Source organism: Triticum urartu, chromosome 2A, assembly GCF_056163025.1.
Source record: "Triticum urartu cultivar PI428250 chromosome 2A, HENAU_Tu73, whole genome shotgun sequence".
NCBI lineage: Eukaryota > Viridiplantae > Streptophyta > Magnoliopsida > Poales > Poaceae > Triticum > Triticum urartu.
The window spans coordinates 154,661,517-154,733,605 of NC_141874.1; the positions used below are offsets into that span (position 1 = coordinate 154,661,517).

Below are 72,089 nucleotides of genomic sequence, written 5' to 3' on the forward strand. Positions count from 1 at the left end.
GATGTGTGCAGTCCAATGAGTGCTGAGGCATGTAGTGGATATCGTTATATTCTTACTTCACAGATGATTTGAGCAGATGCTGAGCATATTTACTTGATGAATCACGAGTCTGAATTATTGAAAGGTTCAAGTAATTTCAGGGTGAAGTTGAAGATCGTCGTGACAAGAGGATAAAATATCTATGATATGATCATAGAGATGAATATCTGAATTACGAGTTTGGCACAAAATTAAGACATTGTGGAAATTGTTTCACAACTAATACAGCCTGGAACACCATAGTGTGATGGTGTGTCCGAACATCATAACTGCACCCTATTGGATATGATGCATACCATGATGTCTCTTATCGAATTACCACGATAGTTCATGGGTTAGGCATTAGAGACAACCACATTCACTTTAAATAGGGCACCACATAATTCCGATGAGATGACACCGTATGAACTATGGTTTAGAGAAACCTAAGCTGTCATTTCTTAAAAGTTTGGGGCTGCGACACTTATGTGAAAAAGTTTCAGGCTGATAAGCTCGAACCCAAAGCGGATAAATGCATCTTCATAGGACACCCAAAACAGTTGGGTATACCTCCTGTCTCAGATCCGAAAGCAATAGGGATTGTTTCTCGAATCGGGTCCTTTCTCGAGGAAAAGTTTCTCTCGAAAGAATTGAGTGGGAGGAAGATAGAACTTGATAAGGTTGTTGAACCTTTACTTCAACCAGAGAGTAGCGCGGCACAGGAAAAATGTTTCTGTGGCACCTGCCTAAGTTGAAGAGAAAGCTACTGATGATGATCATGGAGCTTCAGATCAAGTTACTATCGAACCTCATGGGTCGACAAGGGTGTGTACAACTTCTAAGTGGTAACCCTGTCTTAAAGGTCACGTTGTTGGACAACGATGAACCTATGAGCTATGGAGAAGCGATGGTGGGCCTGGATTCCGAAAATTGGCTCGAGGCCATAAAATCCGAGAGAGGATCCATGTATGAAAACAAAGTGTAGACTTTGGAAGAACTACTTGATGGTTGTAAGGCTGTTAGGTACATGTGGATTTTAAGAAGAAGACGGACGTGGACGGTAATGTCATCGTCTATGAAGCTCGACTTGTGGCGAAGAGTTTTTCACAAGTTCAAGCAGTTGACTACGATGAGATTTTCTCACCCGTAGCGATGCTTAAGTCCGTCGGAATCATGTTAGCATAAGCTGCATTTATGAAATCTGGCAGATGGATGTCAAAACAAGTTTCCTTACCAGTTTTCGTAAGGAAAGGTTGTATGTGATACAATCAGAAAGGTTTTGTCGATCCTAAGGATGCTAAAAGGTATGCTAGCTCCAGCGATCCTTCCATGGACTAGAGCAAGCATCTTGGAGTCGGAATATATACTTTGATGGAGTAATCCAAGTTTATGGGTTTATACAAAGTTTGTTAGAAACTTGTATTTACAATAAAGTGAGTGGGAGCACTACAACATTTCTGATAAGTATATGTGGATGACATATTGTTGATCCGAAATGATGTAGAATTTCTGGAAAGCATATAGGGTTATTTGAAAGGTGTTTTTCAATGGAAAACCTGGATTAAGCTACTTGAACATTGAGCATCAAGATCTATAAGGATAGATAAAAAACGCTTAATGGTACTTTCAAATGAGCACATACCTTGACATGATCTTGAAGGTGTTCAAGATGGATCAACCAAAGAAGGAGTTCTTGCCTGAGTTGTAAGGTATGAAGTTAAGACTTAAAGCTCGACCACGGCAGAAGAAAGAGGAAGGACGAAGGTCGTCCCCTATGCTTTTGTCATAGGCTCTATACGGTATGCCATGCTGAGTACCGCACCTAATGTGTGCCTTGCCACATGTCTGGCAAGAGGGTACAAAGGTGATCTAGGAGTAGATCACCAGATAGCGGTCAAAATTATCCTTAGAGGAATAAGTATATGTTTCTCGATTATGGAGGTGATAAAGAGTTCGACGTAAAGAGTTACATCGATGCAAGCTTAACACCTATCCGGATAGCTCTGAGTAGAGATACCAGATACGTATAATGGAGCAACAATTTAGAATAGCTCCAAGTAGAACAGTTATTTGAAATGGCTCCAAATATAGCGTAGTAGCTGCATCTACAAGATGACATAGAGATTTGCGAAGTACATACGGATCTGAATGTTGCAGACCCGTTGACTAAAACCTCTCTCACAAGCATAACATGATCAAACCCAGAACTCTTTGGGTGTTAGTCACATGGGGATGTGACCTTGAGTGTTAATCACATAGCGATGTGAACTGGATTATTGACTCTAGTGCAAGTGGGAGACTGTTGGAAATATGCCCTAGAGGCAATAATAAATTAGTTATTATCATATTTCCTTGTTCATGATAATCGTTTATTATCCATGCTAGAATTGTATTGATAGGAAACTCAGATACATGTGTGGATACATAGACAACATCATGTCCCTAGTAAGCCTCTAGTTGACTAGCTCGTTGATCAATAGATGGTTACGGTTTCCTGACCATGGACATTGGATGTCGTTGATAACGGGATCACATCATTAGGAGAATGATGTGATGGACAAGACCCAATCCTAAGCCTAGCACAAAGATCGTGTAGTTCGTATGCTAAAGCTTTTCTAATGTCAAGTATCATTTCCTTAGACCATGAGATTGTGCAACTCCCGGATACCGTAGGAATGCTTTGGGTGTGCCAAACGTCACAACGTAACTGGGTGGCTATAAAGGTACACTACGGGTATCTCCGAAAGTGTCTGTTGGGTTGGCACGAATCGAGACTGGGATTTGTCACTCCATGTGACGGAGAGGTATCTCTGGGCCCACTCGGTAGGACATCATCATATGCGCAATGTGACCAAGGAGTTGATCACGAGATGATGTGTTACGGAACGAGTAAAGAGACTTGCCGGTAACGAGATTGAACAAGGTATCGGATACCGATGATCGAATCTCGGGCAAGTACAATACCGCTAGACAAAGGGAATTGAATACGGGATTGATTGAATCCTCGACATCATGGTTCATCCGATGAGATCATCGTGGAACATGTGGGAGCCAACATGGGTATCCATATCCCGCTGTTGGTTATTGGCCGGAGAGGTGTCTCGGTCATGTCTGTATGGTTCCCGAACCCGTAGGGTCTACACACTTAAGGTTCGATGACGCTAGGGTTATAGGGAATAGATATACATGGTTACCGAATGTTGTTCGGAGTCCCAGATGAAATCCCGGACATCACGAGGAGTTCCGGAATGGTATGGAGGTAAAGATTTATATATGGGAAGTCCTGTTTTGGTCACCGGAAAAGTTTCGGGTGCTATCGGTAACGTACCAGGACCACCGGGAGGGTCCCGGGGTCCACCAGGTGGGGCTACCTGCCCCAGAGGGCTGCGTGGGCCAAGTGTGAGAGGGGACCAGCCCCAGGTGGGCTGGTGCGCCCCCCCACCAGGGCCCAAGGCGAAGAGAGAAGGGAAAAGGTGGAAACCCTAGGCTCAGATGGGCCTAAGGCCCACCTAGTGGTGCGCCCCCCCTCTCTCCCCCTTGGCCGCCCCCTAGATGGGATCTAGGGCTGGCCGCCACCCCTAGGGGTGGAAACCTATGTGGGGGCGCAGCCCCTCCCTTTCCCCTATATATAGTGGGGTTTTGGGCTGCCATACACACGAGAACATCTCCTTCTTGGCGCAGCCCTACCCCTCTTCCTCCTCGTCTCTTGCGGTACTTGGCGAAGCCCTGCTGGAGTACCACGCTCCTCCACCACCACCACGCCACCGTGCTGCTGCTGGACAGGGTCTTCCCCAACCTCTCCCTCTCTCCTTGCTGGATCAAGGCATGGGAGACGTCACCGGGCTGCATGTGTGTTGAACGCCGAGGTGCCGTCCGTTCGGCACTAGGATCATCGGTGATTTGGATCACGGCGAGTATGACTCCATTAACCCCGTTCACTTGAACGCTTCCGCCTAGCGATCTACAAGGGTATGTAGATGCACTCTCCTTCCCTCGTTGCTAGATTACTCCATAGATTGATCTTGGTGTTGCGTAGAAAATTTTGAATTTCTGCTACGTTCCCCAACAAGTAGCATTGTTCCTGCTCTCTTTTTCTCTTATTTTTTTTCTTTTTTCATTTGGGCCTTTTCTCTCTTTTTTTATGGCCTCTTTTCTTTCTCTTTTATTTGTTTTTCTTCCGGAGTCTCATCCCGACTTGTGGGGGAATCATAGTCTCCATTATCCTTTCCTCACTGGGACAATGCTCTAATAATGATGATCATCACACTTTTATTTTTCTTACAAATCAACAATTACAACTTGATACTTAGAACAAAATATGACTTTATGTGAATGCCTCCTGCGGTGTACCGGGATATGCAATGATGCATGAGTGACAAGTATGAAAGAATTATGAATGGTGGCTTTGCCACAAATACTATGTCAACTATATGATCATGCTAAGCAATATGACAATGATGGAGTGTGTCATAAACGGAACGGTGGAAAGTTGCATGGCAATATATCTCGGAATGACTATGGAAATGCCATAGTAGGTAGGTATGGTGGCTGTTTTGAGAAAGGTATATGGTGGGTGTATTGTAACACCCCGGATGTAACTTCCCCTATTTGTACTCCAACCCTTGCCGTTTCTGGCGTTAAGTTATTTTATTTTCTCGGGTTCGGGTCTTTGTCTCCGTGTGTTGTTGTCGTTGTCATGCATCTCATATCATGTCATCATGTGCATTGCATCTGCATACGTGTTCATCTCATGCATTCGAGCATTTTCCCCGTTGTCCGTTTTGCATTCCGGCGCTTCGTTCTCCTCCGGTGGTCATTTCTAGCTTTCTTTCGTGTGTGGGGATTAAACATTTCCGGATTGGACCGAGACTTGCCAAGCGGCCTTGGTTTACTACCGGTAGACCGCCTGTCAAGTTTCGTATCATTTGGACTTCGTTTGATACTCCAACGGTTAACCGAGGGACCGAAAACGCCTCTTCTGTGTTGCAGCCCAACACCCCTCCAATTTGGCCCCAAACCCACCTAACTCTGCTCCATCATCTAGAACGTTCGATCACGATCGCGTGGCCGAAAACCGCACCTCATTTGGACTCTCCTAGCTCCCTCTACCTATAAAACTAGATCCTCTCCCGAAATTCCGGGTCCAAACCACCCCTAACCTAGCCCCCGTCGTCTCTCCGCGCGCCGGACGTGTCCGGACACGCTGGACACCGCCGCCACCGCCTACCGCGTCCTGTCACGTGGCTCCACTCCTGCCGCCGCCGCAGCCCGCTCGGGCCCGGGGCAGGCCCTCTCCGGCCCGCGCCTTCCCGCCGCCAGCGCCCCGCACGAGGGAGCCGCGCCGCCCGCGCCGGCCTCCCGCTCCGACACCGGCCGTCTCGCCTCGCCGATTCTCCTCCGCGCCGGCCGCCTCGACCTTCTACGCTGGCGACGACCGAGGCTGCCGCCTCCTCGCTGACCTCCGCCGCGCGACGCCGTGGTCCCGCCGTCCTCTGCCGCGGCCACCTCGCCGGCGGGTCAGCCACCTCCTCCGCCGAATCTCCTCCTTCGGCGACCCCCCTAACTCCGGCCACCGCATCCCCATCGCCGGCGAGCTCGAGGGCGAACCTCGGGATCCGCGCCCGTCAGATCTGGAAAACCCTAGATCCGGTTGACTTTTGCCTCCTCATAGTATTTTTTTTGCATAACTTCATCATGTCGTAACTTTGCATCCGTAGCTCCATTTCATGCATATAGCATATCAAAATGTTCATCTCAGAGAGTACATCATTTCATTCCATTGCATCATTTTCATTTGAGCTCATCTTGATGCCCGAAATGCTGTTAGAAGAGGGCTACTTGAGATTATTGTCAGATCTGCTGCTCCGTTTAGGTTTTTGTCATTTTTGCCATGTTTAATGTGTGCATGCTATGCCCTGGTGCTCTACATGTGTTTTGTTAAGGGTTTTGTCATCTTTCTAGAGGTGCAACCCATATATTTTTGTGATGTGTGTGGTGACTTGTGCAAGCTTGCAAAGTGGTGCACTTGCTAATTCTGTTTTCAGGGACTTAGTGATTTCACAAAGTCCTGGAGCTGTTTATTTCATGATGCCATATGTTCATGTTGTTTCCTAGTGATCCGTGCCTCTTTTGAGGATGATCAGTAAGGATGTTTTGTTAATCTTGTAGTGCTCTATCCATCCATGTCTTTGTTTGCAATTATGGAGCGCCCTAGCTTGAGTCAATCGAGCTCTACTTTTGCTACTTTGTGAATCTGGGCAGATTGTCAACTTGTTTGCAATTTTGCCGATGATGTTGTAGTTGATCCGTGCATGCTATGCTATTGTTCTTGCCATGTCTAACTTGCATTTTGTTCCTTCTTGATGGTTGTATGCTTGTCTTGCCATGACTTGCACCGTAGTGAGTGCATCGAGCTCGTAAACATACCTACTTGAACTATATTTCAACATGTGTAAGTTTTTCACTAAGTCTGAAAACTGATTATGTTTTTGCTATGTTCACATGCTTGCAATTGTATTTTCTGATCCCTTTTGGCTCAAGGTCACTAAGGGACTTTTGTTAAGCTCTTTGAGTAGCTCCATGCCATGCTTTACCTTGCCATGTTCAGATCCTGTAACATGTAGTTGTGTTGCTCCGAAGAGGGCTAGTTGATCTGAAATTCCAGACAAGTGTTAATTTCACTAAGTCTGAGATTTGTTTGTCATATGCATTTTTTTGCCATGCTTGTTTGAACCGGTTAATGGATGAATTGGCCGTAGCTCAGTGCTAGACTTTTGTTAAGCATCTTGTGTGCATCCCTGCCATGTATTTTGTTGCCATGTTTGGTTGTTGTAGCATGTTCATCTCATTGCATTTAGTTGGCTACTTGCTGTAAATCGCAGACCGGTGTCATATTTGAATCGCTTGCCATTTCCAAACCGTAACTCCGATTCCGGCGTTCTTTATATAGTTTTCAAGCGATTTCATCTCATCTTTCCAATGGCACACTTGGATTTCCAAGTTGAGGCCAGGTTCATGCATTTCCTGTCATATCTTGCATTTTGCATCCCGCATCGCATCCCGCATAGCATATCATCTTTGCATCGTGTTCTTTGAGTTTGCACGTGGTTGATTGTATCCTTGTTGCTTGTTTGTCTTGTTTGGGTAGAGCCGGGAGACGAGTTCGCTAACGAGGAGCCCGTTGAGTTTGCTTTCGAGGATCCAGTCAACTCTGACAACTGTGCAGGCAAGATGACCATACCCTCGAAATCACTACTATCTTTGCTATGCTAGTTTGCTCGCTCTTTTGCTATGCCATTGCTACGATGCCTACCACTTGCTTGAAAGCCTCCCAAATTGCCATGTCAAACCTCTAACCCACCATGTCCTAGCAAACCGTTGATTGGCTATGTTACCGCTTTGCTCAGCCCCTCTTATAGCGTTGCTAGTTGCAGGTGAAGATTGAAGGCCGTTCCTTGTTGGAACATTTATTTACTTGTTGGGATATCATTATATTGCCATGTTATCTTAATGCATCTATATACTTGGTAAAGGGTGGAAGGCTCGGCCTCTCGCCTAGTGTTTTGTTCCACTCTTGCCGCCCTAGTTTTCATCATATCGGTGTTATGTTCCCGGATTTTGCGTTCCTTACGCGGTTGGGTTATAATGGGAACCCCTTGATAGTTCGCCTTGATTAAAGATTTTCTAGCAATGCCCAACATTGGTCTTACCATTCGCCACCTAGCCTTTTCTTTCCCTTGGGTTCTGCAGACTCAAGGGTCATCTTATTTTACCCCCCGGGCCAGTGCTCCTCTGAGTGTTGGTCTAACCGAGCGATGTCCGGGGCTACCAGGGGCAACTCTGGGCTGGCCTACCCGATGTCTGGCTCATCTGAGTGTGCCCTGAGAACGAGATATGTGCAGCTCCTATCGGGATATGTCGGCACATTCGGGCGGTGTTGCTGGTCTTGTTTTAACCTGTCGAAGTGTCTTGAATTACCGAGATACCGAGTTTGATCAGAACGTCTTGGGAGGAGGTCTATTCCTTCGTTGACCGTGAGAGCTTGTCATGGGATAAGTTGGGACTCCCCTGCAGGGATTGAACTTTCGAAAGCCGTGCCCGTGGTTATGGGTAGATGGGAATTTGTTAATGTCCGGTTGTAGATAACTTGAACCTTAATTAATTAAAATGAATCAACCGAGTGTGTTACCGTGATGGCCTCTTTTTGGCGGAGTCCGGGAAGTGGACACGGTGTTGGAGTAATGTTTGCGCAGGTTGCTCTCTAGTTTCACGCTCGCGCTTTGCCTCCTCTTCTCGCTCTCTTTTGCGAATAAGTTAGCCGCCATACTTGCTAGTCGCTTGCTGCAGCTCCACTCATATTTACTTGCCTTGCCTATAAGCTTAAATAGTCTTGATCACGAGGGTGCGAGATTGCTGAGTCCCTGTGGCTCACAGATTACTATTACACCAGATGCAGGGCCTGATGATTCTGCTCCAGGAGACGCGTATGAGCTCAAGTGGGAGTTCGACGAAGACTCTCAACGTTACTATGTTTCCTTTCACGATGATCAGTAGTGGTGCCCAGTTGGGGGTGAACGGGACCGTGTCGCATGTTGGGTTCTCTTTTATTTTGGCGCCGTAGTCGGGCCATGAGTGTTTGGATGATGTAATGTTATTGATGTACTTGATTGACGTGGCGAGTGTAAGCCAACTATGTTATCTCTCCTTTATTATTTATATTACATGGGATGTTGTGAAGATTGCCTAACTTGCGACATATGCCTTCAATGCGATTATGTCTCTAAGTCGTGCCTCGACACGTGGGAGCTATAGTCGCATCGAGGGTGTTACAAGTTGGTAATCAGAGCCTTCCCCGACCTTAGGAGCCGCATTGCTTGATCGTTTTTAGCGGCCGAGTTGTGTCTAGAAAAATGTTTTGAGTCTTTTAGGAATTATATATCGGAGAGTTTAGGAATTCTTTTTTACTTCCCAGTCTCCTCATCGCTCTGGTAAGGCATCCTGACGTAGAGTTTTGACTCTTATCTTCTCAAATTTCACTAAATTTTTTTTAGGATCACGCAGGTATCTTGGAATCGTCCGATGGTTTTATGATGAGAATATTGTCTTGGTGCCTCCTGTCAAGGGTTTAGTGGAAGTGTCCCGGGGAGTTGAGCTCTGAGGTGTTGTCATCATAATTTTATCGTTGCAGTTCTGGAATACCTGAGTCTAGTACGCCGACATCGAAAATCTCTTTTATGCAGTTCGTTGGTGAGATAATCTCGACGCCACCCAGTACTGGGGCGGGAGTTCGGGAGTATCGCCATAACTTGTATAACGGATGCTTTTCGAAGGTTGAGGTAGATGGTTTTCGATGGTTTCTTGGTTATGTGTTGAAGGATGGATACAGCTGGATGTAGGAATTGCTAGTTTGGGTGAGATTTTATGCTTCCCCTGTATCCCCAACACCTGATTGCATAACCGGAAAGGTTCGGGAGTTTCATAGGTGGGAATTCTAGTAGCTCTAGTTCTTCTTCCACGGATATTGGTTTGAGATTGGGATTTCTTACCGATTATTTGTTCTTGATCCGTACCTTGTTGTTTTATTTCTCTACCTTAATTCTATGTGGCTTCTCAATTTATGGATATGTGACCATTTCAAGAGAAATGCATTCGTTCATTTTGTTCGGATGTGAAGACTATATGTTGCAATTTTCATTCCGTTGGATTCAGCTTCAATATTTGTCTATCAATGTGCTAATGGTGGTCAACCTCTTCAGGATGGCTCCTCCAACACGCACGACTCCGAATCCTAATCCGCCACCACCTCCACCTCCTCCGGAGGCATGGCAAGCTGTGATGGCCGCAACCAATGCAAACACACAGTTGATCATGCAAATTCTTCAAGAGCGCAATCAAGGCAGTCAAGGGAATCAAGGCATCAATCAGAATCACTTTGCTACACTCAACCAGTTCCTTGCTAATGGGCCAAAGACTTTCAGCAATTGTGTTGAGGCAACCGATGCTGACGATTGGCTTGTGGATCTATGCAAGCATTTCGAGTGCAGTAACGTCAGGCCTGAGGACTTTGTCAAGTTCGCTTCCTTCCAACTCAAAGATCAGGCTGCAGAATGGTTCCAGTAGTACAAGGACTCCAGAGGTGGACGTGTTATCACTTGGGATGATTTCCGTCGAGATTTCCGAGCTCATCATATTCCCCAGAGCATGGTTGAAAGCAAGCGTGAGGAATTCCGCAATCTGAAGCAAGGCTCTTTGTCTATCTATGACTACAACAAGTTGTTTCAGAAGCTCGCCCGCTTTGCCAAGCAGGACGTCCCTGATGAGAATAGCATGATATATCAGTTCAGGGGTGGTCTCAGAGAAGAAATTCAGCTAGCTCTTGTTCTCTTTGAGCCCTTGAGATACGATGAGTTCTACAACATGGCACTGAAACAAGAGGCTGCTTAGTTGAAGTGTGATGCTTCCAAGAAGCGAGTCAGAGATGCTACTCCTTCTTCCTCTACTCAAGTGGCCAAGCAATAGAAGTTTTGGCTTCCTCCTCCTCCGTTCCGTCAGCCGTATCAGCAGAAGAGCAAAGGTGGCAGTGGTTCTTCCCACCCACCCAACCCTGGCTTTCAGAACAAGGCTTCGTCTCAAGCTCCAAGATCGAGTGCTCCGTATCACCATCCGCTTTCAGAGGTCACGTGCAACAAGTGCCAACAGAAGGGTCACTATGCCAACAAGTGTTTCAACCAGAGGTGTCTTCCTCCTCCTCCTCCTGTGAGATCGGCAAGTACAGCTGTGGTCAAGCATAACCCCAAGTCCGCCAAGGTCAACTTGATGAATGCAGCTCAGGCAGAGGACTCGTCAGATGTGATCATGGGTAACCTTCCTGTTAATGATATTCCTGCAAAAGTTCTTTTTGACACGGGTGCATCGCATTGTTTCATCTCGAGGCCATTTGTTTCTAAGCATGAGTTGCCTTTACAAGATTTGCCTAGACAGTTATCTGTTGTTTCTCTGGGTAAATTCATGAATGCAAGCGCTATTGCCCCAGATGTTTCTATCACATTGGGCGATTACAAGTTTCTCTCTTCTCCGGTGGTTCTTGGTAATTCGGATATTGATCTTATTCTCGGAATGGATTGGCTTTCTAAGCACAAGGCACATCTTGATTGCGCAGCAAGGCATATTCGATTGACTCATTCGTCTGAGGATGTAATTGTCTTTGCCGCTCGTGACGATACCATCCGTCTATTTTCTCTCAGTGAGAAGGGCGAATTGGATGCCATCTCGCAAATTCCAGTCGTTTGCGAATATCAAGACGTCTTTCCAGAAGAGCTTCCAGGAATGCCTCCGCACCGGCCAGTTGAATTCGTTATTGATCTTGAGCCTGGCACGGAACCTGTGTGCAAATGTCCTTACAAGCTCGGACATGAAGAGTTGAAGGAGCTGAAGAAGCAACTTGATATTCAAGAGAAAATGGGTCTCATCCGGCCTAGTTCTTCTCCGTGGGGTTGTGGCGTTCTTTTTGTGAAGAAGAAGGATGGAACGGACCAACTTTGTGTTGATTACTGTCCAGTGAACAAGAAGACCATCAAGAACAAATACCCACTTCCCAACATCAATGAGCTGTTCGAACAACTCAAAGGTGCCCAAGTATTCTCCAAGATTGATCTCCGTATGGGTTATCATCAGATTCGAATCCGTGAGCAAGATATTCCCAAGACGGCTTTCAGGACAAGCTTTGGTTCATATGAATACACTGTCATGTCTTTTGGTCTCGTCAACGCTCCTCCGACGTTCTCTCGCATGATGAACTTCATCTTCAACGCCTACACCAATGACTTCATTTTGGTATATCTCGACGACATTCTGGTTTTCTCAAAGAACAAGGAATATCATGCCAAGCATTTGCGTTTGGTTCTTAGCTCAGAGAACATCAGTTCTACGCCAAGTTCTCCAAGTGTGAATTTTGGCTCGATGAGGTTCTTTATCTTGGTCATATCATCTCTGCCAAGGGCATTGCCGTGAATCCTGAGAAGGTGTCTGCAATTGTGAATTGGGAACCTCCTCAGAACGTGAAGCAACTCCGCAGTTTTCTCGGTCTCGCAAGCTATTGCCGAAGATTCGTTGAAAACTTTTCTAAGATCGCGAAGCCTCTCTCTAATCTACTTCAGAAGCACGTCAAGTACGTTTGGTCTCCGGAGTGTGATATTGCTTTCAACACTTTGAAAGAGAAATTGATCACTGCTCCAGTTCTGACTCCGCCTGATGAATCCAAGCCGTACGAGGTCTTTTGTGATGCCTCTCTCAAAGGTCTTGGCGCAGTATTGATGCAAGAGAAGAAAGTTGTTGCTTATACATCTCGCCAGTTGAAGCCTAATGAAAAGAACTACCCCACTCATGATCTCGAGTTGGCGGCAGTTGTGCATACTCTTTTAACTTGGAGACATCTTCTATTGGGAAGAAAAGTGGACATTTTCACTGATCACAAGAGTCTCAAGTACATCTTCACTCAGCCTAATCTCAACCTCAGGCAAACTCGATGGGTCGAAATGATTCAAGAGTATAATCCGAGTATTGAGTATACCCCAGGCAAGGCCAATGTGATTGCTGACGCATTGAGCAGAAAGGCTTACTGCAAGAGTCTGATTCTTAAGCCTTATCAACCTGAGCTTTGTGAAGCTTTCCGCAAACTTAATCTGCAAGTTGTTCCTCAAGGTTTCCTCGCCAACCTTCAAGTCTCTCCTACCTTGGAAGACCAGATTCGCCAAGCCCAGCTTCTTGACACTATGGTGAAAAAGGTGAAGATTGGGATTGCCAAGAGTCAACCCAAGTACAAGTGCTACCGCCTTGATGACAAGGACACTCTCTTCTTCGAGGATCGTATTGTTGTACCCAAAGGTGGCCTCTGTAAAGTGATCTTGAACGAGGCTCACAATTCTCTCCTCTCCATCCACCCTGGGAGCACGAAGATGTATCAGGACCTTAAGCAGGCTTATTGGTGGACTCGAATGAAGCGCGAGATTGCTCAATTCGTGAATGAATGTGATGTCTGCAGAAGAGTGAAGGCAGAACACCAAAGGCCAGCAGGTCTCCTCCAACCTCTTGCCATTCCAGAATGGAAGTTTGACCACATTGAAATGGACTTCGTGACTGGGTTTCCAAAGTCCAAGCGTGGCAATGATGCTATATTCGTTGTCATCGACAAACTCACCAAAGTGGCTCATTTTCTGCCTATCAAAGAGTCGATCACTGCAGCTCAATTGGCGGAACTCTATACCTCTCGTATTGTCTCTCTGCATGGTATTCCACAAGTGATCTCTTCAGACCGTGGCAACATCTTTACCTCAAAGTTTTGGGATTCTTTTCAGAAGGCCATGGGCACCAACATCCGCTTCAGCACAGCTTTCCATCCTCAAACTAGCGGTCAAGTCGAGCGTGTCAACCAGATTCTTGAAGATATGCTCAGGGCTTGTGTGATCTCCTTCGGCATGAAGTGGGAGGATTGTCTTCCTTATGCTGAGTTCTCCTACAACAACAGTTTCCAAGCAAGTTCGGGCAAGGCCCCATTTGAAATTCTGTATGGCAGGAAGTGGCGTACCCCTCTCAACTGGTCTGAAACCGGTGAATGTCAGCTTTTGGGTAATGACTTAATCACAGAGGCAGAAGAAATGTGCAAAGTCATTCGAGATAACCTCAAAGCAGCCCAATCCCGCCAGAAGAGCTACTATGATACTAAGCACCATGATTTGGCTTTTGAGATCAGAGATCATGTTTACCTCCGCGCCTCTCCTATGAAAGGTACTCGTCGCTTCGGTATCAAAGGGAAGCTTTCCCCTAGATACATGGGACCTTTCAAGATTGTCAGCAAGAGAGGCGACCTCGCCTATCAACTCGAGCTTCCTTCAAACTTTGCAAATGTTCATGACGTGTTCCATGTCTCTCAGCTTCGAAAGTGCTTCAAGACTCCTGACCGCACCGTCAACTTCGAGGACATTGAGCTCCAAGAAGATCTCTCTTATCGTGAGCACCCAGTTGCTATTCTTGAAGAGACTGAACGCAATACTCGCAACAAGTCAATCAAATTTCTCAAAGTCAAGTGGTCACACCATTCCGACCGTGAAGCTACCTAGGAACGCGAGGATCACCTCCGTTCTGAGTACCCGGCGTTCTTTCAGTCCTAGATCTTGGGATGAGATCCTTTCATAGTGGTGGAGTGTTGTAACACCCCGGATGTAACTTCCCCTATTTGTACTCCAACCCTTGCCGTTTCTGGCATTAACTTATTTTATTTTCTCGAGTTCGGGTCTTTGTCTCCGTGTGTTGTTGTCGTTGTCATGCATCTCATATCATGTCATCATGTGCATTGCATCTGCATATGTGTTCATCTCATGCATTCGAGCATTTTCCCCGTTGTCCGTTTTGCATTCCGGCGCTTCGTTCTCCTCCGGTGGTCATTTCTAGCTTTCTTTCGTGTGTGGGGATTAAACATTTCCGGATTGGACCGAGACTTGCCAAGTGGCCTTGGTTTACTACCGGTAGACCGCCTGTCAAGTTTCGTATCATTTGGACTTCGTTTGATACTCCAACGGTTAACCGAGGGACCAAAAAGGCCTCGTGTGTGTTGCCGCCCAACACCCCTCCAATTTGGCCCAAAACCCACCTAACTCTACTCCATCATCTAGAACGTTCGATCACGATCGCGTGGCCGAAAACCACACCTCATTTGGACTCTCCTAACTCTCTCTACCTATAAAACTAGATCCTCTCCCGAAATTCCGGGTCCAAACCACCCCTAACCTAGCCCCCGTCGTCTCTCCGCGCGCCGGACGTGTCCGGACGCGCCGGACACCGCCGGCGCCGCCAACCGCGTCCTGCCACGTGGCTCCACTCTGGCCGCCGCCGCAGCCCGCTCGGGCCCGGGGCAGGCCCTCCCCGGCCCGCGCCTTCCCGCCGCCCGCGCCCCGCGCGAGGGAGCCGCGCCGCCCGCGCCGGCCTCCCGCTCCGACGCCGGCCGCCTCGCCTCGCCGATTCTCCTCCGCGCCGGCCACCTCGACCTTCTACGCCGGTGACGACCGAGGCCGCCGCCTCCTCGCTGACCTCCGCCGCGCGACGCCGTGGTCCTGCCGTCCTCTGCCGCGGCCACCTCGCCGGTGGGTCACCCACCTCCTCCGCCGGATCTCCTCCTCCGACGACCCCCCTAACTCCGGCCACCGCATCCCCATCGCCAGCGAGCTCGAGGGCGAACCTCGGGATCCGCGCCCGTCAGATCTGGAAAACCCTAGATCCGGTTGACTTTTGCCTCCTCATAGTATTTTTTTTGCATAACTTCATCATGTCGTAACTTTGCATCTGTAGCTCCATTTCATGCATATAGCATATCAAAATGTTCATCTCAGAGAGTACATCATTTCATTCCATTGCATCATTTTCATTTGAGCTCATCTTGATGCCCGAAATGCTGTTAGAAGAGGGCTACTTGAGATTATTGTCAGATCTGCTGCTCCGTTTAGGTTTTTGTCATTTTTGCCATGTTGAATGTGTGCATGCTATGCCCTGGTGCTCTACATGTGTTTTGTTAAGGGTTTTGTTATCTTTCCAGAGATGCAACCCATATATTTTTGTGATGTGTGTGGTGACTTGTGCAAGCTTGCAAAGTGGTGCACCTGCTAATTCTGTTTTCAGGGACTTAGTGATTTCACAAAGTCCTGGAGCTGTTTATTTCATGATGCCATATGTTCATGTTGTTTCCTAGTGATCCGTGCCTCTTTTGAGGATGATCAGTAAGGATGTTTTGTTAATCTTGTAGTGCTCTATCCATCCATGTCTTTGTTTGCAATTATGGAGCACCCTAGCTTGAGTCAGTCGAGCTCTACTTTTGCTACTTTGTGAATCTGGGCAGATTGTCAACTTGTTTGCAATTTTGCCGATGATGTTGTAGTTGATCCGTGCATGCTATGCTATTGTTCTTGCCATGTCTAGCTTGCATTTTGTTCCTTCTTGATGGTTGTATGCTTGTCTTGCCACGACTTGCACCGTAGTGAGTGCATCGAGCTCGTAAACATGCCTACTTGAACTATATTTCAACATGTGTCAGTTTTTCACTAAGTCTGAAAACTGATTATGTTTTTGCTATGTTCACATGCTTGCAATTGTATTTTCTGATCCCTTTTGGCTCAAGGTCACTAAGGGACTTTTGTTAAGCTCTTTGAGTAGCTCCATGCCATGCTTTACCTTGCCATGTTCAGATCCTGTAACATGTAGTTTTGTTGCTCAGAAGAGGGCTAGTTGATCTGAAATTCCAGACAAGTGTTAATTTCACTAAGTCTGAGATTTGTTTGTCATATGCATTTTTTTGCCATGCTTGTTTGAACCGGTTAATGGATGAATTGGCCGTAGCTCAGTGCTAGACTTTTGTTAAGCATCTTGTGTGCATCCCTGCCATGTATTTTGTTGCCATGTTTGGTTGCTGTAGCATGTTCATCTCATTGCATTTAGTTGGCTACTTGCTGTAAATCGCAGACCGGTGTCATATTTGAATCGCTTGCTATTTCCAAATCGTAACTCCGATTTCGGCATTCTTTATATCGTTTTCAAGCGATTTCATCTCATCTTTCCAACGGCACACTTGGATTTCCAAGTTGAGGCCAGGTTCATGCATTTCCTGTCATATCTTGCATTTTGCATCCCGCATCGCATCCCGCATAGCATATCATCTTTGCATCGTGTTGTTTGACTTCGCACGTGGTTGATTGTATCCTTGTTGCTTGTTTTTCCTTTTTGGGTAGAGCCGGGAGATGAGTTCGCTAACGAGGAACCTGTTGAGTTTGCTTTCGAGGATACAGTCAACTTTGACAACTGTGCAGGCAAGATGATCATACCCTCGAAATCACTACTATCTTTGCTATGCTAGTTTGCTCGCTCTTTTGCTATGCCATTGCTACGATGCCTACCACTTGCTTGAAAGCCTCCCAAATTGCCATGTCAAACCTCTAACCCACCATGTCCTAGCAAACCGTTGATTGGCTATGTTACCGCTTTGCTCAGCCCCTCTTATAGCGTTGCTAGTTGCAGGTGAAGATTGAAGGCCGTTCCTTGTTGGAACATTTATTTACTTGTTGGGATATCATTATATTGCCATGTTATCTTAATGCATCTATATACTTGGTAAAGGGTGGAAGGCTCGGCCTCTCGCCTAGTGTTTTGTTCCACTCTTGCCGCCCTAGTTTCTGTCATATCGGTGTTATGTTCCCGGATTTTGCGTTCCTTACGCGGTTGGGTTATAATGGGAACCCCTTGATAGTTTGCCTTGATTAAAGCTTTTCCATCAATGCCCAACATTGGTCTTACCATTCGCCACCTAGCCTTTTCTTTCCCTTGGGTTCTGCAGACTCAAGGGTCATCTTATTTTACCCCCCCGGGCCAGTGCTCCTCTGAGTGTTGGTCCAACCGAGCGATGTCCGGGGCTACCAGGGGGAACTCTGGGCTGGCCTACCCGACGTCTGGCTCATTTGAGTGTGCCCTGAGAACGAGATATGTGCAGCTTCTATCGGGATTTGTCGGCACATTCGGGCGGTGTTGCTGGTCTTGTTTTAACCTGTCGAAGTGTCTTGAATTACCGAGATACCGAGTCTGATCGGAACGTCTTGGGAGGAGGTCTATTCCTTCGTTGACCGTGAGAGCTTGTCATGGGCTAAGTTGGGACTCCCCTGCAGGGATTGAACTTTCGAAATCCGTGCCCGCGGTTATGGGCAGATGGGAATTTGTTAAGGTCCGGTTGTAGATAACTTGAACCTTAATTAATTAAAATGAATCAACCGAGTGTGTTACCGTGATCGCCTCTTCTTGGCGGAGTCCGGGAAGTGGACACGGTGTTGGAGTAATGTTTGCGCAGGTTGCTCTCTAGTTTCACGCTCGCGCTTTGCCTCCTCTTCTCGCTCTGTTTTGCGAATAAGTTAGCCGCCATACTTGCTAGTCGCTTGCTGCAGCTCCACTCATATTTACTTGCCTTGCCTATAAGCTTAAATAGTCTTGATCGCGAGGGTGCGAGATTGCTGAGTCCCTGTGGCTCACAGATTACTATTACACCAGATGCAGGGCCTGATGATTCCGCTCCAGGAGACGCGTATGAGCTCAAGTGGGAGTTCGACGAAGACTCTCAACGTTACTATGTTTCCTTTCACGATGATCAGTAGTGGTGCCCAGTTGGGGGTGAACGGGACCGTGTCGCATGTTGGGTTCTCTTTTATTTTGGCGCCATAGTCGGGCCATGAGTGTTTGGATGATGTAATGTTATTTATGTACTTGATTGACGTGGCGAGTGTAAGCCAACTATATTATCCCCCCTTTATTATTTATATTACATGGGATGTTGTGAAGATTGCCTAACTTGCGACATATGCCTTCAATGCGATTATGTCTCTAAGTCGTGCCTCGACATGTGGGAGCTATAGTCGCATCAAGGGTGTTACATGTATGATACCGGCGAAAGGTGCGTGGTATTAGAGAGGCTAGCAAAGGTGGAAAGGTGAGAGTGCATATAATCCATGGACTCAACATTAGTCATAAAGAACTCATATACTTATTGCAAAAATCTACAAATTATCAAAGCAAAGTATTACACGCATGCTCCTAGGGGGATAGATTGGTAGGAAAATACCATCGCTCGTCCCCGACCGCCACTCATAAGGAAGACAATCAATAAATAAATCATGCTCCGACTTCATCACATAACGGTTCACAATACGTGCATGCTACGGGAATCACAAGCTTCAACACAAGTATTTCTCAAATTCACAACTACTCAACTAGCACAACTTTAATATTACCATCTCCATATCTCAAAACAATTATCAAGTATCAAACTTATCATACTATTCAACACACTCATAAGAAAGTTTTATTATTAACGAAATATGTATATGGCAACCGTGTGCCAGATTGCAAAACTGTCACACGCCTCCCGATCTCCTTCCTTTTCCGCACGTCCTCCCCGACCTCCCTCCCGATTTCTTTCCTTTCCTGCACGCCTCCCGATCTCCTTCCGTTCCCGCGGGCACACCCGCTCATGACTTCCTAATTTTCGTAATCGTCAATTATGGCCTCACGCGACTTCCTAATTTTCGGGCAAAAATAATGCTTGGACTAGGATTTGATCTTTGGTCTGCAGGTAATCAACAAAGGGAACTAACCACCTCACCTGTGACACTGATTGTTGAACAAGCTAAGGGGAATACTGTTTTTGACATGTTTTTGCCTTTAATATGTTAGCACTGAATTTTTTTATTTCAAGCATCGTGGTAACTTTGATCATTGGGAATAAATTTGTTGAACCCGCCCCCCGGTAATTTCTATAAATGGCACGATAACATTCACGCTATAGACCTGATAATTTAGATACAAACATCGTGGTAACTTTAACCATTGGGGAAGATAAATGTGAAAAGATACCTGATAATTTATGTGTAAATAGATGGTAATATACACAGCGCACATCTGATAACTGAGGTAGAAACACCATGGTAACTTTGACCGTAGGGATTTTTTTTTGAAAAGATACTCCGATATCTTTTGTGTAAATAGCACGGTAGTATACCTCCCTCCCCTGGCATTTTTATGTGTAAATAGCATGAAAATATATGCACTGCGATAACTAAACACCATGATAAGTTTCTGACCCGTGGGGGAGAATTTGCTGAAACATACCCCTGATAAATTTTATGTAAACAACATGATATTTTAAGCACTACGGGCTTGATAAGTTACCTAGAATCACCATGATAACTTTTTCTCCCAGGAAAAAGTTGTTCAAAACATCCCCAATAATTTTCGTGTAAATAACATGATAATATAAGCACCGCATAACCGATAAGTTGCAATATAAACATGATGGTAACTTTTTTTACCAAAGGAAAATAAGTTGTTAAAGACATACACTCGCCTCGCGCGTGGGCCTCTTGGATGAACACAACACATGGCGTGTCACGAGAAAGTGACATAATGTTTAGTGTTATGAGGGGCACACGTGCTATAGGCGTGATAAGTTACGCAAAAACATCGTGGTAATTTTTGACCTATGGAAAATGCTACCGAAACACACCCAGGTTTTTAGGTGCAAGTATCATGATAATATACGAACTGTAGACCCGGTAACTCATGCACAATCCCCCATGGTAACTTTGACCAGGGGGAGGTTGATGTACATATACCCTGATAACTTATGTGTAAGTACCACGGTATTTTACACATCGAAAACCTTCTAACTTGTGTATAAAATACATTGGTGACTTTCAAGGGGTGTAGTTGTTGAAGCATAGTACCTGGTACGTTCTATGTAAATAGTATGGTAAGTTACGCAACACAGGCCTGATAACTTGCATATGAATATCATGGTAACTTTGTCCTGAGGAGAAATCATGTGGTAGACGTGAAGAAGTGACAGTTTTCTCGGGGGTGAGCGCGCGAGATGTGCGGGAGAAACATGTTTCTCGGGCGAGCCTCCGGGGTCATTTGGAGGAGGCGAGGTTAAAGGACGGGGGATCATGTGGTACTTTAAAATGAAAGAAGTAGAGGTGTGGCAGTTTTGCTTATATGGCACACGTGTGCCAAATATCACAGTCCTATTATTAATCTTGTATACCAAGCATATTAGGATTTTAAGCAAATTACCATGCTATTTAAGACTCTCAAAATAATCTAAGTGAAGCATGAGAGATCAATAGTTTCTATAAAACAAATCCACCACCGTGCTCTAAAAGATATAAGTGAAGCACTAGAGCAAAATTATATATAACTCAAAAGATATAAGCGAAGCACATAGAGTATTCTAACAAATTCCAAATCATGTATGGCTCTCTCAAAAGGTGTGTACAGCAAGGATGACTGTGGTAAACTAACAAATAAAGACTCAAATAATACAAGACGCTCCAAGCAAAACACATATCATGTGGTAAATAAAAATATAGCTCCAAGTAAGTTACCGATAGAAGTAGACGGAAGAGGGGATGCCTTCCGGGGCATCCCCAAGCTTTGGCTTTTAGGTGTCCTTAGATTATCTTGGGGGTGCCATGGGAATCTCCAAGCTTAGGCTCTTGCCACTCCTTGTTCCATAATCCATCAAATCTTTACCCAAAACTTGAAAACTTCACAACACAAAACTTAAAGTAGAAAATCTCGTGAGCTCCGTTAGCAAAAGAAAACAAAAGACCACTTAAAGATACTGTAATGAACTCATTCTTTATTTATATGTGTGTTATACCTATTGTATTCCAACTTCTTTATGATTTATAAACTATTTTACTAGCCATAGATTCATTAAAATAAGCAAACAACACACGAAAAACAGAATCTGTCAAAAACAGAACAGTCTGTAGTAATCTGTAGCTAGCGCAATATCTGGAACCCCGAAAATTCTAAAATAGACTGCTGGACGTGAGTAATTTATCTATTAATCATCTGCAAAAATAATTAACTAAATAGCACTTTCCAAATAAAAATGGCAGTAGTTCTCGTGAGCGTTAAAGTTTCTGTTTTTTACAGCAAGTTCAACAAGACTTTCCCCAAGTCTTCCCAACAGTTCTACTTGGCACAAACTCTAATTAAACACAAAAAACACAACCAAAACAGAGGCTAGATAGTTTATTTATTAATAAACAGGAGCAAAAATTAAGGAATAAAAATAAAATTTGGTTGCCTCCCAACAAGCGCTATCGTTTAACGCCTCTAACTAGGCATAACAAGCAAGGATAGATCTAGGTATTGCCATAATAGTACGATAGAGTATTAAAACTCATTTCATATGCTCTAAGTTCGGCAGCAAGTTTTCTTTGAGGCAAACAAAAGTAATCAAAAGGGATAAATTTAATGGGACAAAAGTCCCCAAGATCAACCTTGGGAGGTATAGGCTCCTCCTTTGGTCCTTCATATTGCACAACTAATTCATCATTATAAGCAGTCTTTTGACAGAACTTTGTGAGCCTATATTCAAGTGAATATCGTAGTTCATTATTTCGAATAGCCAGATCATCATTAAGTTCAGAAATTCTGTCAACTAAAACATTGCTAGGAACCCTTTTTCTAAGATTTTCATTGAAAACAACATAATCTAGAGATTGAAAACGCATTATTTCTTCTTGTTCAAAGAGGATAGCCTCCATGGGAGGACGGCAAGCGTCCACCCTATAATGTGCAAAGATTTCTTTGGCCTCTTTTATTATGAATCTAAACTCATGAGCCAAAAAGATAGTAGCGGCACGCTTAACAGAAGAATGCTCAATATTAGAAAATTCTAGAAAAATCCTTTGTATAGAAGGATGCATGTGCATAAATTGTCTTTCAAGTTCAAGTACAAGCATGGCAATAGCATCCGCAAGACTACTAGTTCTATGAAGGATAGAACTACCCATAGAAGGTAAAGCACCGGCACAAGTAAAGAAATCTTGAATAACTCCTTTTCCAATAATATTACCACTACCAACACGGAATCTTTTTATATGTGAGATAGTGGGTTCTTTAGTAGGAGCATCAGAATTATTATCGATAATAGTTTCCCCAATTTCATACATAGAGGCAGAAGATAAATGACTAGCCATAACGACAAGCAAACAAACTAACACACAAGCAAACAAAAAGCAAGCGGGCAAAAAGAGGCAAATAGAGGGAGGATAGAGAGAGAGAGAGGGCAAATAAAACGGCAAGGGTGAAGTGGGGGAGAGGAAAACGAGAGGCAAATGGCAAATAATGTAATGCGGGAGATAAGGGTATATGATGGGTACTTGGTATGTTGACTTTTGCGTAGACCTCCCCGGCAACGGCGCCAGAAATCCTTCTTGCTACCTCTTTTAGCACTTCGTTGGTTTTCCCCGAAGAGGAAGGGGTGATGCAGCAAAGTAGCGTAAGTATTTCCCTTAGTTTTTGAGAACCAAGGTATCAATCCAGTAGGAGGCTACGCGCGAGTCCCTCGCATCTGCACAAAACAAATAAATCCTCGCAACCAACGCAAATAGGGGTTGTCAATCCCTATAGGGCCACTTACGAGAGTGAGATCTGATAAATATGATAAGATAATATTTTTGGTATTTTTATGATAAAGATGCAAAGTAAAATAAAGGCAAAGTAAATAACTAAGTAGTAGGAGATTGATATGATAAAGATAGACTCGGGGGCCATAGGTTTCACTAGTGGCTTCTCTCGAGAGCATAAGTATTCTACGGTGGGTGAACAAATTACTGTTGAGCAATTGACATAATTGAGCATAGTTATGAGAATATCTAGGTATGATCATGTATATAGGAATCACGTCCGAGACAAGTAGACCGACTCCTGCCTGCATCTACTACTATTACTCCACTCATTGACCGCTATCCAGCATGCATCTAGAGTATTAAGTTAAAAACAGAGTAACGCCTTAAGCAAGATGACATGATGTAGAGGGATAGACTCATGCAATATGAAGAAAACCCCATCTTGTTATCCTCGATGGCAACAATACAATACGTGCCTTGCTGCCCTTACTGTCACTGGGAAAGGACACCGCAAGATTGAACCCAAAGCTAAGCACTTCTCCCATTGCAAGAAAGATCAATCTAGTAGGCCAAACCAAACTGATAATTCGAAGAGACTTGCAAAGATAACCAATCATACATAAAAGAATTCAGAGAAGATTCAAATATTATTCATAGATGGACTTGATCATAAACCCATAATTCATCGATCTCAACAAACACACCGCAAAAAGAAGATTACATCGAATAGATCTCCACAAGAGAGGGGGAGAACATTGTATTGAGATCCAAAAAAAGAGAAGAAGCCATCTAGCTACTAACTATGGACCCGTAGGTCTGAGGTAAACTACTCACACTTCATCGGAGGGGGTATGGTGTTGATGAAGAAGCCCTCCGTGATCGATGCCCCCTCCGGTGGAGCTCCAGAACAGGCCCCAAGATGGGATCTCGTGGATACAGAAATTTGTGGCGGTGGAATTAGGGTTTTGGCTCCGTATCTGATTGTTTGGGGGTACGTGGGTATATATAGGAGGAAGAAGTACGTCGGTGGAGCAACAGGGGGCCCACGAGGGTGGAGGGCACGCCTGGGGGCTAGGCGCGCCCCCTACCTCGTGGCCTCCTGTTACGTGTCTTGACGTAGGGTCCAAGTCTCCTGAGTTGTATTCAATGAGAAAATCACGTTCCCAAAGGTTTCATTCCGTTTGGACTCCGTTTGATATTCCTTTTCTTTGAAACCCTAAAACAGGAAAAAACAACAATTTTGGGCTGGGCCTCCGGTTAATAGGTTAGTCCCAAAAATAATATAAAAGTGGATAATAAAGCCCAATAATGTCCAAAACAATAGATAATATAGCATGGAGCAATCAAAAATTATAGATACGTTGGAGATGTATCACTCAACCAAATCATTTTGCAGTTGAATGTGAGTTCCCAAATCACGTGTTTGATGATGAAATTGGATGAACTGTGCAAAAGTTGCCGCTCCTCCATGCTCAGGCACAACATTGTCACCCTGAAACTGAAACCCTTGGTTTTAGATACATTCCGGGGGCTCATCCTCTACGATCATATCGTGCATGATCACACAAACAGTCATCACCTCCCACAACTTCTTCGTGCTCCAAGTTCTAGCGGGATACCGAACGATGCTCCATTGAGATTGCAGAACTCCAAAGGCACGCTCACATCCTTCCTAGCACTCTCTTGCTCTTGTGCAAATCTCCTCCTCTTCTCTCCTACAGGGTTGAAGATTGTCTTCACAATAGTAGTCCAGTGAGAATAGATACCGTCAGCTAGGTAGTATCATTTGTTGCAGTTGTGGCCGTTGAGGTTAACATTCACCAACGGGCAGTTGCCTTCGGCAAGCCTTGGAAACACTGAAGAGCATTGCAAGATGTTGATATCATTGTGAGATCCAGTCATGTCGAATAAAGAGTGCCAAATCCATAGATCTTGTGAAGCCGCGGCCTTGAGTATGATGGTGCAAGCTTTGACATGGCCCCTATATTGCCCCTGCCAAGAAGAAGGGCAGTTCTTCCACTTACAGTGCATACAGTCTTTACTACCAAGCATCCCCAGGAAGCCCCTGCTGGCATTCATCGCCAACAAGCGGGTTGTATCTTCAGCATTTGGCTCTCCCAAGTACTCAGGGCAAAACACTATAATCACAACCTTGCAGAACTTGTACATGGAGTCTAGGCACGTAGACTTGCTCATATGGACGTACTCATCAATGAGATCACCAGGAACTCCATATGCAAGCATCCGGATTGCTACAGTGCATTTGTGATAAGAGGAGAAGCCAATCTTTCCAATGACATCCTCCTTGCACTCGAAATAGTTATCATACCCGACCACCCCCTCCCGAATACGGTTGAAAACATGCATAGCCATATGGAAACAGCGCCGGTATTGGTGATGTTTGAAGAGCGGGTTGGGTGTCTCAAAGTATTCCTTACAAAGAAGTAAATGGTAGCTCTCTTAGTTGCGATTCAACGTCGGAGTGTGCCCCGGGATCGAGCCCCGGAACAACCGCCGCTACCTACTAAGGTGGTCATGGACAACCAACACAGCAGCCACCATCTCCTCATCATCGGATGAAGAATCATCTGAGTCGCAAAAGGAAATTATGAAAAAAGAACTCGTCGGCGGAGTCCATTTGTTCCTTGCGAGCAAACCATCGAACAACTTGCGGGCATCTCCAAATATGTTTAAATTTTGAAAAAATGTTCATAATTTCAAATTTTGTTTAAATTTTCAAAACACATCCAGAATTCAAATTTTTAAATTTTTCAAAAAAGTTTAGAATTTCAAAATCTTTAAATTTTCGAAAATGTTCACAATTTCAAAATCGTTTAAGTTTTCAAAATTTGTTTACAATTTTCAAAAATGTTTAGAATTTCAAATTTCGTTTAAATTTTCAAAATTTATTTTGTTTAAATTTCAAAAAAGTTTAGAATTTCAAATTGGTTTAATTTTTTGAATTTTTTATTAACATTTTCAAAAAAGTTCAAAATTTTAAAATATTTTTAAATTTTAAAAAAATGTTCAGTATTTTAAATTTATTTAAATTTCCAAAAATGTTTAGAATTTCAAATTTTGTTTAAATTTTCAATAAAAGTTAAGAATTTCAAAATCTGTTTAAATTTTTGTTGACTTTTTTTTCAATTTTGTTCACCATTCAAAAACTTTATTCGGAATTCGGAATTGTTCAGCATGTCTAAAGTCTAAACACATGCAGACTGCCAAATAAAGTCTCAGCTCAATATGACTCAGCGCATACACCGCTGCCAAACAACAGCAAATGCATGTACTTAGCATGTCTACACTCAACATGTATGAGAGGAGAATAACTAGGCTAGATCCATACATGTACCAAACACACCCTATATGCATGCTGAAAGCTAGGGTTTTACAAGAGAGAGATGCAATATGTGCCACCGCCAAGGTGGACTTGGAGGCCAAGATGGTCTCGGGGGTGCGTGTGGACCACTTGGCATCTCCTTAATGGGCTTCATGGGCCCCATGTCAGGTCGGTTGTCAAGCTCCCCTGGGGAGGCCACCCCCAGTGTGTGGCATCGCCAATGTACCCCATTATAAAATTCAACTTGATATGCATCTTCTTCACCCTGTCCCTACCAACATCATATCTTGCTAATAATTCAACTTGATCACTCAGATCCATTCAATTTAGCGCAATCAATATTTCTTTCGCAACCTCCTCATAACTAGGAACTGTAAGAAATGTCAACACTTCTTCATCTTTGTCAACAATCTCGACATTCAAAAAAATGCTGCCTTGTCAACATAATGTACATTCACGATTCTCATCATATAAAAAACAATGACAACGTAAGTATTTGCAAGTATGAATGACAATTTTACTATATGGCATAGAAAATAAGTTGGAACAATTTCTAATACTAATTGTGACCCAAACCCTAAACCTTGTTCATCCACATCACAAATCACCACTATTTTACTCGCTACTACACATCATAAAAAACATCATATTAGTCACAAGTTTACCAATTCAAGAATGGATTTGGGGAGAAATCTTCAAAACAAGGGTTAGATATCCCTATGAACAATTCCATACAAATACACAACTCCTACGAGCATTGAGTGGACGATAGATACGAGAAGAGGGTGGTAGCTCGGATGGTGAGTGAGCAGGAAGTAAGGGGAGGAGGATAAATGGTGGGTAGGAGCCCCATCAGTTGCCCTGCAGCCACTTACCTATTCAGGCCAGAAACATACTTCCAGCAATGTATACGTGTTTTGCGTTTTGGCCCTGCCACGTAATTAGTCAACGACGACACATGTAGGTGGTGAGCCAGGCCAGAAACACCAAATGTGAGAAACACCACGGGGCTGGGCGTTTGATGAGGACATCAACACCATTGTTACACCCATAGCCCCTGCTGCTATACACACTGGACCAATTACTAGAGCTCGTGCACGTCAATTAAATTAGCAGGTACTTTCGTTTCTTGGTAACGATTCTAATGTTCATGAGAATATGATGCTGCCTAAATTGGATACATTTGTTTTGCTTACAAATGAAGGGCCTAGCTTGGACAAGAAAGATGAACCTTGGATCAAGTTCAAGCATGGAGATGATGGCGTGCGTAAGGGGAACAAGAACGGAGTTACAAGTGATGATTTCAGGACTTTGAAGCCACCATAATGAGTGCATGAAGCCTTGGACGAAATATACAAGATGCCACTTCATAAATTTCGTCCAGAGGCTATCCTATGTGCCGCGTCACCTTATTTTTGGGTCAGGCCCATGTAATTTTGAAATACTTGATTATAGGCTGTTTTTAGAGTCCGTATGTGTGGGGAAATAAGAGTTAGGGTTGGTTTCGGGCCCCTCCTCCAAGGGCCACGAAATTCTCCCCTCTCTCCTCCATATATACAACCCTTAGGGCATCGTTTAGACTTTGGGTTTTGTTTAGATTAAAATTCGCCATAGCTGCAACTTCGCGTATATCGTTTGTGTTCAACGACCAGACAAAGGCGTCATAAGACCCCACCTTTGATCAATAAAGCTTTCCTTTTATATTTGCAATATCCAGATTGCAATATTAGTTTCTTACTTGTTCTTTGTTCGCCTACAGGAAATAGACCTTCGTGGTCAGGTTGATCGTGCTCCGGCATGGTCAATAACCTCTCGGAGTTGGTTTAGCGATTGCTAAGGCGCGACGTCCTCGCACGTTCGTACTCGGATCGTCAAAGTCGACTTCCTCCAAAACGATAGCCACCATATCATCGAAAGACGTGACACCTTTGCCTTTATCAAATGGTATCAGATTTCTGGGTTGCTCGGTGAGATTTTACAGTATTTTCGTAGTTTAGATCGGGTCTGTTCTTCATACTTACAGTCCATGAAAAAAGCCAAAAAAGATTAGGGCTAGTTCATCATATCCGAACCAGTCTAAGCCTTTGCATAGTCTTTTTAGTATTTTTCTTTGTTGAATTTACGGTTGCATCGTCGTGTCTAGTTGTTGGTCTTAGAGTCTCGTCTTTTAGAGTTTCGAGTTCTGGTCATAAGTTGTCATGCCGCCGCCGCACCATCATCATTGCTCCTGCCATCTACCACCACCGCTTATCCGTCCACCAATCAATATCCATATAACACCACTAATCTGTATCTATATACCACCACCGCTGCCATATCCTACCACCATATATCCACCACCAATCCGAGTTCCTTTCATATTAGGTTTGTTTTCGAGATCCGTCTAATTTCTGATTCGTGCTTCCTTGCCTGAGTAGGTTTCAAAAAAAAAGTCTGGAGACCCTCGGGCAATTTTTAGGCCAAAATTTTCATAGGCAAAAATATGTTTTCCCTATCCTATTTTTAGGCTTTTCTGAGTCTTTTAAACCACGTGCCATCATAGTGATTTTTTGTCGCACTTTTTCGTCATCGCTGCCCTGATTTCCGAAAAAATCAAAAAAAATCATACCCATCCTGTCAGTTTGACGAGGAAAGAGTTTTGAGACACTCGCCATTATAGTGATTTTTCGCAAAAAAAGAGGAGCGCAAAAAAGAGGTGCGCAAAAAAAACAGAGCGAAGAAATAGTTCCGGGTATGCTTTTCCCTTGTTTACGTGCAGCGCCGTGATTTTGTTAGTGTTCTAGCCTCGCGTCTCTAACACGGTCTAGCCTAGGATCAGCACAGTACCGTCGTTGAACGTTTATTCAACTTTGCATCTCTGAATTGATTATTGCTGACCCTTTTTGCTATATATTATATGCCTTCCCAGCTTCACATACATCTACGTCGTACGTTTGACTCTCCATGGTAATCACTCTTTCTAAGCTCAAAAGGACATGATAAAAAAATCTGGAAGAGGTCTAAAGTTCTATTGGGTGCGGCTACACATTAGTCGACTGAATTTTTCAATTAGGGCCAGTCGATCGTTGTGGACCGTTGCATGAAGATCATGTGGCGCCTGGACCTTTTTCTTCCTCACCTCTTCTTCTTCTTCCGGGACCGCCAAATGTGCAGCTAGCCGAATCGCCAGCTACCGCCGCCCTGCCCTCCCCGAACCCCCCCACCCCACCCCCATCGCCCCCCGCCATCCCTCTAGCCCCGCCTGTGATTGGGTTTTTTTCTCCGGCGAAGTGCGCCACCGCCCCCCACCACGTCGTCCACCACCATCTGCATCCTAAACCCTAAGATAAATAATGAGGCACCCCTCCGACAAGTCCCTTCTTTTCCTGTGGCGAACACTTAAAAATCGACTGACCCGGTTCGAAAATCAGTCGCTAAACTAAGTTCTATTACAAGGTCAAATCGGTGAACTTAGCCCTTTGGTGATTTTAGGTTTCTCCTCCGCGAGATTTTGATTCCGTTCCTTGCCCCCCAGGCACTACGTGTAGTCGCGCACCTCGTTCCTCATCTCGAGGTTTCGTCGGTCGTCTTCTCGTTCGTCGGCCTCGTCGAGATTTGGTTTTGGTTTTACTTTCGTCAGCGAGACGCGTGCATGTTGCCAGCGGACGACGCTAATCGATGGTCGCTGATCCGTTCTTTCAGGAAGCGTGCTAGTACCACGAGCGAGGACGTGAGCTAAAGGGCGCCGGGGATAGAAGTCAACGCCGGAGGCGAGCCGCGCGCAGATCCGAAGCAGGGCAGGCGAACAGCGGCGCTGATGGGGTCGTTCAAGGGGCACCTTCTGCCGGGAACGCTGTTCCTGGCCGTGGGCGCCTGGAACGTGTGGGCGGCCGTGGCGCGCTTCGCCTTCGACCCGGCCGGGTTCCGCCTCCTCGTCTGGAACCCCGTGGGCGGCGGCAGCAGCGGGGCGCTGCGGCACCTCGAGCTCTACGTGATCGCCGGAGGCGCCTTCCTGGATATGTGCGTGGAGGTGCTTTACTCTACTCATCTCCACATATTTGCACCCGGCGGCGGAGTCAACCCGGCACACCTCAACGACCTCGAGCATGGCGGCATGCTGCTCATGTTCTTCCTCTTCGGTGCCCTCGCTCTCCTCTCTGAAAAGACGAGGTCAGCATCCATCCATCTATCATCTCTTTGCACTATACCGCCATAGATGACATGATCCAGGATTCATCCATTTTTCCTCAGAATTGTATTCATTTCATTCTCTTTTCACTCAATCGTTTGTAGCAAGAGGTATTTTTCTCTCTCTTTAAAATACGCATAAGCATGCATATCATATTTTCATAAAAGGAAGGGTGATTGGGTGAATATACCCGTCCACCAAAGCAAGAGGTATTCAGATGAACTTATAGCTTACAGAAAGAAGAAATAACGCGGAAGTTTCGTTTCTATACTTCTAATTTCTTAGGAGTGGGAGATGGGGGCCAGAGGCCATCTCTGCCATTTTGTGAGCAGATATGCAACGTCACTTGGTTTCACATTCCATGATACTTGAGGGTTCTACCTTGGTCCCAGTGGAGTTTCTGTGTAACCTATTTGCCCTGAAATCGTGTCACCATTTTGTTTTTCTCGCAAACCATTTTGGAATATTGACTGCAAGGAACTTAACTGAACATTGTTTCTGTCCAAATGCGAATGAAATTGCAGTAATTCCAATCTGTAAGCACCCCGGTGAGCTAACTTGGGCTTTCACTGGCGATCACCGCACGCAGGTACCTGCCCCTAACGGAGGGCGCGTTGTGTGTGGTGCTGGCAACGGCCTTCACTGCAGAGCTGCTGCTCTTCTACTTCCACTCAACCACCCACCAGGGGCTGGAGGGATACTACCACTACCTCCTAGTTCTGCTGATTGGGCTCTGCGTCGCCTCCACCGTCCTCGGTGCGCTCCTCCCGGTGAGCTTCCCTGTCGACCTTGCTAGTGGCACGGTTCTACCAGATGGCCCCGCGGCAGTGGCGGAGACAAGGGGGGGGGGGGGGGGGGGGGGGGGGGGGGGGGAGCACGGTCCTGCCCCCCCCCCCCCCCCCCCCCCCCCCACCACCACCACCAATGATCGAGCGATGCTGTCTAATTAGCGATACGAAAGCATGTAATCCCACGTATATCTATACTTGGCCCCCCCTATCTCAGCGTTAAGTTTAGAAAAGGGAATAAGGCCCATGTGAAGCCCACTAGCAGTTAGGTTGGGCTATTGGCTCAAGTCTCCTCCTGGACGTTGTGTTCTCCTGTGATTAGTACGCAGAAAATTATCCGCAGCTGTTCCGTGCCCTAGGCCGCCCGGCTGCCTCTGCTCTCCCAGCCTGCTGCTGCTCTCGATCCTATTCTTATGGCATGGCGCGACGCAACCTTCTTCAGTTGCCAAATCTTCCGGATCCAACCAACGGGAACTAGCCAAGGACACATGGTTTAACACATCACTACATCACACCATCTAGTAATCTCAATTCCCGTCTTGTATCGTTGTTCAAATTATACATCAGCTTTTTGTTGTTTACTTATTTTGGTTGTGTGATTTGTGATGGTACGATCCTATCTTGTATTATCCTTGAAATAATGGTGATCATAATGCGAATTATCTCATATGAGTTCCTATTTGTGATGCAAATTTTTCCTATGTCGAACAGCTAATTGTGAGACTGCAATTCGACAGATACGAAGATAAAAGCGCCACGAAATGCCTCTATGATTAATTCTTTTTAAGCCGGATTCTTCAAGTTCTCAACCTACTGAATTGTTAATGATGCTGATGCGCAAGTTACAAATCCCAGTCGAATTGACACTCATAATAAGAATATGCCGGACATGGTAAAAGTTGTAGAATAAGAAAACAACATAACCCCAAGTTATCTGCAAGACCTGATAAACATTGTCAAATTGGAGCTACCACCGGACAAGCAAGATGAAGCTCCAATTTCTATATACACATGAGGGACCATATCAGCGACAATGTGCCCCTAAACACTCTAACTATTTATTTATCAGTTAAGCGCCGCCATATGGGAGACGAGTTACTTCGATATTGAATGATCTTACATGTTGAAAAAGAGTTAGTAGGTAATTTCTCTTGCAGTGAAATTATTAAACTTTTTCATCTTATTTGGCAATTGTAGAGGCGAATTTAAACTCATACAATCATATGCATGTTTTTTAGTGTGCAACACATCAATATATAGTATGATTATAGTTATTTACTTTTGCTCCAGAAAAAAATGAACTTGACTTGGCCCCTCTATACTAAAATCCTGGCTCCACCCCTGCCCTGCGGGGTGCCACCACGATGCTGGCAGGAACATCGAGTGCCATGGGCAAGCGGCCGGGGAGCGCGCGGAGCAGCTCGCCAACTTCCAGCTCTTCGCGTGCGTCTTCCTTGTGTTCGCCTACACCCTAGGCTGCTACGCCGTCGCCGCGGCCAAGTACGGCCACCCAGACCTCAGGACGAAGCACTCCGTCGAGATGGAGCACCGAGAAAATAGCGCCGATAGGGGTGGATTGGTTGGCACATGACACCTTTTTATCAAGATTTGGTTCCAACCAACGTGTGCCATGTGGTTTTATTTTTGTTGACAGAAAGGTAGGGTGCTCCTGCGACTTTATAAAGAAGAATGGAGTTTATCCAGTTTATATGGAAAACGAGGCTAAGAGTATCTATAATCGGATTTGGCAAATCCGACCTCTCACGTCTCATATTTCTTTCTCCACATACAACTCTCTCATATTCATCTCCTAAATCCATACAAAAACATGCCGAATATATAGCTACGTACTACATTCTATACTACTCAAATTTCATCGTTGTCGGAGATGGCTTGAGCCGCCAGCGCCGGAGCCAGGGCTGCCTGCGCCGCCTCCATCTGTTACCGACGGCGACGCCTGGCCTCCGCAGCCGACTTCGAGCGGATGGAGTTCAGGATGGCGTGCTGCTCCGACCACACGCCCATGTCGTCCTCCATCGCCGGTGCCTCCTTCTCCCCCACATCCAGCGGCGGCGCCTCCTCCGCCGGCTCCTACTCCTCCTCCTCTTCCTCGTCCGCCGGCTCCTGCTCCTTCTCCTCCTTCTCTTCCTCCTCCGCCGGCTCCTGCTCCTCCTCCCCTTCCTGCTCCGCCGAGACCTCCTCGAAATCCTCCTCTGGTTCCAGAGGTAGCCCCGCTTCCCTACAGATCCGGACCTGCTCAAGGAGGAAGAGACGGTGCTGGATCGTGTAGTAGCGGCGGCGTGGGGGCATGGCTAACGGGCTCGAGTGGCGGCGAAGGGAGGGAAGAGGCGGATATGCTAGGGCTGGGGGCGCCGACCGGATTAAATAGCCAGCTACGGCCTCGGGCGGTGAGCCGGAGCGGCGCCACGCGGCGTTCACACCGCGGCGACGGTCTAGGTACCCGTCGGACCGTTGGGTTTCCCGACGAGTCCGTGTGGGGCCACGCCGTCAGGCCGACATGGCGGGCGTGCCCGGGCGCCCCCATATCCGCCCCATATTTGGGCTAGATATGGGGGGTACCGGACAACCCGGGAGTTTGAGGGCCGTTTGAGAGGCCCGTCTGGGTCAAAAAATCATGACCGCGCAGTGACCGGTCGGCCCGCCCGGGCGTATGAGGCGGGTTTGAGAGGTCCGGTTGTAGATGCTCTAAAAACCACACAATTGCTTAATTGATTAATGGGCAATCAGGCAAAACCCCGACCAAGCCACAACCGGCCAACGCAATTTCACCTCCTACTCATCCGCTACCCGGAGAGAAATGAGCGAGCTCTTTGAATACGCCTTCAACAAGGGAAAACGATGCACACAAGCGCTGTCATCACCGGCATCGACCCCCTCGATCAGTAAAGCTTTCTCCCAGGAACCACCCAAGACTCGCCATCGAACCCTGAGAAAGTGTCTCACCACACCAACAATCACCATGACAACCCAACAACCATAGCCTGGTAGAGAGGAGGAACCCCTCGGTGACGACTCCAAAGGACAAACGCGCCATCGTGCCATCGTTGCGGGTAACAGATCCCCATCGGAAGCTGATACATCTCCAACGTATCTATAATTTTTTATTGTTCCATGATATTATATTATCTGTTTTGGATGTTTTATATGCATTAATATGCTATTTTATATTATTTTTGGGACTAACCTATTAACCTAAAGCCCAGTGCCAGTTCCTGTTTTTTTCCCTGTTTTTGAGTTTCACAGAAAAGAAATACCAAATGGAATAAAACCTTCGCGATGATTTTTCTTGAACCAGAAGACAACCATGAGACTTGGAGATGAAGTAGGAGGAGCCACGAGCCGGCCACAAGGACGTAGGGCGCACCCTCACCCTTGTGGGCCCCTCGTGCACTCCCTGTCCTAATTCTTGCGCCTATATATTCCCATATATCCCCAAACCAACAGAGGCATCCACGAAAACACTTTTCCATCGCCGCAACTTTCTGTACCTGTGAGATCCCATCTAGGGACCTTTTCCGGCACCCTGCCGGAGGGGGATTCGATCACGGAGGGCTTCTAGATGAACCCTATTGCCCTTCTGATGAAGCGTGAGTAGTTTACCACAGACCTATGGGTCTATAGCTAGTAGCTAGATGGATTATTCTCTCTCTTTGATTCTCATTACCATGTTCTCCTCGACGTTCCTGGAGACCTATTCGATGTAATACTCTTTTGCGGTGTGTTTGCCGAGATCCGATGAATTGTGGATTTATGATCAACTTATCTATGAATATTATTTGAATCTCCTTTGAATTCTTTTATGCGTGATTTGATATCTTTGTAATTCTCTTCGAACTATAGGTTTGGTTTGGCCAACTAGATTGGTTTTTCTTGCAATGGGAGAAGTGCTTAGCTTTGGGTTCAATCTTGCGGTGTCCTTTCCCGATGACAGTAGGGGCAGCAAGGCACGTATTGTATTGTTGCCATCGAGGATAAAAAGATGGGGTTTTCATCATATTGCTTGAGTTAATTCCTCTACATCATGTCATCTTGCTTAATGCGTTACTCCATTCTTTATGAACTTAATACTATAGATGCATGTTGGATAGTGGTCGATGTGTGGAGTAATAGTAGTAGATGCAGAATCATTTCGGTCTACTTGACATGGATGTGTTGCCTATATTCATGATCATTGCCTTAGATATCTTCATAACTTTCTGCTTTTCTATCAATTGCTTGGCAGTAATTTGTTTACCCATCGTATTATTTTCTATCTTGAGAGAAGCCTCTAGTGAAACCTATGGCCCCCGGGTCTATTTTCCATCATATAAGTTTCTGATCTAATATTTTGCAATCTTTTACTTTCCAATCTATAAACCAAAAATACCAAAAATATTTACTTTACCGTTTATCTATCTCTATCAGATCTTACTTTTGCAAGTAACCATGAAGGGATTGACAACCCCTTTATCGTGTTGGGTGCAAGTTGTTTGATTGTTTGTGCAGGTATTCGGTGACTTATGCGTTGTCTCCTACTGGATTGATACCTTGGTTCTCAAACTGAGGGAAATACTTATCTCTACTTTGCTGCATCACCCTTTCCTCTTCAAGGGAAAAACCAACGCAAGCTCAAGAAGTAGCAGGAAGAATTTCTGGCGCCGTTGCCGGGAAGATCTACGCCAAGTCAAGCCATACCAAGTACCTATCATAAACTCTCATCTCTTGTATTACATTATTCATCATTCGCCTCTCGTTTTCCTCTCCCCCACTTCTAAAATGATTTTCGAAAAGATTTGCCTTTTCTTCGCCCCTCTTCTGTTTGTCTTCTTCGTTTGCCTTTTGGTTGTCCGTTTGCTAGATTTGTTTGCTGCCACCATGTTTGAAATTGGGGAGGTTATCGCTGGAAAAGATAGTACTAACGATGAGGAGAACTTTGATGCTTTTGTCAATACTAATCCTAATGAAGAAACTACTATTCTACACACTAAAAAGCTTCGCATAGGTAGCGGCAATATTATTGGAAAAGGGGTTATTCAATATTTCTTCACTTGTGCTGGTGCGCTCCCCACTTTGGGTGGGTCTATTCTCCATAAAACTAGTAGTCTCGCGGATGCTGTATCTTTGCCTGTAGTTGAACTTGAAACACAATTTGTTCATATGCATCCATCCATTCAAAGGATTTTTCTAGAGTTTTCTAATATTGACCCTTCTTTTGTTAAGCGTGCCGCCACTATATTCCTAGCACATGAGTTTGGATTTATTATGAAAGAAGCTAGTGAAATTTTCGCGTGTTATAAAGTAGATGGTGGTCATCCTCCCATAGAGGGAATTCTTTTTAATCAAGACAACATAATGCGTTTACGATCTCTAGATCATGTTGCTTATGATGAAAATTTAAGAAAGAGAGTCCGTACCAATGTTTTAGTTGATAAGATTTCTGAGCTTAATGATAATTTTGCTATACAAATCAACGGATTGGATTTCTCTCTTGGACACAATCTCGTGACTTTTTTTCCAAAAGAATGCTTATAATGATGAGTTGGTCATACAATACGAAAGGCCGAAGGAGGAACCAATTCCTCCCGAGATCGATCTTGGGGATTCTTATCCTATTAAATTTAGCCCTTTTGATTACTTTTTCTTGCCACAAAGAAAACTTTCTACTGAACGAAGGGAGTATTTGATGAGTTTTCGCGATTTGCCTTATCATTATTACGACAATACCTAGATCTATTCGTGTTTTATGCCTAACTAAGGGCGTTAAACAATTGCGCTTGTTGGGAGGCAACCCAATTTTATTTTTATTTTTACTTTTTAGGTTCTGTTTTGCAATAAATAATTCATCTAGCCTCTGGTTAGATGTGGTTTTGTGTTTAAATTAGTGTTTGTGCCAAGTAAGACCTTTGGGATAGCTTACGGTGATAGTCGATTTGATCTTGCTGAAAAACAAAAACTTTTGCGCTCAGGGAAACAATTCTAATTTTTAACAGAAGTGTGATAAAATAGTGAATCTTTTTGCAGAAGATTAATAAACAAATTTCTTAGGCCGTCCTAATTTTTCAGAATTTTTGGAGTTACATAAGTATTCGAAATATCCAGATTGCTACCGATTGTTCTGTTTTTGACAGATTATGTTTTCTATGTGTTGTTTGCTTATTTTGATGAATATATGGGTAGTATCGGGGGGTATGAACCATGGAAAAGTTGGAACACTAATATAAATAAAGAATGATTTCACAACAGTACCAAAAAGTGGTGATTTATTTTCTTATACTAACGGAGCTTATGAGATTTTCTGTTGAGTTTTGTGATGTGAAGTTTTCAAGTTTTGGGTAAGGATTTGATGGACTGTGGAATAAGGAGTGGCAAGAGCCTAAGATTGGGGATGACCAAGGCACCTGTCATGGGTTTGTCACGGCAGATGTCCTTGTGAAAGGACTTAGTCATGGAGCCATCGCAAGGGGTTAGCTTAAAGGGTTAAACCGGACAAGGGGACACGGAGAGTTTATACTAGTTCGGCCCCTTCTATGAAGGTAAAAGCCTACGTCTAGTTGTGATTGGTATTGCTAGGGTTTCGAAGGCCAGGGAGCGAATCCGCTTTGTCTGGCTCTCGAGTTGTTGTCTGTCCCTGAACCGCCGCTGGGTCGTCCCTTTATATACACAGGTTGATGCCCGCCGGTTTACAGAGTCCCGAAGCCGGATCATAAACGTGTCCGGTTCGGTCTCCACACTTCCTATCTTACAAAGCAAGTCACACAATTAAGTCGGTTTACATCTACAGGCCTTAACTCGCCTCTGGGCCTTGGGCCTTCGCAAAGCGTCATCATTCTTACGTCTTCATGGACTTCTAATCTTCATAAAGATAATCCGGCTATTCCTGGCCGGTTTACGTCCAGTAGTAATATCCCTAACATTAGGCCCCAGATTGGTTTGAACTAGTTCATGTCAATCTTCATCACTTAGAAAAATTCCTCCTTTGCATTTTCACTTTGATCTTGTAAACCTCCGTGACGTCATGTTCCAGGACCATAACAAACCGCCCTGACGTCATCTATTCGTTGAAGCTGAGGATTACCTTCGTTAATGCATATCCAGTCATCGAGGCGACACCATTATTAATTATCCATTTTTGAGCACCTCGATTCCCGCACTTGCTGTTTTATGGCTTCGCCTTATAAATAGGGGCAGAGGACCCCTTTCTTTTCTTTCCGTTACCCCTTCATCCCTTCTTCTTCCTCGCGACGTCCCCACACCTGAGCGTCGCCGCCATCGTCAAGCCTCGCCTCTGCATCACCGTTGGCCGCTGCATCAACCTGTTCGTACCAGAGCTCCGCAGCACACCTCCGCTGCTTCCGCGGCCGCAGTAAGTCCTTTCCTCCTTCCTTTCTAGATCCATTAGGGTTTCCTTGTTCTTCGCAGTTCTTTGAAGTTCATCGGGGCTTCAGTGTTGTTCTTCCCTGTTCCTCCTTAGTCTATAGATGGACACTTCACACTTGACGTATCCCATGCCATGGCTAACCTTCTGTTACCACCACAAACCCTTATGCGCAAAAAACTGATCTAGTCCTTTATGAACTATTTCGGGACCAACCTTTTTTCCTTTTAGGTCTAAATCCTTTTCTTTTCCTGACTTGTGGTAGATCCGAAATGCCCCTGTGATCCTGTGAAACCTGTTTTTGCCTTACTTAACCCTCTTCGCCTTAGATCTGTATCCTCTTTACCATCTAGGCGGTTTAGCTTTGTAAAAACAATCTATCTCATACCATTAGTCCCCTAGTAAACCGGCAAACCTTCTGCACGTTGATGGCAATAGTCCAGTTTAACAACACATGTATGCCCTTTATACGACCTTGTCATTTACTATTTATATTAGTCCTCAGTTTACGCAATTTCCCATACCGGTATATGTTTATTCCATTACATCTTGCGCTCCTCCATGAATGACTCGTAAACCGGCATTTCCTTTTCAGCTTTTCGTTTCACAATGGCCAAACAGTTTGCCGCTTGCAACTGGGCTCCCTCCCGGATCACCGAAGATCAATTGAACGAAATGGTTAGTATCGGCACCTTGCCAAAGAAGATAGAGATCCGGTGGTGAGTTCCAGGAACAGAGAATCCTCCTCCCCCGAGGCAGGGTGAGGTAGTGATCTTTGTCGACCACATAGGCCGTGGCTTCAAACCGCCAGGGTCAAAGTTTTTCCGGGATGTTCTTGCCAGTTTCCAACTCCATCCTCAAGATATTGGACCCAACTCGGTGTCCAATATATGCAACTTCCAAGTTTTCTATGAAGCGTACTTGCAAGAAGAGCCCACTGCTGAGTTGTTCCGGGACTTTTTTCATCTGAACCGACGTACAGAGTTTGTAAATGGCCCCAATACTGAACTTGGTGGTGTCTCAATTCAAAAGCGGAAGGAAGTTGAATTCCCTCATGCCAAACTGCACAGCCATCCTAAGGAATGGAACCAGACTTGGTTTTACTGCAGAGATACTTCTCCTGAAGATGAGAATCCCCTTCCAGGCTATCGTGATCACTGGCTTTCCAACACCCATCCAATGCCGCAGCGCTTAAGTTCTGCAGAACGGGCCAAATATGTCCCTCAAATCGCCAAGCTCCAGGCCTTTATGGCCAATGGTTTAACAGGTGTTGATTTCGTGCGCTGTTGGATATCTTGGAGCGTCTTGCCGCTAAGCCGCCGCCCCGGTTTAATGTGTGAGTACACCGGTGATGTTAAAGACCCTCAACGCCATATCAACATTCAGGTGACCGATGAAGAGGTCACTGAAGGCGTAAAGAAAATTTTGAATGAATCGGAATCAATCTGTCGTCAAACCGGCTTGAACCCCTTCTATACTCAGAACAAACCGCCTGCTGTAAGCACTATACTTCATTTTCATCTTTGATATCTTTAACTTGTTCAACTTGTAATCCTTCTTCTGTTTATGTATGAATAGGGTGATGATCCCTTCTGGAAACGGAAATCCATAGATAAAGCGGTAAAGCCAACCGGGGATAAAGCGGTCAAACCGTCCCGTCCCAAAACCATAGCCGTCAAGCGGACCTCAAAGCGGAAAACGGCTGACCGGATCAACATGGAACTTGATGAAGATGCCGATGATCCGGAAGTTGAGGTAGAACTTGACTCACTTGGCTCCCTTTTCATGCACCTCATTAACAATGATCTTTATCAGGAGGACGTAGAAGGCAGCCAAGCTGATGATGTAGAGGTAATTACCTTTTCCTCCGGTTCAGACTCTATGCCAACACAAAAAACCATCAAGCAGTCAGGAAAGTAAGCTTTTCTCATCCTCTTGCTTACTTGGATCCAACATTTATTTTGAAGACGCAGCAGCATGAAGCTCGCTGGACAACCCGACATAGTGGCCAACAGGTCACTTCGGCCAGTTTACCTGATACCCCGGTTCGAAAGCGCCGGTGTGAGGTCCCTTCCACTTCTGACAATTCTTATCCCAAGGCAGGTTATTTCAGACAACCTCTTAATCCGTCCGATTCAAATTATCAGGTGACACCTCCCTCATCCTCTGGCGAGTCGACAGCAATCCAACTCCCTCCTCTAAAAACTATGGCTGGGTAAGTTTTCAAACCCTTTCTTCCAATGCGTTACAAATCTTGAAGAAGATGCTGACCCTCTTTTAATTTATTTGCAGAGACAAAGCCAGACCCAGCAAGAAAGCTCGGGTCAACAATCCGTCAGAAGACCAGGCAGTTTTTGAAGAAGAGCAAAGAGGTGAACTGGACCAAACTCGTGAATCGGAGGGTCCTCATCCTGAAGCCGCCTCTGATGAACCGCCCCTTAAAGATCAGAATACTGATGAACCACTAGAAGCTGATCCTGCCGTGCCTGACACTGAACCGACAGCTCCAAACCGGGCTAGTCCGATGAGAGATACTGAAACTCTATCATCACCCGCAAAAACCAATGAAGGCCAAGGAGATGATGTTATCATTACTGGCATGGGCCACAGCTCTCCTGGCCATCCTGTCATCTTGGCCCAACATAGTGCCAAAGAAGAGAGTGCTGCTAGGGAAAAGGGAAAATGGAGTGCTGACTTATCAAGTTATGCCCATCTCAACGCTGAAGAGCTTCACTCCGGTTTCTTAAACCGCCTGCACTCAAACCGTGACTATGAAGCTGGTTTGGTGAATTTGATGAAGGAACGCTATGAGGTATTTTCATCTCCCTTTACTTCTTGATTCCAAAGTTGAAATGCTAGCCCAAGTAGCCCCCAAGGGCCATTTTATGATGTTAATCGTAAACCGGGTCTTTGTAACACTTTAAGTCTCTCCCACTGACCCTCAAAATGTTAGGTCCTTGGTGAAAACCAAGGCCGATACTTTACCAATGTAATGATATAGCTTTCCTCAGCATAGCCCCCAAAGGCCGGTTTAGCTTTGCAAGGTAATCCGGGTTTTAATCCATGCATCCATTTTGAACAGATGTACATTAGCCCCCAAGTGTCAGGGATAATGCTTGCATTGTTCTGGAGACTTTGTAAAAGATGTAGTGAATCAGAGCAAATAGGCATTAGCCCCCAAGTACAAAGTGTATAACTTGTTATACGCTTTGTACTTAGAAAATATATATCCTGTTGTTTGACATTTCTTCACTGTTGTAGGCCGAACTAAGCAATAGAGATGCCCGGACCGCTGATTTGCAAGAGAACGTGAAGTCCCAACAAGCAGAAGCTGCGAAACCCAAAGAGGAGCTGACCAAAGCCCTGGCAGCGATGGAAAAGCTGAAAGAGTCTTTTAACAAAGATCATGTTGACTGGGAAACCGAGAAAACCGGTTTAACCAAAAGAGTTGAGGATGCCGAAGCAGCCCTGAAACCAGTTGTAGATGAACTAGCTGGTTTGAAACGGCAAATCAACGCCATGACTTCCGCTATCTTCGGTAAGTATCTCCTTGTGCAGTTTGTCCAATTCATGGAACCTTATCATTGACCAGAACGCTGGTTTTAAACTGTAACAGGCACTCGTATTGCTCATCTGGGCACAGATATGCGGATGAAGCTTAAAGCGGCGTATACCTTGATTGAACAGTTGTACTCTGGGTCCCAGCGGGCTATTTGCACTGTGGCTTACAATAAACCGGCATCATCACTGATAAAGGAAACTCTTGAGAAGCTGGCCATGTTACCAGCCCGGATTACCGAACTGAAGAAGGCAGCTGCAAGAGCAGGCGCATTAATCGCACTAATCCGAGCCAAGGCATGGATTCCAGATCTTGAAGCGGAGGACATCATTAAAGGATATCCAAGTGTAAAGGAGGATGGTTCAAACTTTGACAATGATGACCTCCGAAGGCTGACCAAAGAAATGCGGCCAATAGCCAGCAAACTGGCAGAGGACACAGACTTGTCTCATTTCCAACCGGCTTATGAGGCTGAAGGGAAGAGATAGCCTGCCGAAATCCATGAAGTCGAAGAACTTGTGCCTCCAATCCGTAAGCATACCTTTGCTCCTGATATTAACCCCTCCAGCCTTATCCATGAAGAGGCCATGTTTCAAGCTTTAACTGGAGTCGATTGGTCGACGGTTGATTTCCAGCGTCTGGGGAGGGATGAAGAAGAAGTGATCGCACCAACTGACCCTCAACCGTCAAACCGTCCAGACGAAGCGTCTTAAACTGGCAGCCGGTTTACCAGATATTGTATGCCAATGCCAAAAAACAATTATGCACTTGTAGCCGCTTTGAAGCTTCTTGTAATAGGATAGCAAAAACTCCTTTATCTGTCATGCCATCGAGCATGTTTTGTGGCACTTCATGAAAATTTGTTCCACTTTTTGGGATCTATTTATGCATAGCCCATGATGAGTTGTGTTCCTGGATACAAGAACTTGAAAGTATCCTCGTTGGTTGACCAACTGCTTGTATGGTAAAGGTGTCAACACTAATCAGGAGTGTTGATAACTCCGTCCTTATTTTGCCGGATTATGATAATAAACCGTACCCGGATATAATAACCACCGGGTTTTCTTTATAGCACTGGCGATTTAGTCAAACCAGACCGGGGTAAGGAACGTCGGCTTGTAACTGATCATGTACTGACAACGTGTAGTTGAAAGTCAAGTCGGGCCAAGGGCACCGGTTTATCAAAACATATTATGAACCTCAATAAAGGCAGAAAACTTAGCAAATAGGACTCAAAAAAAGAAATATGCGAGGCTTTTTACGAGCTGCCAGGCTCCAAATCGAGGCTTTTCATGGGCTGCCAGGCCTCTGAGTTAAACCGTTTAACAAAGCCTTTTAAGAAGGGCCTCCAATTAACCAATCGTCGTTTTAACTTTGACAAGTTCAGGGTCTGTAGAAGATTGACTTGTCAAACGTTCGGCGGGTCATACCAGGATTACCTGGACAGGAGTGGCTTACTTGATGAAGGCAGGTTAACCCGGGGTTTTAGGTGAATACACAAGGCTTCCAAGCCGTGGCTTGATAGCCAATTACAAGGGTCCTTTCAAACTCTTTGTTGCTTTGCACAAAGAGCCCCCAAGTAACTTTGTGAGCTGTGCTCAGTGGGTGCCCATGTTTGAGTTTGTACGTTGTGCAACACTCTCTTTGGCCCCACATAATTTCCTTTGTGGCTTAACGCCTATCAAGAGGTGTAGCTATGGTGTGATAACAACCAAGCCCCCCTAGTGAAATCCCTTTGTATCCGTGCGGCTGCAGAGACCGGTTTAACAAAATTTTGCTTTGTTAGCAGAAACCCTTATAGGCACACACATGATGTAAAAAGAACAGAGACCCCGCTTTATTCGAGGCTCCGGTTTATTATATAATATATACATTGTCATAAATATGTACATATGAAGAGCCTGTGGCTCAAGTATAGTAAGGACGAAGAAGAGCTATATTCCACAACCGCTTGGTCTCCTCCTCCGATTTACGTGAGTCTTTGTGATCTCGAACATCAATGAGGTAGTATGACCCGTTGTGCATATTCTTGCTGACCACAAATGGTCCTTCCCAAGGTGGGGATAACTTGTGCATATCAGTATGATCCTGGATGAGCCGGAGCACCAAATCGCCCTCTTGAAAGGTTCTGGTCTTAACCCGGCGGCTGTGATAACGTCGGAGATCTTGTTGATAAATCACCGAACGAGCTGCTGCAAGATCACGCTCTTCATCTAACAGGTCCAGGGAATCCTGACGTGCCTTCTCATTGTCAGTTTCAACGTAAGCTATCACACGGGGCGAGTCGTGACGGATGTCACTAGGAAGAACTGCCTCTGCTCCATAAACCATGAAAAAAGGTGTGTAACCCGTAGACCTGTTGGGTGTGCTGTTGATGCTCCATAACACAGAAGGTAACTCCTCAACCCAACAACCCGGTGTCTGTTTCAAAGGAACCATAAGCCGAGGTTTGATACCTCGTAAAATTTCTTGATTTGCCCTCTCCGCTTGACCATTAGACTGGGTGTAACACCCTCGATGCGACTATAGCTCCCACGTGTCGAGGCACGACTTAGAGACATAATCGCATTGAAGGAATATGTCGCAAGTTAGGCAATCTTCACAACATCCCATGTAATATAAATAATAAAGGGGAGATAACATAGTTGGCTTACACTCGCCACGTCAATCAAGTACACAAATAACATTACATCAACCAAACACTCATGGCCCGACTACGGCGCCAAAATAAAAGAGAACCCAACATGCGACACGGTCCCGATCACCCCCAACTGGGCACCACTACTGGTCATCAGGAAAACAAACACAGTATCATTGAGAGTCCTCGACGAACTCCCACTTGAGCTCAAGTGCGTCACCTGGAGCGGAATCATCAGGCCCTGCATCTGGTGTAATAGTAATCTGTGAGCCACAGGGACTCAGCAATCTCGCACCCTCGCGATCAAGACTATTTAAGCTTATAGGTAAGCCAAGGTAAAATATATGTGGAGCTGCAGCAAGCGACTAGCAAATATGGTGGCTAACTTATTCGCAAAAGAGAGCGAGAAGAGGAGGCAAAGCGCGAGCGAGAAACTAGAGAACAACCTGTGCAAACATTACTCCAACACCGTGTCCACTTCCCGGACTCCGCCGAGAAGAGGCCATCATGGTAACACACTCAGTTGATTCATTTTAATTAAGTTACGGTTCAAGTGATCTACAACCGGACATTAACAAATTCCCATCTGCCCATAACCGCGGGCACGGCTTTCGAAAGTTCAAATCCCTACAGGGGAGTCCCAAGTTAGCCCATGACAAGCTCTCACGGTCAACAAAGGAATAGACCTCCTCCCAAGACGTTCCGATCAGACTCGGTATCTCGGTTCTTCAAGACATTTCGACAGGTTAAAACAAGACCAGCAACACCGCCCGAATGTGCCGACAAATCCCGATAGGAGCTGCACATATCTCGTTCTCAGGGCACACTCAGATGAGACATCCTACGAGTAAAACCAACCCTCAAGTTGCCCCGAGGTGGCCCCGCAGTCTACTCGGTCGGACCAACACTCAGAGAAGCACTGGCCCGGGGGGGGGGGTTAAATAAGATGACCCTCGGGCTCTGGAAACCCAAGGGAAAAAGGGGCTAGGTGGCAAATGGTAAAACCAAGGTTGGGCATTATAACCCAACCGCGTAAGGAACGTAAAAATCCGGGAACATAACACCGATATGACGGAAACTAGGGCGGCAAGAGTGGAACAAAACACTAGGCGAGAGGCCGAGCCTTCCACCCTGTACCAAGTATATAGATGCATTAAGATAACATAGCAATATAATGATATCCCAACAAATAAATAAAGGTTCCAACAAGGAACGGCCTCCAATCTTCACCTGCAACTAGCAACGCTATAAGAGGGGCTGAGCAAAGCGGTAACATAGCCAAACAACAATTTGCTAGGAACATGGTGGGTTAGAGGTTTGACATGGCAATTTGGGAGGCTTGAAAGCAAATGGTAGGCATCGTAGCATTGGCATAGCAAAAGAGCGAGCAATCTAGCATAGCAAAGATAGTAGTGATTTCGAGGGTATGATCATCTTGCCTGCACAGTTGTCAGAGTTGACTGGATCCTCGGAAGCAAACTCAACGGGCTCCTCGTTAGCGAACTCGTCTCCCGGCTCTACCAAAACAAGACAAACAAGGAACAAGGACACAATCAACCACGTGCAAGGAACAAACAATATGATGCAAAGATGGTATGCTATGCGGGATGCGATGCGGGATGCATATGCAAGATGTGACAAAAAATGCATGAACCTGGCCTCAACTTGGGAATCCAAATGTGCCACTAGAAATATGAGATGAAATCGCTTGAAAACGATATAAAGAATGCAGGAATCGGAGCTACGGTTTGGAAATGGCAAGCAATTCAAATATGACACCGGTCTGCGATTTACAGCAAGTAGCCATTTAAATGCAACGAAATGAACATGCTACAGCAGCCAAACATGACAACAAAATACATGGCAGGGATGCATACAAGATGCTTAACAAAAATCTAGCACTGAGCTACGGCCAATTTATCCACTAACAGGTTCAAACAAGCATGGCAAAAATGCATATGGCAAACAAATCTCAGACTTAGTGAAATTAACACTTGTCTAGAATTTCAGATCAGGTAGCCCTCTTCGGAGCAACAAAACTATATGCTACAGGACCTGAACATGGAAAAGTAAAGCATGGAATGGAGCTACTCAAAGATCTTAACAAAAATCCCTTAGTGACCTTGAGCCAAAAGGGATCAGAAAATACAATTGCAAGCATGCGAACATGGCAAAAACATAATCAGTTTTCAGACTTAGTGAAAACTGGCACATGCTGAAACATAACTCAAGTAGGCATGTTTACGAGCTCGATGCACTCACTACGGAGCAAGTCATGACAAGCTAAGCATACATCTATCAAGAACACACAAAATGCAAGCTAGACATGGCAAGAACAATAACATAGCATGCACGGATCAACTACAACATCATCGGCAAAATTGCAAACAAGTTGACAATCTGCCCAGATTCACAAAGTAGCAAAAGTAGAGCTCGATTGACTCAATCTAGAGTGCTCCATAATTGCAAACAAAGACATTGATGGACAGAGCACCACAAGATTAACAAAACATCCTTACTGATCATCCTCAAAAGAGGCACGGATCACTAGGAAACAACATGAACATATGGCCATATGAGATAAACAGCTCAAGGACTTAGTAGAATTGCTAAGTCCCTGAAATCAGAATGACCAAGTGCACCACTTTGCAAGCTTGTGCTAGTCACCACACACATCACAAAAATACATGGGTTGCACCTCTAGAAAGATGACAAAACTCTTAACAAAACATATGTAGAGCATCAGGGCATATCATGCACACATTAATCATGGCAAAAATGACAAAGAGCTAAATGGAGTAGCAGATCTGACAATAATCTCAAGTAGTCCTCTTCTAACAGCATTTCGGGCATCAAGATGAACTCAAATGAAAATGATGCAATGGGATGAAATGATGTACTCTCTGAGATGAACATTTTGATATGCTATATGCCAAAAACAGAGTTACGGATGCGGAGATACGATGCCATGAACATGAGCATATGGACTAGGAAAACGGGGACTTAGTAGAATTCGACCTCCGGATCTAGGGTTTGATGGCACGCGGACCTCCGGATCCGGCCGCGGGACGGCGGGGAGCGGCGCGACAGGCACGATGGGGAGGCGCGGGCGCGGCGGGGCCGCAGCGGCGGTCGTCGGCGGCGGGGCGGAGCTGGCCGTGGTGGCTGGAGCGGGCGGAGGGAGCTCCGGCCGCCGGCGTTGGCGAGGGACGCGGCGATGCGGCGGCGGGGAGCGGGTGGCGCGGCGCGGCGGCGGATGGGCCTCGGGGGCCCGATCTGGGCCTCCCGGGCCGGCGGCGGCGGCGAAGTGGGGCGGCGGCGCGGGCCAATGGCGGAGCACCACGTGGCGGCGGCGGGGCAGGCCGGACGTGTCCGTCGGCGGGGCAAGTGTCCGGCGGCGCGCGATGAAGGTGGATCTAGGGTTTCGTCCGTGATTTCGAGTGGGGGTCTTTAAATAGAGGTAGAGGGAGCTAGGAGAGTCCAAATGAGGTGCGGTTTTCGGCCACGCGATCGTGATCGAACGCTCTAGATGATGGAGAAGGTTTTGGTGGGTTTTGGGGCAAATTGGAAGGGTGTTGGGCTGCAACACACAGGAGGCCTTTTCGGTCCCTTGGTTAACCATTGGAGTATCAAACGAAGTCCAAATGATACGAAACTTGACAGGCGGTCTACCGGTAGTAAACCAAGGCCGCTTGGCAAGTCTCGGTCCAATCCGGAAATGTTTAATCCCCACACACGAAAGAAAGCTAGAAATGACCACCGGAGGAGAACGAAGCGCCGGAATGCAAAACGGACAACGGGGAAAATACTCGAATGCATGAGACGAACACGTATGCAAATGCAATGCACATGATGACATGATATGAGATGCATGCCAACGATAACAACACACGGAGACAAAAACCCGAACCCGAGAAAATAAAATAACTTAACGCCGGAAACGGTAAGAGTTGGAGTACAAATTGGGAAAGATACATCCGGAGTGTTACACTGGGGGTGAGCCACCGATGCTATATCAAGCCGAATGTGCTCAAGTTGGCAAAATTCCTCCATCTATCCCTTTGACAGATTAGTACCATTATCAGTTATAATGCTGTGTGGAAAACCAAACCGGAATATCACCTTTTTGATGAATTGAACCGCCATGGCCGCATCATACTTACTGACTGGCTCTGCTTCCACCCATTTGGTGAATTTATCAACTGCCACTAACAAGTGGGTCTTTTTGTCCTTGGATCGCTTGAAGGGTCCAACCATATCAAGCCCCCAAGTCGCAAACGGCCAAGTTATTGGAATCATCCTCAACTCCTGAGCCGGAATGTGAGCACGGCGTGCAAATTTTTGACAACCGTCACATCTCTTGACTAAATCCTCCGCATTAGCATGAGCTGTTAACCAGTAAAAACTGTGGCGAAAAGCTTTAGCAACCAAAGACTTTGAACCGGCGTGGACCACAATCCCCTTCATGGATTTCTCGCAAAATCTCACAACCCTCTTGAGGAGAGACACAACGCTGAATTGCTCCTGAGACACTGTAACGATGTAACTCCCCGTTGATTATGGTCATGGACTTGGAACACCGGATTACCTGTCGGGCCAAGGTTTCATCGTCCGGTAACTCGCCTTGGTTCATGTAAGCCAGATATGGGATTGTCCAATCCGGTATGACATGCAAAGCCGCCACCAATTGAGCCTCCGGATCAGGAATAGCCAACTCTTCCTCTGTTGGTACCTTGACTGACGGATTATGCAACACGTCAAGAAAGACATTTCGTGGAACCAGTTTATGCTGAGAACCAAGGCGACTTAAAGCGTCCGCCGCTTCGTTCTTTCGCCGGTCTATATGGTCCACCTGATAACCCTTGAAGTGATCAGCCACTATGTCCACCTCTCGCCGATATGCAACCATGAGTGGGTCTTTAGAATCCCAAGTGCCAGACACCTGTTGAGCCACCAAATCTGAATCCCCAAAGCACTTGACCCGGCTTAAGTTCATTTCCTTAGCCATCCGAAGACCGTGGAGCAAAGCCTCATACTCAGATGCATTGTTAATACAAGGGAACATTAAACGGAAGACATAACAAAACTTGTCACCTCTTGGGGAAGTTAGTATGACTCCAGCCCCCGAGCCCTCCAACTGTCTGGATCCATCAAAGTGAATAGTCCAATACGTATTATCTGGCTTCTCCTCTGGTTCCTGCAACTCCGTCCAATCATTGATGAAGTCCACTAGTGCTTGGGATTTGATCGCTGTGCGAGGTATATATTTGAGCCCGTGAGGTCCAAACTCAATAGCCCACTTGGCAATCCGGCCAGTTGCTTCTCTGTTTTGAATGATATCTCCTAGAGGTGTTGAACTAACCACTGTGATAGGATGGCCCTGGAAATAATGTTTAAGCTTCCTTCTTGCCATAAACACTCCATATACCAGCTTTTGCCAATGTGGATACCTCTGCTTTGATTCAATGAGCACTTCACTGATATAATAAACCAGTCGTTGAACCGGATACTCCTTTCCAACTTCCTTGCGCTCCACCACAATAGCCATGCTAACAGCTCGGGCATTAGCAGCCACATATAGCAATAACGGCTCTTTATCGATCGAGGCTGCAAGCATAGGCGGTTCAACTAGCTGTCTCTTCAGATCCTTAAACGCTTTATCAGCCGCCTGGCTCCAGACAAAATCATATGTTTTCTTCAGCATCTGATATAAAGGAATAACCTTCTCCCCAAGACGACTGATAAACCGGCTCAAAGCCGCAATCCGGCCGGCCAAACGTTGAACGTCATTGATACACGTCGGCTTAGCCAAAGATGTGATTGCTGAGATTTTTTCATTAGCCTCAATACATCTGTTCGATACCAGAAATCCCAAGAGTTTGCCTGCCGGGACACCAAAGACACACTTTTCCGGATTGAGCATCATCTTGTAAACCCGGAGGTTGTCAAAGGTTTCTCTCAAATCATCTATAAATGTTTCCTCCTTTCTGGATTTTATCACAATATCATCCACATATGCATGAACATTACGCCCAATTTGCTTATGAAGACAATTCTGAACACAACGTTGATAAGTCGCCTGGGCACTCTTAAGCCCGAAGGACATGGAGACATAACAGAAGGCTCCAAAGGGAGTGATGAAAGTTGTCTTCTCCTGGTCCTTAACTGCCATTTTGATCTGATGATAACCAGAGTAAGCATCCAGAAAACACAAACGGTCACAACCCGCCGTAGCATCAATGATCTGATCAATACGAGGGAGGGCAAAGGGGTCTGTAGGACAAGCTTTGTTCAAGTCTGTGTAATCTACACACATACACCAAGTGTCGTTTTTCTTAAGAACTAGCACCGGATTAGCCAACCACTCTGGGTGAAAGACCTCCACGATAAACCCTGTGGCCAACAACCGAGCTACCTCTTCACTGATAGCCTTACGCCTTTCTTCATTGAAGCGGCGGAGAAACTGCCGGACCGGTTTAAACTTAGGATCAATGTTTAATGTGTGCTCAGCGAGTTCCCTCGGTACACCTGGCATGTCAGAAGGTTTCCATGCAAAGATGTCCCGGTTCTCACAGATGAACTCGATGAGCGCGCTTTCCTATTTGGGATCAAGGTTAGCGCTGATACTGAACTGTTTGGATGAATCGCCAGGAACAAAGTCAACCATCTTAGTATCTGTGGCCGATTTAAAATTCAAAGCTGGATTGTGTTCCGTAGTTGGCTTTTTCAAAGAAGTCATGTCTGCCGGATCAACTTGGTTTTTATAAAGGGACAATTCCACTTCTCCCCCTAACTTGAACCCACACCTGGCATTTACCCCTAAATTTTGAGTATGCTCAAATATGCCCCTCTGCCGTTAGGTGGTGTTATAGAAATACCCCTGAGCGTCGTTTTTGTTAGGTCAAAGGGGTTTGACCGGCTTCAAGACTTTTCTTGGACAATTATACCCCTTCTTACAAGTGGGGCCAATGGTAGGAAAAAAACAAAAAGATTGAGGCCCACTGTACCGGTTCACCTATTCCTCCTTCTTCAACCTCCCGACGCACGTGAAACAGAAGGGAGGAGCTCGGGCTCCGGTCATTGCCGGCGACTCCCTACGCGGGAGCGCTCACAGAGTACCGTGGCAGTCCGCAACGTCCTGCCGCATCCGAGATACAGAAGCCCGGCACCCGGAGGCCACGGGGGCCTGACCCTGCTCAACAGAGGTGCGGCCATGGCAGGGCACTGTCGGGGTCCACCCTAGGGTCAACCACACAACCATTTGTAGATGGAGAAATCTTCATCATGATGAGAGAGGCGCTCTGGAGGAAGGAGTCGGAGAGGGGAAGCCTCAGGGCTCGGCATCGACGGCGCACTTCTTGTCTTCTTCAACACCGGCGGCATCGTCTCTCGTGCGCGTGTGGTCAATGGACTCCGAGAGTTCAAAAATCACCTCCATGAGCTTTCCCACTGTCTACTTTGTCTCCCCACCGAAGGAATTGGCCTGGGATTGCCCCAATCGCCGGCGCCCCTCTCCTTCTTCCCCAGCTCCGGTCCACCGCCGCCGCGGCCGATCTCCGGCCATGGTGAGCCCCCGGCCTCTACGCCATCTTCCTCGCGTTCCTTATTGCTTCTTGAAGACATTCACGTCATTCGCTTGGAGCCGCACGACCCCATGTATATCCCCCCGCGAACTCCAAGCTCCACTGTCCCACTGCCCGCGTCGTCGTACCTCGAGCTCACTGTTCCCCATCCTCCCGGCCACCTTGGTCCACTTCGGATTTGCGCCCATAGCGTTGTAGGACATCTCTGCAGCACATAGACCGCCGACATCTTCCTGTACATCGCCGCCGTGCCTTAGTGCATGCGCTGGTGTTTACCTTTTTTTAGATCCGCTGGTGTTTAGCTGCTATCGTTAAAAACTTGTCTAGCCTAACCGTCATCGTTAGGTATTCCATGGACCCATGGGCCCTCTACTGGAGTAAAACAAAAATGCAGTAAAGAGACAATGACATGTGGGTCTCCAATATCTAATGACCAGTCCTTGTTGACTGGTCTAACTTTGACTTTTTTTTTCTTTTTATAGTTTACTTAAATGTGGACTGGTACCATCAGGGGCATTTTGGACAAATTGCCTGGTCAAACCCCTTTGACCTAACAGAAACGACGCTCATGGGTATTTCTATAACACCACCTAACGGCACAGGGGCAGATATGAGCATACTCGAAATTTAGGGGTAAATGCCAGGTGCGGGCTCAAGTTAGGGGGAGAAATGGAATTGTCCCTTTTATAAAACTTCAGCTCCTCCATGGCACAAACCGACTCAGCATAAGCCGCATCACCTTCCTCACATTCCAAAGCGATCTTCCTGCTCCCATGTACTGTGATGGTCCCCTTATGACCTGGCAGTTTAAGCTGCAGATAAACATAACACGGCCTTGCCATGAACTTAGCGTAAGCCGGCCGCCCAAACAAAGCGTGATACGGACTTTTGATTTTCACCACCTCAAAGGTCAATGTTTCTGATCTTGAATCATGATCATCTCCAAAAGCCACCTCTAAGGCTATCTTGCCCACTGGATATGCAGACTTACTAGGCATGCAAAACGGTATTTGACGGTTTAAGATTCTTATCTGGCAACCCCATACGGCGGAAGGTATCATAATATAGAATATTGATACTACTTCCCCTGTCCATGAGTAGCTTAGTGAACTTGTATCCCCCAACTTGAGGGGCCACCACTAAAGCCAGATGACCCGGATTGTCAACGGGGGGGGGGGGGGGGGGGGGGTGTGATCCTCTCTACTCCACAAAATGGGTTGCTCGGACTAGCACAAATACTGAGGCACCGCCGGTTCAACAGAGTTTACTGTCCTCTTGTGAAGCTTCTGATCACGCTTACACAAGCTAGTGGTGAAGACATGATACTGCCCACTATTTAACTGCTTAGGATTGCTCTGATAACCCGACTGTTGCTGCTGCTGGCTCCCCTGATGGTTGTAACCTCCCTGGTTGCCCTGATTCCCTTGATTGTTGTATCTGGTTTGATTGCCCTGAAATCCTTAACCAGAACTGCCACCTCCGTAACCCGGCCCGTGGAAACCACCTCCTGAACCGCCGGGCGGGCCATTGTCATACTGAAACATATTGGAGTTCCTAAAATCTTGCATGATGTAGCAATCCTTCCAAAGATGCGATGCTGGCTTCTCCTTGGATCCATGCTTTGGACCGGGTTGATTTAATAGGCGCTCCAAATTGGGGCCTGAACCGCCGCCTCTCTGGGGCTGCCTACCCTTACGGCGCTGACCATTCTCCTGGCCCTTGGTGTTAGCCACAAAGTCCAAACTGTTGTCGACCTTGCGCTTACCATTGTTGCCATGGCTGGCCGGATTATGCTGCTGCCCCTTGGTGTTGCCGTTCTTTTTCCCTTTCCCCGGTTTGTCCTCCTTTGAGTCAGGGTCTTTGGTAGTATCCGAATCGGCGTATTTAACCAAAGCGGCCATAAGCATCGACATATCATTGCAGTGACGTTTGAGCCTTCCTAATTTCTGTTTGAGCGGCAAAAAACAGCAATTGCCCTCCAATGTTAGTACTGCGGTATCTGCATTGATACGATCCGATGAATGCAAAATTGCTGAGACCCGCTTTACCCAATGGGTCGTGGATTCCCCCTCCTCTTGGACACAAGCGGCCAGATCCACAATTGACATGGGCTGCTTACAAGTATCTTTGAAGTTCTGGATAAATCGGTGCTTCAATTCGGCCCATGATCCGACAGAGTTAGTTGGTAAGCTCTTCAACCAAGTACGAGCTGTTGCTTCCAACATCATGGTGAAGTATTTAGCACATACTGCTTCATCCACATCCAACATCTCCATTGCCATCTCGTAGCTTTCAACCCACGCCTCTGGTTGCAGATCAGCGGTATAATTGGGTACCTTACGAGGTCCTTTGAAATCCTTGCGCACTCTCACATTACGCAAAGCGTGGGTAAGGCACGGCACCCCTAAGGAACTGAATACTACCCCTGGTTCGACTGAAGCGGTGGGGCGAACCGGAGTAGGTTGACGGGCCCCGTGCAGAGCCGCTAACTCGGCCTCCCGACGTGCGCGACCATGATCCACCACATCCTGCGTATTGGCACCGCCCCCTGCCGGGTTGTGTCCTCATGGCGAGTTACGGCGACGTGCACTGCTTGACACGGTCGGTTCATCCTCAACATACCTGCTGTAGCTCCGGCTTGGACGTGGGGTGGAATGAATCCTCTCACGACAGTGCGAATATGCCTGCTACTGATTTAGAGCTGTTTGAAGGAGATCTCTGGCCCGTCGTGCTTCAACCGCAACTGGTGACTCGCCGTCGGTTGGGAGGGCTGCTAACTGTGAAGCGGCGGCCACAATGTTGTCCAACGGGTTGCAGTAATGCCCGGGAGGTGTTGGAACATATTGTGGCACAATGTTATTCTGACGAGGCGGGTCCATCGTGCGCGGCTGAACCGGCGCTCCTGTTCCTGGTGCCTCCGTCCGATTTAATATTGGTTGGTTACTAGTTCCTGCTCCTGGCGTATTGAAGAGATTTCGTGGCTCATAACCCGACGGGAGATGCGATCGGTACCTTCTTCTCATGAATTCTTCGGAAGCGTTCTGATCCAGCCTAATCCGGTAGGCCTGAGCTTCCAACTCGCCCCGTTCTGTAGCCATCCGAGCGTTCTCTGCCGCTAGGTCCGCTTTAGCCTGAGCTATCTGATCCTTCACCTTTGCAATCTTCGCGTTGTGCTGATCCCGGGCTGCTGCATCCACCTCTGCGGCCATCAATGTTGCCAAAGCGTCGAACAAGTCAGACATGACTTGAGCAGGAGGCGACGCAGAGCTTCCTGCCCCTGCCGGCGTAGCCGTTGTTGAACCGGAGAGTATTGCTGCGGCAGCTGATGAATGAGGCGCCGACTGTGTACCGGCCATGAAGATAGCGGCCCGGTTTGGCAGATCAGGGGAGTCTGGAATACTGTTGCCCTTGGATCCTCCACTAATTCGGCCATCCTGCACTGATAGAGCGATTCGCTCTCTCCAGAAGACTCGTCATCGGAACAGACAACGGTTTCTCCATCGGACGCCGGTCCGTCCTCGTATCCTGCTCCATGGATGACGCCTACGAAAACATGCTTCGCCACGGGCTGAACCGGCGAAGGTCTTGCATGCTGAGCCGTCTCGATGATGTCGGTGCAGATGTCCGGCTCAGGGGCCGGTTCGCCAATCTTGCCGATGAAGACGTGAATCCCACCAAAGGGGACCTGGTACCCGTATTCGATTGAATCGGCCTCGGGACCCCATCATGTGTTGTCGATGTAGAGCTTGCCGCGACGACTCTTCGTCGTCCGGTCTACAGCGTATCCCTTGAGTCCATCAAAGCTGCCCTTCAAGAAATCGAAACCATCGTGCGGTAGCCCCACGGTGGGCGCCAACTGTCGTGGGTTTGTCATGGCAGATGTCCTTGTGAAAGGACTTAGTCGTGGAGCCATCACAACGGTTTAGCTTAAAGGGGTTAAACCGGACAAGGGGACACGGGGAGTTTATACTAGTTCGGCCCCTACGATGAAGGTAAAAGCCTACGTCTAGTTGTGATTGGTATTGCTAGGGTTTCGAAGGCCAGGGAGTGAATCCGCTTTGTCTGGCTCTCGAGTTGTCGTCTGTCCCTCAACCGCCGCCGGGTCATCCCTTTATATACACAGGTTGACGCCCGCCGGTTTACAGAGTCCCGAAGCCGGATCATAAATGTGTCCGGTTCGGTCTCCACACTTACTATTTTACAAAGCAAGTTACACAATTAAGTCGGTTTACATCTACAGGCCTTAACTCGCCTCTGGGCCTTGGGCCTTCGTAAAGCGTCATCATTCTTACGTCTTCATGGGCTTCTAATCTTTATAAAGCTAATCCGGCTATTCCTGGCCGGTTTACGTCCAGTAGTAATATCCCTAACAGCAACCCAAGGTAATATTCAAGGACAACCAAGAGCCTAAGCTTGGGGATGCCACGGAAGGCATCCCCTCTTTTGTCTTCGTCTATTGGTAACTTTACTCGAGGCTATATTTTTATTCACCACATGATATGTGTTTTGCTTGGAGCGTTTTGTATGATTTGAGTCTTTGATATTTAGTTTGCCACAATCATCCTTGCTGTACACACCTTTTGAGAGAGACACCCATGAATCATGATTTATTAGAATACTCTCTGTGCTTCACTTATATCTTTTTAGAGCACGGCGGTGGTTTTATTTTATAGAAATTGATGAACTATCATGCTTCACTTATATTATTTTGAGAGTCTTTAAACAGCATGATAAATTGCTTTGGTTATACATTTACTCCTAATATGATAGGCATCCAAGAGGGATATAATAAAAACTTTCATATAAAGTTCATTGAATACTATGAGAAGTTTGATTCCTCATGATTGTTTTGAGATATGAAGATGATGATATTAGAGTCATGCTAGCGACTAGTTGTGAATTTGAGAAATACTTGTGTCGAGGTTTGTGAGTCCCGTAGCATGCACGTATGGTGAACCATTATGTAACGAAGTTGGAGCATGAGATATTTTTTGATTATCTTCCTTATGGGTGGCGGTCGGGGACGAGTGATGGTCTTTTCCGACCAATCTATCCCCCTAGGAGCATGCGCGTAGTACTTTGTTTTGATGACTAATAGATTTTTGCAATAAGTATGTGAGTTCTTTATGACTATTGTTGAGTCCATGGATTATACGCACTCTCACCCTTCCACCATTGCTAGCCTCTCTAGTACCGCACAACTTTCGCCGGTACCATAAACCCACCATATACCTTCCTCAAAACAGCCACCATACCTACCTATTATGGCATTTCCATAGCCATTCCAAGATATATTGCCATGCAACTTTCCAGCGTTCCGTTTATTATGACACACATCATCATCATTGTCATATTGTTTTGCATGATCATGTAGTTGACATCGTATTTGTGGCTAAGCCACCATTCATCATTTTTATACATGTCGCTCTTGAGTCATTGCACATCCCGGTACACCACCTGAGGCATTCATATAGAGTCATATTTTGTTCTAGTATCGAGTTCTAATTTTGAGTTGTAAGTAAAAAAAGTGTGATGATCTTCATTATTAGAGCATTGACCCATGTGAGGAAAAAAGAGAAAAGGCAAAATAAAAAATAGAAGGCCCAAAGAAAAAGGAAAAAAAGAAGAGAAAAGAAAAAAAGAAAAAGGGAGAAGGGGCAATGTTACTATCCTTTTACCACACTTGTGCTTCAAAGTAGCACCATGATCTTCATGATAGAGAGTCTCCTATATTGTCACTTTCATATACTAGTGGGAATTTTTCATTATAGAACTAGGCTTGTATATTCCAACGATGGACTTCCTCAAATTGCCCCAGGTCTTCATGAGCAAGCAAGTTGGATGCACGCCCACTTAGTTTTTCTTTCTGAGCTTTCATAAACTTATAGCTCTAGTGCATCCGTTGCATGGTAATCCCTACTCACTCACATTGATATCTATTAATGGGCATCTCCATAGCCCATTGATAAGCCTAGTTGATGTGAGACTATCTCCTTTTTGTCTTCTCCACAACCACCTTCTATTCCACCTATAGTGCTATGTCCATGGCCCACGCTCATGTATTGCGTGAAAGTTTAAAAGGTTTGAGAACATCAAAAGTATGAAACAATTGCTTGGCTTGTCATCAGGGTTGTGCATGATTTGAATATTTTGTGTGATGAAGATGGAGAATAGCCAGACTATATGATTTTGTAGGGATAGGCTTTCTTTGGCCATGTTATTTTGAGAAGACATAATTGCCTTGTTAGTATGCTTGAAGTATTTTTTTATGTCAATATTAAACTTTTGTTTTGAATCATACGGATCTGAATATTCATGCCACAATAAAGAAATTACATGGATAAATATGTTAGGTAGCATTCCACATCAAAAGTTCTGTTTTTATCATTTATCTACTTGAGGACGAGCAGGAATTAAGCATGGGGATGCTTCATACGTCTCCAACGTATCTATAATTTTTTATTGTTCCATGCTATTATATTATCTGCTGTGGATGTTTTATATGCATTAATATGCTATTTTATATTATTTTTGGGACTAACCTATTAACCTAGTGCCCAGTGCGAGTTCCTCTTTCTTCCTTGTTTTTGAGTTTCGCAGAAAAGGAATACCAAACGGAATAAAAATCTTCGTGATGATTTTTCTTGGACCAGAAGACAACCAGGAGACTTGGATATGAAGTCGGAGGAGCCACAAGGTGGCCACAAGGACGGAGGGCGCGCCAGGGGGGTAGGGCATGCCCCCACCTTGTGGGCCCCACGTGCACTCCCTGACCTAATTCTTGTGCCTATATATTACCATATATCCCCAAACCAACAAAGGCATCCACGAAAACACTTTTCCACCGCCGCAACCTTCTGTACCCGTGAGATCCCATCTAGGGACCTTTTCCTGCACCCTGCCGGAGGGGGGATTCGATCATGGAGGGCTTCTACATCAACCCTATCGCCCTTCCGATGAAGCGTGAGTAGTTTAGCATAGACCTATGGGTCCATAGCTAGTAGCTAGATGGCTTCTTGTCTCTCTTTGATTCTCAATACCATATTCTCCTCGATGTTCTTGGAGATCTATTCGATGTAATACTCTTTTCGGTGTGTTTGCCAAGATCCTATGAATTGTGGATTTATGATCAGCTTATCTATGAATATTATTTGAATCTCCTTTGAATTCTTTTATGCATGATTTGATATCTTTGTAATTCTGTTTGAACTATAGGTTTAGTTTGGCCAACTAGATTGGTTTTTTTTGCAATGGGAGAAGTGCTTAGCTTTGGGTTCAATCTTGCGATGTCCTTTCCCAGTGACAGTAGGGGCAACAAGGCACATATTGTATTTTTGCCATCGAGGATAAAAAGATGGGGTTTTCATCATATTGCTTGAGTTAATTCCTCTACATCATGTCATCTTGCTTAATGTGTTACTCCTTTCTTGATGAACTTAATACTCTAGATGCATGCTGGATAGCGGTCGATGTGTGGAGTAATGGTAGTAGATGCAGAATCGTTTCAATCTACTTGACACAGAAGTGATGCCTATATTTATGATCATTGCCTTAGATATCGTCATAATTCTGCGCTTTTCTGTCAATTGTTCGGCAGTAATTTGTTCACCCACCGTATTATTTTCTATCTTGAGAGAAGCCTCCAGTGAAACCTATGGCCCCTGGGTCTATTTTTCATCATATAAGTTTCCGATCTACTATTTTGCAATCTTATACTTTCTGATCTATAAACTAAAAATATTTACTTTACCGTTTATCTATCTCTATCAGATCTCACTTTTGCAAGTAACCATGAAGGGATTGACAACCCCTTTATCGCGTGCAAATTGTTTGGTTGTTTGTGCAGCTAGTCGGTGACTTATGCATTGTCTCCTACTGGATTGATACATTGGTTCTCAAACTGAGGGAAATACTTATCTCTACTTTGCTGCATCACCCTTTCCTCTTCAAGGGAAAAACCAACGCAAGCTCAAGAAGTAGTAGAAGCAAGGCCTTCACATAGAGCCCTTCGCCCCTCCACCTCAACGAGCCCTGAGGAAGGAGCCCAACAGTTGACGGCATAGACCACAAGCAACGACAGACTATGACTACCGAATCAAAGAGTACGTCGGTCAAGCCACCAGAACACCAAGGAGACGAGAACACCAAAGTGCAACAAGCACCGCACCCTCCCGCCGCCACCAACCACCGCCATAGACTGCCGGAGTCAAGCAAAAGCACGACACCACACCACCACCAGTACAACGCCAACGTGTTGCCAACACCACACCTGACCGCGCCACCCACCAAGAAGGCGTCACCCACTGCTTTGCCATGCCCTGGATACGGACGCGCGTCGGCTGCTGATACGTCTCCAACGTATCTATAATTTTTTATTGTTCCATGCTATTATATTATCTATTTTGGATGTTTAATGGGCTTTAGTATGCTCTTTTATACTCCCTCCGTTCCTAAATGTAAGTCTTTTTTGAGATTTCAATATGGACTACATACGAAGCAAAATGAGTGAACCTACACTCTAAAATATGTCTACATACATCCGTATGTAGTTTATACTGAAATCTCTAAAAAGACATATATTTAGGAACGGAGGGAGTATTATTTTTGGGACTAACCTATTAACCGGAGGCCCAGTGCCAGTTTTTGTTTTTTTGCCTATTTCAATGTTTGGCAGAAAAGGAATACCAAACAGATTCCAAACGGAATGAAACCTTCGCGATGATCTTTCTTGGACCAAAAGCAACTAGAAGACTTGGAGTTGAAGTCTGGAACTCCGTGAGGCGGCCACGAGGCAGGAGGGCGCGCCCAGGGGGGTAGGTGCGCCCCCACCCTCGTGGGCCCCATGGAGCTCCACCGATGTACTTCTTTCGCCTATATATACCCTTATGCCGTAGAAACACCAGGGAGAGCCACAAAACCACTTTTCCACCGCCACAACCTTCTGTACCGTGAGATCCCATCTTGGGGCCTTCTCCGGCGATCTGCCGGAGGGGGAATCGATCACGGAGGGCTTCTATATCAACACCATAGCCTCTACGATGAAGCGTGAGTAGTTTACCACAGACCTTCGGGTCCATAGTTATTAGCTATATGGCTTGTTCTCTCTCTTTGATCTTCAATACAAAGTTCTCCTCGATGTTCTTGGAGATCTATTAGATGTAATACTCTTTTGAGGCATGTTTGCCGAGATCCGATGAATTGTGGGTTTATGAACTTGATTATCTATGAATATTATTTGGTTCTTCTCTGAATTCTTATATGCATGATTTGATATCTTTGCAAGTCTCTTCGAATTATCGGTTTAGTTTGGCCTGCTAGATTAATCTTTCTTGCAATGGGAGAAGTGCTTAGCTTTGGGTTCAATCTTGCGGTGTCATTTCCCAGTGACAGTAGGGGCAGCAAGGCACGTATTGTATTGTTGCCATCGAGGATAAAAAGATGGGGTTTATGTCATATTGCTTGAGTTTATCCCTCTACATCATGTCACCTTGCTTAATGTGTTACTCTGTTCTTATGAACTTAATACTCTAGATGCATGCTAGATAGTGGTCGATGTGTGGAGTAATAGTAGTACATGTAGAATCGTTTCGGTCTACTTGACACGGACGTGATGCCTATATTCATGATCATTGCCTTAGATGTCTTCATAACTATGCACTTTTCAATCATTTGCTCGGCAGTAATTTGTTCACCCACCATAATACATGCTATCATGAGAGAAACCACTAGTGAAACCTATGGCCCTCGGGTCTCTTTCTTATTATATCGCATCTCTTTTATTATCACATCTCGTTTACTATTTTGCAATCTTTACTTTCCAATCTATACAAAAAATACCAAAAAATATTTATCTTACTATCTCTATTAGATCTCACTTTCGTAAGTGACCGTGAAGGGATTGACAACCCCTTTATCGCGTTGGTTGCGAGGTTCTTGATTGTTTGTGCAGGTACTAGGTGACTTGTGCGTTGTCTCCTACTGGATTGATACCTTGGTTCTCAAAAACTCAGGGAAATACTTACACTACTTTGCTGCATCACCCTTTCCTCTTCAAGGGAAAACCAATGCATGCTCAAGAGGTAGCAAGAAGGATTTCTAGGACCGTTGCTGGGGAGATCTACGCCAAGTCAAGACATACCAAGTATCCATCATAAAATCTTCTCCCTCGCATTACATTATTTGCCATTTGCCTCTCGTTTTCCTCTCGCCCACTTCTAAAACGATTTTTGAAAACCTTTGCTTTTCTTTCGCCATGGCCGAACCAAAAGGGGCTAGGGGTTTTCTCTTGGGTTTTAATACTTTGGATAGTCCCTCTATCCTTTCTAAGCTCACAAATAATGATGCTATGGAAAGACCTACCGGGATTATCAATGAGAGCTTGAATAATTTTGATGAAGATGATCCCGGAATGTTTTGTTATTTCCTTGATGAATCTTTGAAAGATGCTTGGGATAGGCTATTAAGGATCCGAGCCAGCTATGTGCCCCAATATCAAATTGAGATCTACTTAAAAAGTTTCTATGTTGGCTTACCTTCTTCTTTCAAGCAAGTTTTAGATTCTATTTTCGAATAAGGTTTTCTTGAGGGGGATGCCATCGATACCTATGAATAGATGAAATCTATATTCGGGCACCCCATGAGTGAAAATGTTGAATCTACCTCTCTTTTGTGTTTCTATCAGAATGAAATTATCAAAGAGATGAAAGCTAGCTTAGATGCAAATTTTCATAGTGTGCTTAATCTTTATTCTACCATTAATGGCCACGTACTCTCAAAAAATAGAAAGATAAGTGATTTCAATAAGAAATAATCTCTTTATCACCAAAAGGGAGAATATGGCAATACCTAGATCTATTCTTGTTTTTATGCCTAGCTAGGGGCGTTAAACGATAGCGCTTGTTGGGAGGCAACCCAATTTTATTTTTGTTCTTTGATTTTTATTCATGTTTAGTAATAAATAATTTATCTAGACTCTGTTATGATTGTGTTTTTTATGTTTTAATTAGTGTTTGTGCCAAGTAAATCCTTTAGGATCTTCTGGAGTGATTGTTGTTTGATCTTGCTGATAAAAACAGAAAGTATACACTCACGAAAATAATTTTAATTTTTTACCAGAGAGCGATAAAATACCAATTCCAACTGCAGTAGATCAATATACAAATTTTCCTGGTTGTCCTAATTTTTCAGAATTTTTGGAGTTCCCAAAGTATTCGAAGTAGTCAGATTGCTACAGACTGTTCTGTTTTTGACGGGTTCTGTTTTTCGTGTGTTGTTTGCTTATTTTGATGCATCTATGGCTAGTATCGGGGGGTATGAACCATAGAGAAGTTGGAATACAGTAGGTTTAACACCAATATAAATAAAGAATAAGTTAATACAGTACCTTAAAGTGGTGGTTTATTTTCTTATACTAACGGAGCTCACGAGATTTTCTATTGAGTTTTGTGTTGTGAAGTTTTCAAGTTTTTGGGTAAATTTTGATGGATTTTGGAACAAGGATGAGAGCACAAGTGCTCCCTAGGTGGTTTTGATAATTGATGACAACATATCTCTTGTTGGACTAACATTTTGATCTAGCATGTTTCAGATAAGTTCAACAATGGAGTGGCATGGACTAAAGGTTGTGGGAACTCCTTCAAGATGCTAAGGACAAAGGATTGACTAAAGCTTCAAGCTCAAGACTCCTCATTTTACATTTTAGTGATCCAAGATCACATTGAGTCTTTAGGAAAAGCCAATACTATCAAGGAGGGATGAGGTGTTGCTTAATGAGCCTCTTGCTTCATGTTCTTAGTGATATGCTCCAAAACCCTCAACTACTTTCCCATATCCACATATGACCTAAACCCTAAGCCAAACTCGGTCCTACCGATTCTTCCTATCCGGCGCCACCGAGTTTCACTTGTCATAAGCCACTGCCAAACCCTAGCAATTCGGTTCTACCGATAGGGATCTCGGTCTCACTGAGATGGGATTGCAAACTCTCTGTTTCCCTTTCGTAACTTTTCGGTCTCACCGAAAGAGCGAATCGGTCCCACCGAGATTGCAATGTAAATTCAGTGTTTCCCCTTTGTAACTTTTCGGTCTCACCGAAAGAGCAAATTGGTCCCACCGAGTTTGCCTGACCAACTCTCTGGTTAGCTAATTACCAAATTCGGTCTCACCGAGTTTGGGTAATCGGTCTCACCGAGATTACGTTATGCCCAAACCCTAACCATATCGGTGCTACCGAGTTGCATGTCAATCCCACCGAAAATCTCTAACGGTCACTAGGTTTACATTTTCGGTTCGACCGAGTTTGTTGATTCGGTCCCACCGAGATTGGAAAACTGTGTGTAATGGTTGGATTTTGTGTGGAGGCTATATATACCCCTCCACCTCCTCTTCATTCGAAGAGAGAGCCATCAGAACGCATACACCATTCCAACTCATATGTTCTGAGAGAGAACCACCTACTCATGTGTTGAGACCAAGATATTCCATTCCTACCATATGAATCTTGATCTCTAGCCTTCCCAAGTTGCTTTCCACTCAAATCTTCTTTCCACAAGATCCAAATCCTATGAGAGAGAGTTGAGTGTTGGGGAGACTATCATTTGAAGCACAAGAGCAAGGAGTTCATTACCTACACACCATTTGTTACTTCTTGGAGAGTGGTGTCTCCTAGATTGGCTAGGTGTCTCTTGGGAGCCTCCGACAAGATTGTGGAGTTGAACCAAGGAGTTTGTAAGGGCAAGGACATCGCCTACTTCGTGAAGATCTACCGCTAGTGAGGCAAGTCCTGTGTGGGCGATGGCCATGGTGGGATAGACAAGGTTGCTTCTTCGTGGACCCTTTGTGGGTGGTTGCTTCTTCGTGGACCCTTCGTGGGTGGAGCCTTGTGTGGACTCGCGCAACCGTTACCCTTTGTGGGTGGAGCCCTCCATGGACTCTCGCAACCGTTACCCTTTGTGGGTTGAAGTCTCCATCAACGTGGATGTAGGATAGCACCACCTATCCGAACCACGGGAAAAACATCCGTGTCTCCAATTGCGTTTGAATTCTCCAAACCCTTCCCTTTACATTCTTGCAAGTTGCATGCTTTACATTCCGCTGCTCATATACTCTTTGCATGCTTGCTTGATATGTATTGTGTGTGTTGAAATTGTGCCTAAACTCCACTTAAACCGAAAAAGCTTAAAAATTGCAACTTTAGCATTAAGTGTCTAATCACCCCCCTCTAGACACATCTACTTCTAGATCCTACAAAGGAGTGGCGAGAGCCTAAGCTTGGGGATTCCCAAGGCACCCCAAGGTAAAATTCAAGGACAACCAAAAGCCTAAGCTTGGGGATGCCCTGGAAGGCATCCCCTCTTTCGTCTTCGTCTATCAGTAACTTTACTTGAGGCTATATTTTTATTCACCACATGATATGTGTTTTGCTTGGAGCGTCTTGTATGATTTGAGTCTTTGCTTTTTTTTGAAAAGGAGGAGGTCCCCCGGCCTCTTCATATGGACGATGCATGAAGCCACTTTATTAATTGTTCACACAAGACTGTACAAAGTCATACAACAATAAGACTAAAGCCACTATCTAGGCAACATATGTGCTAATAGTCTGGGCCTAATACCAAACATACCTCGCATCCAAACCTAACATCTAAGACCGGAGGTCCCAACCCGGATGCCAGCCGGGTATGGGGCACCCACCAGTCCGGCGCACTCCTCAACCAGGACGCTTGCCGAGTATGAGGCCGCCGCAGCCATCTGCCACCAATCCATCTTCAGTGTTGTACTGCTGCATCAACCTTGCCTGGTCTCGCTGTCGTCGATGCCACCATGGCGCCAGACAGCTCCACCGCCCTGCACTCGTCCATCCAGATGCATCCGTCGTCAATATGCAGCTGCACCATGCCGCCAATAGTCGTCATCATCGACGCGGTAGATACAACGCCGCTCCTCCTGCCACCTCCACACCGTCGCCACTGTTGGAGCTACGCGGAGCCCACCACCTGTGACACCCGGATAATTAAGCTATAGTAACCCTCTACTAAAGAAGGCACGTCACCATGATTACTGTTGATAAACTCACGTCGCTTCAATCCCGTTCGAATTCAAAATTCAAAATCAAGTCAAACGACAATAGTTTTCAAACGTTCAAACTAAAATGTTCACAATATTCTATAAATTCTCCTGACCATTATCAAGTTGATTCCAACTTAAATTGACTCACAAATAAATTCCTAGGAATTCAATAAGTGGTCCAAAGACATTTAAATTGGCCTTTTCAATTAAGAAAATCTTCTCAACCTTTGCAAATGCCTCAAAAACTTTTGTGCAGCACTAGAATATTGCATAACATTTTTGTGCACAGTTTGAGCTGCGACAAAAATCAATTACTCTCTAAACTAAATAGGAAACACTAACAGTTTTATTAAAAAATAAAAAGGCTAAAAGGCTAAAGCAAAAGAAAAGAAAGGCCTCAACCCCTCTCGGGCCTAACCTCCTACGCCGGCCCACCTGATTTAGCCCAGCTCCTCCGCTGTTGTCTTCCCCTTCCCTGTTCAGCCGACTGACCCTTGCGCCGCACGTTGCCGCCGAGCCACCTCGCTGGCCATGTTGCTACAATGCCACGGGAGGAGATAAGGAGGCCGCCATGGCCCCCCAAAATATCCCACCCTCTCTTTCTCGCTCGTCTGCTCTCCTCTCCTCTCCCCCTGCCCCAGATCCACCGCGATCGCGCCCCGTCGTCATCGTGCACTCAAGATCCTGCGGCCACCGACGTTTTCTCGCCCCACAGCTCGTGTCCACGAGCTCCACCTCCCTCGTCTCCATTGAGCTGGTTCTCTGATTTGTCTCGGGGAGCAGTGCAACGGCCTCGTCTTCTTCGTCAACGCCCGCGGCCGCCTGAACCTCGTCGCTTCGACCCCCTGCTCTGCTGCTACTAATCCGTCGCCGGCCTTTCGTGTGCCCCACTGTGAGCATCCCCCCGTCCTCTTTTGCTCAAATCACATGCCGTAGCTGCCTTTTCCCGCAAACTCCGCACCACCGTGGCTACACCGTCGCAGCCGAAGCTCGCCCGGGCTTGACCGATGACGCGCGTTGCTGCGTGCTGCCTACTGCTTGCTGCTGCCGCAGCCGCCCGCTGCTTCGCATCGCTTGCCACTGCCATGCCTGGGCGTCGTCGCCACCCCACCTTTGCCTACGCGCCCGCACCGGCGCCCCACCGCGCTCGTCGCGTGCAGCCTCACCCGCAGCCACGCCCGCCCCTCCCCCTAGCTCCTTCTGTTGCACTCCCAAAACCACGTCCGCCTGCTCGCTGGCAGTCGCCGCATCTAGGCCGTCCTCGCCCGCTCGTCCCACCCGCAGCAGCCGTCCGCCCCCGTCGGCAGCGCCCGCATTTGCCCGGTAGCCCCGCGCCGGCCACCCCGGCCCCGTCTCGCGACCCCGCAGCCGCACCCCGCCCCTGGCCACCGGCACCCTTGCGCCGCCACCGAGCCTCGCCTACTACGGGCCCGCGTCCGGCCACCACTCGTCGATGCCGCCTCGCAGCGGCTTCGCACCCGTGCCGCCCCACGGCGGCTCCGCGCCCGCGCAGTCTGCTCGCCGGCTGCGTCCCGGACACCGTTGGTGAGCCCCGCCGTGGCCGCCGGCGCGTTCCAGCGCTCGCACGCCCGTGGCCATACGGGCGGGCGCCCACACCCCCGCCCGCTACCCGCACCCCCCCTGTGGGCCACTTACACGTGGGACCCGGCCCCCTGTTAAAAAGGGATTTTTAAAATAAAAATAAAAATGATTAATTAGTTAATTAATTAATTAGGTAATTAATTAAGTTAATTAACCTCGCTTAATTAGCCTAATGAACTAGATTAGTTAAGTTTAACATGTTTAATTAGCTAAGCCAATGACAGATGGGCCCCATGTGCCGAGTTTGACTTAGTCAACCTGTTAACCTGCCGACGTCACCCTGACGTCTTGTTGTTGCAATAATTCCTTTTTAGACTAATATTAATTTCAGAATATTGTTTAAACTTGGAAAATCATAGAAAATAAATCGTAACTCGGATGAAAATGTTTTCTACATGAAAGTTGCTCAGAACAACGAGACGAATCCGAATCCGTGGTCTGTTCGTCTGGTACATGCCCCTAGCATAGCAAACATGCCACCCCCCTTCGGTTCGTCTGTCCGAAATTCCTAACACTGGGGAAACTTTCCTGGATGTTTTCCCCCTTCGTCGGTATCGCCTAGTACTGCGTTATAACACCCCTAGCACCGCTTATTGTCATGTCTTGCATCTATGTGCTTCGTACTTACTGTTTCTTCCCCCTCTTCTATCTGGTAGACCCCAAGACCGTTGCCGCTGTGATCGACTACGCCGATGACGACCCTCCTTTCTTTTCAGCGGAGCTTCCAGGCAAGCCCTCCCCCCCTTGATCATCCCAATATCACCCATTCCATTCTCTCATGCTTGCATTAGATCTTGCTACTGTTATTGATTGCTCCTATTCTGATGCATAGCCTGCTTTTGTAACCTGCTTATTGTTACCTACCTACTTATCCTAAACTTCTTAGTATAGGTTGGTTAGTGATCCATCAGTGACCCCCACCTTGTCCTTGTTGCCCCTACTTCATCATCGACGGCTCGATCAACGTGATCGACGACTAGACCCAACACCTCCCATCAAATCATGCCCCTTTTGTTACTCGACTCTGCAAAGTTACCATCGAGTGCCGAGGGTGGAACCTCATACGCACTCATGATGAAAACTCTGTAGTGTAGCTATTCGGTCGTCGTCAATGAGGGTGGTTCCTCCTTCACCACTCCCGATACGTCTCGGTCGTGCAACCCGTCAAGTGTGAAACTCGAGGGTAGTTTCTCTTATGTTCACCTTGATGATTACATCGAGTGGAATTCACCGAGGGTGATTCCTCGGGCTTTCCCCTTGATGTTTGGACACACGGTTACCTTGACTTTACTTGAGACCATTGTTGAAGTCGGGTCGGCCCTGAGGGGTACCCACGAGTTGATGTGAAAGTCGGGCGGGCCCGTTGAGCACCCGTGAGTTTTCTACGTGGCACGGCCGGGCAGTCTGGGCCCTTGCCATAAGTACATGAGATGGGGCAACGGGGTCACATTATTGTGAGTCTGTGCTCGTCTCCGCGAGCCCCCAATGCACTAACAGGTTTGGGCATTTGTTCTGAGTTGGCCTCTCGCCTTTACACACTAGCCACCATGCGAGAATAGTTATGGGCCTCGACGTTGCAGTATCAGTCAAAGCTTTGTCAGACGTCCAGTTCAGCATGGCGGCACGGTCGGATCACGTCGACCATCTGAGGTGGCGTTGGTATTCACCCTGCGCGCAACGACCCGGAGTGCAACGGACAATGGGCCCAAGACCCCGGGCACTTAGGATGTAGACCGGTGGGGACCTCCCTGCTGAGCCTAGGTAGGGCTGCGGCGTGTTGATCTTCCGAGGCCGGGCATTGAACCAGAAAAGTGTGTCCGGCCAGTGTGATCGAGCATGTTGGGTAACGTGGTGCACCCCTGCAGGGAAGATATATATTCGAATACCATGTCCACGATAATGGACGTTCAGACTTGTATCCTGATCTTATATAACTAGAAATGGATACTTGAGACATGTGATGGATATGTAGCTCCGAGATTGCTTTCTCGCAGGGAGTTGAGGAAGGATCTCTGGGCATTATTACTACAACATGTTTGATGAACATAAATTGCTATTCTTTACTCTTCTACATGTTGCAAGATGCTTGGAGCTGCTTGAAGATGCTAGTCTTTGATAGGCTAGGCATTCCCCTCTATTCTGGCATTCTGCAGTTCAATCCACCGATACAACCCTTCCATTTGATACCAATGCATATTTAGTATAGATCTGATGGTTGCGAGTACTTTGGATGAGTACTCACGGTTGCTTTGCTACCCCCCTTTTCCCCCTTCTATCTTCTTTCCGGTTGTTGCAACCAGATGGTGGATCCCAGGAGCCAGATGCCACCGCCGATGTCTACTACTTCCCGATGGTTCTTGCTGCTACGTAGAGATCATCGACGACTAGGAGTAGTTAGGAGGTCCTAGGCAGGAGGCCTTGCCTCTTCGATCGTTTTTGCTTTTGTGCTAGCCTTCTTAAGGCATCCCTTGTTTAACTTATGCCTGTACTCAGATATTGTTGCTTTCGCTGACTCTTGTGTACCGAGCTATGTATTCGAGCCCTTGAGGCCCCTGGCTTGTAATATAAATCTTGTATTATTTTAATTTGTGTTTAGAGTTGTGTTGTGATATCTTCCCGTGAGTCCCTGATCTTGATCGTACACATTTCCATGTATGATTAGTGTACGATTGAATCGGGAGCGTCACAAGTTGGTATCAGAGCCGACTACCTGTAGGAACCCCCCTTTCCAACTCCTTGGCCGAAGTTGAGTCTAGTCTATGAAAAACTATTTTACTAACATGGCTGTGTGGCTTACGGGCCCACGTCGCCATTGGGTGGTATTAGGATCTTTTATTCCTCGCCTATACTCTGGGAATCTAATCTCTCTTCTATTCGGGTTAAATGATTTTGCTAGCTCTAACTCTAGGTTATCGTAAATACTTTCTCCCGGAGAGCCCCTCACTCCAGATGTTTGCTTGGTGCACCAGAAGATTCTGAAGATACTCTCCAATGTTTTTCTAAGACCCTTGTACCCTTCGTTGTTGCGATCCCTGCCACCGATAAATCCTTATGGGTAACTACCTACATTGCCGTTCATATCACCATCCCTAGTTGCTCTTGTTGTTACAAGGTGTCCTGAAATACTCTCTGATGTTCCGAGAATCCTTTATGCTTACTACCCTGCGGTTCCTTGCCACATGAATACCCCTATGAATAATTCCTCACACTTTTCGAGGATTTGTTCATTCCTAGTTGATGAAGTGATTCACAAGATACTTTGAAGTACTATCCGATCTTCCAATAATCCTCTCCAACTATTGCTCTCCTAATACTTATTTTCTTGCATTATGGTTACTTCCATATGTCTAGCAATACTCATTAGCATCCTTTGTCATCGTCATTTTGAACATTTGATTCGATATGTTTGTGAATTCTTGCAATCATCAATCACAACTAGAATTCTCCCTTCTGCTCAGACGTCACCCCGGACATGAGCTAGCGTTCAACAAGTCAAACCTTGATTGATTGTCGATCTATGTCTTCTACATAATTGTCTTTGATCAGAGCCTCTGCTTCTGATCCCCCGTTTTAGATATCATAATTCCCTTTGCATTCGAGCTTTGAATTAGTCAGTTATTTCTATAATCAGATATCCTTGCATTCTTTCTTCTTCTGGTTGAGTACCGATGCTCACATCAAATCGCTTGTGAACCACCAGATACTTTGTTGAGTTTTATCCGACAGCTTCCTTCATATTCAGTAACCTTGTGAGCCTTTCCTCGGATACATAATGCCTTTGGTAAATTGTATCCCCCGCTCTTTTCAATCATACTTTGCTTCCGGGCTTGAGTTTTTACTCATGAAGTTTTGTGGTATATGTTCCTAATATGCCCCGATGGGTTGAACCCATGGCTTCCCTAAGTCCGTGTGAACTCGAAAGTTATGCGGGTTATACTCTACTGGCCT

At 45.9% G+C, this 72,089-nt stretch overlaps 1 protein-coding gene across 1 annotated transcript; it reads left to right on the forward strand.

The window, feature by feature from the left end:
* The first annotated feature begins 29,760 nt into the window (after positions 1 to 29,760).
* LOC125536434 (uncharacterized) lies at positions 29,761 to 32,911 on the forward strand. The gene is made up of 5 exons (XM_087541057.1): positions 29,761 to 29,799; positions 30,046 to 30,513; positions 31,122 to 31,362; positions 32,032 to 32,045; positions 32,695 to 32,911. The coding sequence occupies exons 2-5, from the start codon at positions 30,161 to 30,163 to the stop codon at positions 32,909 to 32,911; spliced, it is 825 nt and encodes a 274-aa protein (XP_087397183.1). The 5' UTR covers positions 29,761 to 29,799; positions 30,046 to 30,160.
* The last annotated feature ends 39,178 nt before the right edge of the window (positions 32,912 to 72,089 follow it).

Excerpts from the sequence above, each read along its gene's own strand:
- LOC125536434 (XM_087541057.1), top strand. The coding sequence starts at position 30,161 with ATGGGGTCGTTCAAGGGGCACCTTCTGCCGGGAACGCTGTTCCTGGCC. Across the intron at positions 30,514-31,121 it reads CTCCTCTCTGAAAAGACGAG|GTACCTGCCCCTAACGGAGG; the intron begins GTCAGCATCCAT and ends CACCGCACGCAG.